This window comes from Cajanus cajan, chromosome 5 (genome assembly GCF_000230855.2).
Source record: "Cajanus cajan strain Asha chromosome 5, NIPB_CcT2T_4, whole genome shotgun sequence".
Taxonomy (NCBI): Eukaryota; Viridiplantae; Streptophyta; class Magnoliopsida; order Fabales; family Fabaceae; genus Cajanus; species Cajanus cajan.
Window position 1 is genome coordinate 1616550 of NC_138521.1, and position 64269 is coordinate 1680818.

The following is a 64269-nucleotide window of genomic DNA, read 5'->3' on the forward strand; positions in this document are numbered from 1 at the left end:
CAACTCAAAATAAACTTAAATCTCACATTCATCCCACCTATGCATCAAAATCATCAAAATCCTCCTTTTTCTCAAAATCTCAAAAATAAGATTTTCTTTAATCCATCTATGGATTCTCAGCATTCATGCATCAATTGAGTTTCTAAACTCACATACAACCTAAACAACAAATAGTCTAGCTTCCCTTACCTGAAGATTGGCTCAGATAGCCAAAAACTGAACAAAAGTAGAATTTTCCTTCGTAGCTCAACCTGGAACTTCAATCTACCCAAATCAAGCTTTCTAATCTGAATTTCAAGAAAAGACAGAAGACATTAGTGGTCTAGAGGAGAAAAAGAATCATACAAAGAAATTTGGAAGAGAAAGGAGCTCACAGACCTAGAGACCTTCTCTCTAAAACTTCTCTCTAGAAACCTCTGATTCTCCTCACGGCCCACACCCCTATTTATAGGCATTCCGGAGTGGCCAGAACGGCCTGTACCGAAACTACAAATTACAGGTCAATTTAATAGCTTGGAACGGCCCGTTCCAAATTGGGAACGGCCCGTTCTAGGCTACTAAATCACTTTTTTTTAACTACGTTACAATATCCCCCAACAAATAGGAATTTTTGTCCTCGAAAATAGGCTTACCTGAAAAGAGGAATGGATACTGTTCCTTAAACTGGCTCTCTACTTCCCAGGTTGCCTCACCAATAGTTGCATCCCACAGAATCTTCACCAAGCTAATGGACTTGCCACGAAGCTCCTTCAACTTGTGATCAACCATAGCTACCGGTCTCTTATCATAGGTCAAGTTCTCTCTAACTTGCACCTCATCCATCTCTACCACGTGACTCGGGTCTCTGATGTACTTCCTCAACTGTGAAACATGAAACACATCATGCAGGTTGGACAGAACCGGAGGTAACGCCAACTGATAAGCTACCGGACCTACACGACGAAGGATCTGCTAAGGACCAATGAATCTCGGTGTGAGTTTCTTAGCCCTTACTGCCCTTCCCACACCAGTAGTGGGTGTCACCCTGAGAAACACGTGCTCTCCCTCCTCAAACTCTAGAGGTCTCCTCCTCCTATCAGCATAGGACTTTTGTCGACTCTGGGTAGCCCTCAACCTCTCCTAAATCTGTCTCACCATCTTAGTAGTCTGAAGAACTAACTCTGGACCAACCACTACTGACTCACCCTCCTGATACCAGCATAATGGAGTCCTACACCTCCTGCCATACAAAACCTCAAAAGGTGTCATGCCAATACTTGAGTGATAACTGTTATTGTAGGTAAACTCTACCAATGGCAACACCTACTCCCAGCTACCCAGATGATCCAACACACAAGCTCTCAAAAGATCCTCCAGTGACTGAATTGTCCTCTCTAAATGACCATCTGTCTGTGGATGATAAGCGGAAGCTAACCTCAACCTCGTCCCCAATGCCTGATGCAAAGTCTACCAAAACCTGGAAGTAAACCTTGGATCTCTATCAGAGATAATACTAGAAGGCACTCCATGCAACCGTACTATCTCTCTGATATACAACTGTGCAAGCCTCTCCAAGGACCACCTCTTGTTGACAGGAAGAAAATGCGCACACTTTGTCAACCTATCAACAATCACCCAGATAGAGTCATTGTTCCTAGCTGTCCTAGGCAACCCAACCACAAAGTCCATAGTGACACTATCCCACTTCCACTCAGGAATCTCCATCAACTGTAAAATCCCTCCAGGTCTCTGATGCTCAATCTTTGCCTTCTGACAAGTCAGACAAGCTGTCACAAACTCTTCTATCTCTCTCTTCATACCAGGCCACCAGAAACTCTTCTTGATGTCCTGATACATCTTAGTCATACCAGGATGTATACTAAGATGACTCATGTTTCCCTCCTCTAGAACAGCTCGTCTTAATTCTGAATCACAAGGAAAACAAATCCGACCTCTGAATCTCAGAATCCCATCAGTACTAAGCTCAAAACCAGTTGCCTTCTCAGTACCAAGCAATCCCAAAATCTTCAACAAATCTGGGTCCTGTAATTGTTTAGTTCCCACCTGTTTCAAGAACTCGTTAGTTATGGTGATCGTACCACAACTAATGTGATCCTGAACAACCTCCACCTCTAGTCTCAAATCTCTGAACTGATCAATCAACTCCAACTCCCTAATCATCATAGCCGACATGTGAATGGATTTCCTACTCAATGCATCTGTTACCACATTCGCCTTTCCAGGATGATACATCAACTGGAAATCGAAGCCCTTTAGGAATTCCATCCACCTCCTCTGTCTCATATTCAACTCCTTCTGATCAAACAGGTACTTCAAACTCTTATGATCACTAAATATACTGAATCTCGCACCATACAGATAGTGTCTCCACGACTTCAAAGCAAAAACCACAGCTGCAAGCTCCAAATCATGAGTAGGATAATTCCTTTCATGGTTCTTAAGTTGCCTCGAAGCGTATGCCACTACTCTCCCTTCCTGCATCAACACACAACCTAACCCTTGGTGAGAAGCATCACAAAACACATCAAAATGTTCATCAGTGTCAGGTAACACCAAAATTGGAGAAATAGTCAACCGTCTCTTTAACTCCTGAAAACTCTACTCACAAGCGTCCGTCCAAACAAAAGGCTGATCCTTTCGAGTCAATTGAGTCAAATGCATTACTATTCGAGAAAAACCCTCAATGAATCTCCGGTAGTAACCTGCCAACCCAACAAAACTCCTAATCTCCGTAGTAGTCCTCGGACGCTCCCACTAAATCATAGCCTCCACCTTGGCTAGATCTACTGCAATCCCCTCTGCCGATATCACATGCCCCAAAAATTTCACCTTAGACAACCAAAACTCACACTTGGACAGTTTGGCATACAACTGTCTCTCCCTCAGCACCTCCAAAACCAACCTCAGATGCTCACGGTGATCCTCCAAAGATCTAGAATACACGAAAATATCATCAATGAAGACCACCACAAATCTGTCCAAGAACGGTCTAAAAATCTTGTTCATGTAATCCATGAACACTGCTGGAGCATTAGTGACACCAAAAGACATCACTACATACTCATAGTGACCATACCTAGTCCTGAAAGCAGTCTTTGGTATGTCATTCTCCTTCACCCTGATCTGATGGTATCCAAATCTCAAATCAATCTTTGAAAACACAGAAGCTCCCCTCAATTGATCCATCAAATCATCAATCCTCGGAAGCGGATACTTATTCTTTATCGTCAACTTATTCAATTGTCGATAATCAACACACAAATGGGCCCCACCATTCTTCTTCTTCACTAACAGTACTGGGGCACCCCAAGGAGAAACACTGGGCCTCACCATCTGTTTCTCCAACAAATCCTCAATCTGTTTCTTCAGCTCTACCAACTCAGTTGGAGCCATCCTATAAGGAGCCACTGATACAGGTCCTGCACCGGGTACTAGATCAATGCTAAACTCAACATCACACATAGGTGGCAATCCCGTCACATCATCTGGAAACACCTCAGGAAATTCACTGACAATCTCAATCCCAGTGATAGCTCTCTCTGTCTCAATACTCAAAGCTGCAAACAACATGAAGCACTCAGCTCCATCCCTCATCAACTACTCAGCCTGACCCGCTGATACTAACACCTCATCCTCCAACTGAGGAAATACCAACTCTCTCCGAGCACAATCTATAAGGATGTGATGGGAAGATAACCAATCCATCCCTAAGATTATGTCGATATCCACCATGGGCAACACAATCAGGTTCACTCGGAACCTCCTACCAGACACCTCTATTGGGCATCTCACACACATCTCCGATGTCACCACAGAAATTGAAGCTGGAGTAGACACAGACAAATCAACATGCAATGAAGATACTGACAAACCCAATCTCTCCACACAATCAACAGAAATGAAAGAATGCGTGGCACCAGAATCGAACAAAAATAAAACATCCTCACCAGCTGCTTTCCCCTTCCCCTTCACCAAGTCTGATGAAGTGGAAGCCTCTACACCTGACAATGTAAACACTCTCCCCGCAGCTGTAAGTCTGGGTGGCCTCGGGGCACTCCCAGATGAAGTCGGCGATGTCTGACAATCTCTAGAGATGTGGCCTGGCCTACCACATCTGAAGCAAACATTCCCCGGATGGGAACAATCTCTAACCACATGTGCACCTCCACATATGTAGCACCGCACCGGCTGTGCTCCACCCTGAGGAGTAGCAGGATGAGGTCCCCTACTAACAGCTCCTCTCTGAGACTGTACAGGTTTGTCATAGGGTCCCCTCTGCTGGCCTCCCCTCCTGGACCCAGATGATCCCTCTTGAACTCTAGCAGCCTTATTGTTGCTACCACCACCCTCCAATCTCTCAACAGTCTTTGCCTTCTCAACCAAGGCAGGAAACTTCACTATGGACATAGGGACTATGACCCTCTTCAACTCATGCCTCAACCCCTCTGCAAACTTCCTACATCTCCAAGCCTCAGATATGGCCTGAGAGTAGAAATGAGCTAGATGCTCAAACCTCATAGCATACTTAGAAACAGACAAGCTCCCCTGATGTAGTCTCATGAACTCTGCCTCCTTAGCGTATCTAACGCTGTCCGAGAAATACTTCTCTAAAAAGACCCTCATGAAGCAATCTCAATCAATAAGTACACCCCTGCTCTCTAACATCTGCCTGGTGCCTCTCCACCAGTACTCAGCCTCGCCCCCCAACATGTAAACCGCATAAGCCAACTTCCTCTCCTCAGAAGATCCCAAAACATTGAAGATCTTCTCCATCTCACTCAACCACTGATCTGCCACATCAGGATCTGAATCCCCCTTGAACAAAGGAGGCTGATATCCCCTGAACTCTGCTAAATCTCTCCCATCCTGAGAGACCACCGGTCTAGCTGCCTCAGCCGCAGCTCTAGCTGCCTCAGTCGCAGCTCTACCTGCCTCTATCTGAGCAAAGTGAGCACTCTACTGCTGCATCGCTATGGCCATCATCTCCATGGCCCTAGCAATCTGGTCATACTGAGGCCTCACCATACTACAAGAATTCAAACATCTTTCTTTAGTAACGTAATACCACAACAAATCACTAAAAACCAACACATATCAAAGATATGACACAACAGAAACCTAGAAGGATCACTCCCCACAGAGTATCCTAAAAACTCGACCGTCTCTGATACCATAAAAGTGTAACGACCCGCCATGGTCTCTACACTTAGTGGAATCGCACTACAACTAGTTAACTAAGAGAATATTAAATTGGATAACACATACATACATGCATAAATATAAAGATCAAAATAATTAAGTTTCTGTATACAAAATAAAGCACCATATATGTACAGTCATCCCAAAATATTCCTTAGTGCCGGTCAAGCATAGACAAAACTTGTTACCCAAAATGGTAACTCAAAACACGAGGCTCAACTCCTCGTCTCGCAGCGGTCACCTCTACTCCAAGTTATCCCTGACCTGCTCCCATACCAAGTATGATCATCGCAGTCCCACTACATGGAAACAGAAGGGTAAGCTAGAGTTCAAAAATCAATCATATAAGTACATAATAAAATCTATACTACACATGCATCCCAATCAAGTCCCTGAGTAACCTTCCATCTCAATCAATCATCCATTCATCAAACATGAAGTCAAACACCATACACTCCATCATCATGACAATCATGCAATACATGCAACTCATCACAGATATCCATGCATATCAATCATCTAATGCGTCGTCACGCAAACACCTAGGAGATCTCCATAACAATAGAGCTGTATAAGTGACATTCCATCCTACCGAAACCACCCCAACCGTTTTCACGTCCAATGCGCCCGCTCGGTCACAGCTAAACATGATATAATCTTCACTCGGGTTTACTCGGATGATGTCACTTACACACTTGGAAGTCTAGACCCACCGTCAGGTATAGCACAGCTGGGTACGGGCTTACCATGACCTTGGCATGCATTAACCAAGTCAATTGTGGAGTTCGCCCACCAACTATCCGCAAGGATCCACGCACCTTCCCGAGTACTTGGTTAAGGGAATAACCCTCGACCTCATACCCCGCTCTAACACTAGCTAAGGACTTAGAGGAGACTCACCCAACCCAGTGGCCTATCTGAGCACCACTCTCCCAAATCCAATGGCCTCCATGAGCACCACTCTCATATATCAGTGGCCTATCCAAGCACCACTCTCAAGAGACTCTATGTGAGCTCTTCTAGTTCGAAAATATTTTTTCTCTCCTCAAGTCCTAGGCTAGGCTCATGCCATAGGCATCACATGCAATCATGCATCATACATCATAATGGTCTGCCCACCATCATGATCAACAATCATACACATGTCATAAGACATCACATGCAATAATGCATCATACATCATAAATGGTCTACCTACCATTATGATCAATAAACATACTCATATGAACATATACACATGTCATATCATATTCAAACATTCATACGTATCATCACAAAGCATACATACTTGATCTAAAACTTCAAATTTAAACGTACATAAACATCAATTTAAATCAATTATTTATAAATATAATCGCGCACAGAGTAGTCAGCTCGCGCCTAGCCTAACACCAACCCAAGAGCTCTAAGCTCTCCCACGCCTGGCACGCTCAACCCGTGCCCGGCCTGATCTCAGTCAGACAGTTTCGAAACTCTCATCCAAGCCAACACATCTAGCCACATGCAAACACAAAACACAATGCATAGGCTCCATACAACTCAAAATAAACTTAAATCTCACATTCATCCCACCTATGCATCAAAATCATCAAAAATCCTCCTTTTTTCTCAAAATCTCAAAAATAAGATTTTCTTCAATCCATCTATGGATTCTCAGCATTCATGCATCAATTGAGTTTCTAAACTCACATACAACCTAAACAACAAATAGTCTAGCTTCCCTTACCTGAAGATTGGCTCAGATAGCCAAAAACTGAACAAAAGTAGAATTTTTCTTCGTAGCTCAACCTGGAACTTCAATCTACCCAAATCAAGCTTTCTAATCTGAATTTCAAGAAAAGACAGAAGACATTAGTGGTCTAGAGGAGAAAAAGAATCATACAGAGAAATTTGGGAGAGAAAGGAGCTCACAGACCTAGAGACCTTCTCTCTAAAACTTCTCTCTAGAAACCTCTGATTCTCCTCACGGCCCACACCCCTATTTATAGGCATTTCGGAGTGGCCAGAACGGCCTGTACCGAAACTGGAACAGCCCGTTTTATACTCCGTCATGTGTAAAAACCACATGCAGAATGGCCCGTTCTGAAATTAGAACGGCCCGTTCTGGGACTCATCCGGAACGGCCCGTTCTGCATTCAGAACGGCCCGTTCTGCATTCAGAACGCCCCGTACTCCCTTCCAGAACAACCCGTTCTCCATCTAGAACGGCCCGTTCTCCAACCAGAACGGCCCGTTCTCCCTCCAGAACGGCTCGTTCTCAATCACAAATTACAGGTCAATTTAATAGCTTGGAACGGCTCGTTCCAAATTGGGAACGGCCCGTTTTGGGCTACTAAATCACTTTTTTTTTAACTACGTTACATTTTTTCTCTTCCACATAGTGCATCTTTGATTTTATATCCATTATTAACGTTTAAACAAAAATTATATTAAAATTAATGTAAAAATAACTAATCATTTCTTTTACTAATTCACATCCGATGAAATTTGATGTGAATCTAATCAATTTTTTTTTAACATTTTTGTTTTTTTGATCGTGACATGTGCAAATTCAATAAGAATGCACTTAATTATATCCTAATCGTGCGTATAAAATCAACTATTTTGCAATTAACATTAGTCACACAAATCTATTAAATCGAATATTGAAATTTATAGTTTAAACTTTGCATTTGAATCAACAAACTTAAACCAAAACACACATGATATAGTTTCATTTTATTGATATGATATGACACACAAAAACAAAGTAAACACCATTAATCCTTTATTATATTCCAACACATCTATCTAGCTAGGTAGCTTTTAATTGCTTGCATCTTTTCCTTCCGTTCGATCCATCTCCCGACATAAATGCATGCATGGTGTGTTACTACTTGCGACTGTTGTGTAGTGCTTCCAAGAAAGAAAAGAATAAAAAAGTAGTTATATATATATATATATATATATATATACCTCCTCTCCTCAATACGAACTTCAACTCAATAAACAAATGTTGGAGAACCAACTCAATCACAGTTGCATCTCAAAAGCCCTGCTTCAAGGTCATAACCAAATCCTTCACACTCAACTTGTATTTCTCACTCATCTGCAATATAAACTAGTTATCAACTAACGACAATTATAGATCATACAACTAGTTTTGAATTGGCTTGAGAAAACGGAATATATTTTTTCAATATGGTTAATTACGTACCTGAGCAATTATGATGATGTTGAGAAAAGAGTTTCCAAATGGCAATACGGTGCTATAGGCTATTGAGAGATAAACCTGTTTTAGTAGGGCCAATAGCTTAATCATGATGCCCTTTCGTTTCTCACAATAGATTCTAATCAGTATTTCCTTCTCTAAACCTCTTGCTTCAACTTCAGGGAGCACTTCATTGGCTCTATAATAAGTACATAAGTTTGTTTCACACGATTTCGTGATGATCAATGAGTTCATACTTAGGTTATTGTTAATCCCTTTTTCCAGCATTGCTATTCGTTGTTGAAGTTGTCGCATGTAGTTGATGGCTTCCCCGAGCACAGAGGCCTTGTTGATCTTTTATTTTAACAAAATAATACCCCAAGTCAAAATCCCAAAAATGTAGCTGCTTTTTAAGTTTAGCTTTTAACTAGATAAGAAAATCTTTCTAACAATACTTGCAAAATATATATATATATATATATATATATATATATATATATATATATATATATATATATATATATATATATGATATTGTTCCTAATTAAATGTAAATATTATGTAAATATTTTGGAAGAGGAAAGAATCAATGGAAATTAAATAATTTGATTTGTATGTTTGTATATTTATCTCTTTCTCATTCTATCTAAAATGTAACATCTTAATAAATGAAAGAAAAATATTATCATTATTTTAATAATTTATATTTTCAATTAAAAAACATACATAATAAAAAATAATTTTGTTCCATCGCTTCATATGAGAATGTCATACAATTTTACTAATCTTATTAGATAAAAATATGTTAATGGTAATCAAACTTATTGGATTTAAAAAAAACTTATAGCATCTTTAATGCATAGTAATTGTGGTGTATCTTACTAATAAACAATAATGTTTATTAGTAACTCTTACTGAAGTGTGATAACATGACATAGAAAATTGCTTAAAAATAAATGATGACTTTTTAATAAGTATCATTACTATTAAAACACAAATCACTCCAACAGATCAAAAAATATTATTTATTATATTTAATTAAATTAATATATAATTATAATAATTAAATTATTTTTTTAAGTTGTCGAAAAAGTGAAATTTAAATAAAAAATAGTTATAATACTTTTTTAGTCTTTATAATTTTACTTATTTTATCTTTTAGTCCTTATAGTTTAAAATAGACATTTTTAGCCCTTATACCTATCATTTTCAATCCTTTTTAGATCTTATAGTTTAAGACAAACCTTTTTAGTCCTTATACTTACAATTTTTTAAATTTTTTAGTCTCTATTTTTTGTAACTTTGTCTCTTTTGTGTTGACATGACAAATGTATTAATTTAACTTTGTGTGTCTAATGTGAAATTTATTTTGTTAGAATTATTCTAAATTTGATCTCTTGATGCTTCGTATCTCTTTTGTATCTTTACATGTGACACTCGTTGTTGAGACATCATTTTTTTTTACTCTCACAAAATTGAAAATATGTAGCACATTAATACAAAACAAACAACATTACATGAAAAAAAAATTAACGATAGAGACTAAAAATATTGAAAAAGGCACAAATATAGGGAATAAAAAGATCTATCTTAAATTATATAGACTAATTAAAAAGAATTGAAAAAGATAAGTATAGAAACCAAAAAATTCTAATTTAAACTATAAAGACTATAAGATAAAGTAAGTGAAACTATAAAAACTAAAAAAATTATTTTAGCCTAAAAAATGTATAAAAGTGTGAGTTACTTATAAAATCCCACCACTGAAAGAAAATTTGTAAGAATATAGCGAGTTGTTTAAGAATGATGTAATATAATAAATCCTATTTAAAGTAAAATAAAAACCTTAATAAAATACTTATGAAAACTGTACTCTTATATAATGATTACAATTTAAAAGATATATATTTTTTCATTAAAGATGCTCTTTCTTTTAATAAAGAAATGCATGGACCTTAAATTATGTGCTGGTGAACATTATATGCAATTCAAATTTCATAATTATGACTACTATTCAAGGCAAAATTGATGTCGAGCAAGAATTATGTTAGGATATAAACAAGTCCCACATCAATAAAATAAGAGAAGAAATAACAACTTATAAAATACAAACATACTCCAATGATTAAAAGGCCTTTTGGGTAATGACTAAAAGTAAAACCGTGAGGGCTTGGGCTTAAAGCGGACAATATTTCATCATTGTAGAGTTATGTATAAAAATAACACTTATATAATATCCCCTCAGACAAATATCATAAAATAACCCCCATCAAATTATGAGTATTAATTTAATAGATACACCACATGATCACAGTCTAAAAAGTTTTGTTTATATCTTCAATTATTATCCCTTACTATCTTGACTAAATCTTCCACCTTAAACAGTCAACTTATAGATTGGTAAAAAAATTGGTGTACACAAACTTTTAGTTAATTTAGAGAGATCAAGATCAAAAGAAAGTTTAATTATTTATAATTATAATATAATATAAGTGAAAATTTAGTGAAATATACTTAATGTTCATATTTAATACATCAACAGACACTTTTCTCTACAGAGAATGAAAACGAAGATAGACAAAATAAGCTTATGAGAGATGTTCAAGGATTTGCAATGACCATTTTTATGAAACTCTTATATAAAAAAGCTTGAAAACTTGAAAATATAGAGAATGATTACTGTAAAAACATATTCACTCTTTCTATAAAAAGCTTTGTACTTAATTTTTTTAATTAGTGATTTCTCAGTTTTAACTTTGTGTTATTGTTTGAAGTTTGAAAAGGTTTTGTTGTAAAGAATATTTGTTTGTTGAAGTCTAAAAGTGGTTTCATAATTCAAAGAATACTTGAATAGTTTCTTGAAAAAATAAGTTAAAGAATATTTAAGTTGAACCATAAGTGTCTTGTGGAAAAGTAGTTTTATCTTTGTGAATGATAATGAAATTTGATCATATTAATCAAGAATTAGATGTAATTTCAACGCTTGAGATGAATCAATAAAAAAATATTGTGTATTATTTGCTTCTGACTCTTTATCTACACTTTCATCCCACTATCACTTTAACTACAATGATCGGCAATGAAATTAGTGTTATTTGAAATATCAATGGTAATTGGTAAGCGTTGTTTTTTAACATTGAAATGAATATTCTCAAACTGTAGTGGTTATGAATAAGTAGGTACTGGATGTTGGTCAAGTGTGGAATATCTCTTTTAAGTTTTGTCCTACCAAAGAGGAGATGGAAATTTTGAAGGTGAAGTTTAACAAAATTATCCATACTTTTTACATCTTGTTTTGAAGATTAAGATTTCTAGCATCCTCTGTTTTACTAAAATATATTTTTTATGGTTGTTTAGACAAAAGCACTTGTAACAAGGAGAATTTAGGGAAGTGCGAACAAACGTGTAATGATTTCTTTTAGTCATAGCATTGTTAATGATGGTCATTAGCAAAAACAAATTAGTAATGAAATTATATACGATACTTTTGCGGTTTATTCATAACTGAATCATGTCTTGGTTGTCATTAGATTTACATAGAAAATTCGAACATTGCAAATCCATTAGTTGTTAGTTCCTAGTTTAATCTATCGTTATATAAATATGTCCACTTCTGGACGAGTCATCATAGATAATAAGAATAAATTACTACCAAAAGTATCTAATTCTAAAGTGTTCCATATGTAGGGATGGATGGTCTCTAAGTCATTTTTTCTCATTACTATCACTATTAATTTATCATTAATTATCAACGTAAGTTCGGATTCAAGTATTGAATATTGCCTTATCTTGATTTTAATAGTGATAAGTTTTTAGTCTCAAATATAAAATAAAAGAGTATTCATTTGTGTGCTAATCAATTTGCTTAAGTGTTTCAACAAAAATTAGACCAATTAGAAGGTTATATGATGTGAGAATTCCTTGAACAAAAGAAATTAAAAGATTCACAAGACATTCTAATATCAACCTAAAATAAAATTCAATATATATCAAGGATTGTTGATTAACACAAGTGACAATGTCTATGTCAAGCAAGTGATGATTATCTTAAACTGTTGATCAGAAACCTTCAATTAAAACAATGTTTCTTAGAAGACTTGTTTTGTAGACCTAGTTCAGAAGGCTTACTTACTCAAAAGACACCTTATTTGTAAAGTGTACAAAAACAAGTTAGTATAGTGGTTCAGTAGCAAACATAAAGAACACAACAAGCTCCAACGGATCTATTTGTAGAGTTCTTATAAAGGGAAGATAATGGTCTCATATTGAAACAAGAAAGAACAAAGAAAAAGAGTTGTCTGTAGTTTCATAACAGGTGATTGTGAGATTGTCCTTCTCAACAGGTGGTTGAGTAAAATTTTCCAACAGGTAATTAAGTGTTGCTACTAACACCAGGTGGTTGTGTAATAGTTATATTAGTAGGTGGCTGAATCAATACAACAATTAATTGTGATTTTAGTGAAAAAAAACTCACAAAATTGTGTAGAGACTGAATATAGCCCAATTGAAATGAATCAGTATAAATCTTGTGTTCATTCTCTCTTCTCTTATCTCTTTAGTTGCTTTATTTGGTTTACATTGGGGAGGCTGAAAAAGAAGCTGATCCCAAAGCTAGATGGGGAGGCTGAAAAAGAAGCTGATCCCAAAGCTAGATGGGGAGGAGTAGAACAAGAAGAAGAAGAGAAAGAAATATCACAGACACGCTGGTGAGCATATAATAGAAATGGAAGCGGTAGTATATACTTAATTATTGTAATTGAAAATTCAAGTAGTGGGTTAGGTTAGAAATGAGGAAGAGGAGAAGAATTTGTAAGCATATGAGAGAATGTGTAGATACATAAATTTCATAATTATGGATTCTGAAGGCTCATGCTTAATAATTATTGTTCTTATCATAAAGACCTGATACTCTTAGAAGAATATATACATATGATTAATTTATGAAATTATCATTTTTGTCGCTTTAGTTTCTCAAATTATGAAACATAATTTTTTAATCTTTATTTTTGTAATTTCAAAGATAAAAAAGACTGTTAATTAGCAAAGTTAAAAGAGTGTTATTAGGTAATTTAGTGACTTTTTTTAGACAAAAATAATACTATTTTTTTTTATAATTTTAAAGATTAAATGATCAATACTAATAATTCCAAGGTATTTAGTGTACTAATTGAGCCTTTAAAATTTAGATTGATAAGTGCTTTTTATTTTACTTTTACGTACAAACTGCTATTTTTCCTTTTTTTTTAGATAGGATGTTTAAATCATGTTTTTTTCTCAAGTATATAACCATATATCAATGAATTGTAAGGCAGCAATCCATGATTAATCGTTCAAGAAAGGATGTTTAAATCATATTTAATTTCTAAAGTCCTTCAATTTTTCGTTAGCGGTAAACAGGATTTTAACGACATTTATAAAGCTCGGGAAAGTGTTGACATAAGAAGTGAAAAGCTTTTTTTTAGTGGCAATTGAAATTTCCACCAGAACTGTCATTAGATCTATTTATTTTTTCCCGGAAATAATGAAAGTAAATTTTTCCAGCACTCGCTAAAATTTTCATCATAAGATATAATAGAAGAATTTGAACTTTATAAGCTATTGAAAGATGTGTTTCGGTTTTGAAATGTCAGCTTGAGTGATCAGGTCAATATATGGAGCGAAAAAAGCAAAGTTCAAGTCATCATTAGTTAATGCTGATCTTGTTGAATCTTACTAACGAATCAGAATAACAATAAGATACCTTCTTCAAGCCAGGTATAGTAGCTGAGAGTGCTATGAATTTCTGCGCTATATCCTGTCTCCTTTTTCTCTCTGACATTATATGATATTGTGTCTCATAAGAGCTTCTTGCCCTTTTTGTTCCTCTACTCTTCTCCCTTCCCTCCAACTCCAACTCATAGCAACTTCCTGATTCCTCTTCTCTGCTCTTCAAATAAGAGTTATAACATTCTTCTTTTGGCCCGATAGCTGCTATAGTGGCGTTGGTGCAGGCAGAATCATCATTCATTCCCTTCAATTAATTAATACCAATATAAAGTAACTGAGTTAATTATGGATACGGGTTAATCACACATAGATCATTATGCTATAAATTAGTAAGTCTATATAGTGGGAATATTATCATTATCATGAAATGAAAACTAATTACCAAATGAGCGAGCCAGTTTTCCCATGAGTCCTCCATATCAGGAAGTAATGAGAGCATAATGCGGTCCTGATTTCTTTCTGTGCATCAAGAATATTCAAAATTTTATTTGAATTGGAATAAAGACGTAAATAGAAACAAGATAAGATGTAACAATGAGATAGCGGAGCATCTAATAATGGAATAAACGACTATCAATTCACGACAGACCAAAAAGCTGCTTGTTTGGCTGTGGTTGCAACTTGTGACATAAGGTTAAGATGTGGAGCAATGGGTGTCCATTTTCATAGAAAACATCCATGTGGCGTGTCAGTTTTAGAGAAATTATTAGATAAAGCTCATCACGTGTCTTTGATTTTGGCCTATGATATGTATTTAAATTTTTTTAATCTATAAAAAAACAATAACTCTTAATTATATATTATATAAAAAGTAGTTAAGATCATCATCAATTTCCTCTTTTAGAGAATATCTGTTTTTATCTAATTTTGCTCAAACTAATGCTATTGAATATGATAAACTCTTATTTATATAATTAAAATTTATATTCTTTTATCCTAAATATTTTGTTTTTCAAAACTAATATGCATATATAAAAATAAGCAAACATTATGCTCGTTTTCATAAAAATAAGTGACCAGTATGCCAAGTAGCTAGGGGGATAACTGTTCCACACTAAACTAGAAGACTCAACCAGTAGAGTAAGAGTTGGCTGAAGTCTGGACGTAAGACTCCAAATTAAGACGTGATTTGTTGAATAATAGTAAGATGAATGTGTTTTTTTAAGTTTAAAAGGCTTAAACATCGGTTTGATCCAAAACAATAATACACAAACTTCTCTTTATGATGTCTTGAAAATTATGACAACTACCAAGCAAACTATATCTTAGTATGAAATAATGTTACTGCAATATCATTATACCAAGATAATATCCATACTGCCTGAGAGGCATTGGCCTGAGAGGCATTGGGCCATGTAAGAGAATCTCACTTAAAGACGAACTTTATTATAGATTTAAACATCTTATACTAATACTTAATTATCCCTTATATTGTGTTTCAACTGTGTTGGCATGTGAATGCCTTAGTCTTTATCTGCATGTCCTTTCAACGATCACATCACACCATTGACGAGTGCCTTAAAAATTAATTCCATTCAATTTGCTATTTGCATATTGTTCACATGGACAACAAATTTAAGTGGCAAGAAGCCACGTTTAGCATGCAAGTACATTCAGATGCGTGCATGGAGATAATAATTATATATAACCCATGCCGCGCAGAAGCCACGTTTTCCATGGAAGTACATTCAGGTGCGTGCATGGAGAGAATAGTTATATATAATCCGTGATGGATAAAAATTTGTGGAAGGAATTTTCATAAATAAATTTATAATAATATTATATTTTTAAAATATAAATATTTATCATTATTATTATTTACAAGATTTTATATTTTAAAAATATTAAATGATTTTTTTATTTTTAATATTTTTGAAAATAATTATTTAATTACTTAGTTCTCATATCAAAATTTGACCTTTTTATTTTTAAAAATAGTATAATATAAACTTAGGCCAACTATCATTCTTCTATTAATTTTAATTAACTATAAATAATATTGTATGTGCTAGGGAAGTAAAAAAGAGAAAAACATTTTGTGTCTTGTTAAAATAAATAAATTAAAAATAATAAAATACAAGAGTATGCAATTAACTCTATAACAGGGGAGTTAAGTATTGTGCGGTGAATTGATCCTCTATGAGTATTTGTTGTTTCGGATATCTCACATTTAATTTCCGCGATCACCATTCACTAATGCCATAATTTTTTTTGGTCAATTTGCAATTTGCAAATTCCATATATATGACATTGACTTAACATATTGCTCAAATGGACCACCAATTAAAGTTGTGCACCGAAGTTAGAAGTTTATCATTTATTTTTTCATTCTCATAATAAATATCATTTTAAGTTATTGTATTTATTATATTAATAAATAAATAAAAGAAAATAACAATTTTATATAATTAATTTTATCATTATTTTTTTCTAAAAAACAATGTAATACTATATTCACTTCCTACATACTAGTATTATTTGTTTGATGATATATAATATAGATTTTGGTACCCTATACGGGTTTAATATACCTTTTATTTGCTGTAAAAAAATATTAATATTATACGTAAAAATAAATAATTAATATTATATTGAAAATTTAATAATAATATTTATTTTAAAATTTATTTTTTCTTTTAATAGATATGAAATGGGAAATAATACATACATTTAGATACATAGGAATAATAATTAATTTATTGCTTCTTTAAATGCGTTTCAGTGCAACTCATTATTCTTCTTGTACACTATCATTCATTTCATGTCACCAGGGACGTATTTATCATTTTTTTTTTCATGATAACTTAAATTTTATGTGTATATAGTCAATTTTATACAGGGAGGATCAAACATATCCATCCTAAAGTTTATAGGATTAGATATCTTGCAAATGGTATGATTACCTGGGACATAATATATTTGACAAAAATTACTAAATTAAACTCTTATATTATCTTACAAAAAGTTTAAGTTTAATCTCAATTTTATGGCACAAACTTATAATATAAAAATTATCTTTAATTTATTTATTTATAATATATATAGAGAGATAGTGAGAGATCAAATGAAATTGATTTTAATAAATTTATGATATATGTAATTATTATTTCATATCACTTTACATGTTTATCTCAATTTTTATTAAAATTAAATTATAATTTAAAAGTAATTAAATTATTTATATATATATATATATATATATATATATATTATGTTAATTTTAACCTGAGTAATATATCAAATCATCTTAAATTCACATAAAATTTTATATAATAATCAAAAAATAAGGAATTTTTAATTTGACGATAAATTTTTAAAAAATAATTATTTAATTAAAAATTATTAAATAATATAATAACTAATTAAAATTATAATAATATTATTTGATTCTTTTCACACGCATACATATATACACTTATATATATATATATATATATATATATATATATATATATATATATATATATATATATATATATATTAAATTGTTATATTGCTATATCGTTGGTCCATGTACAACCTTTGAAAATACAACCATTAAATTCAACCCCAAATATAAAGTGTAGAGTAAAATCAAACAGTATCATCTTTTGATGAATATCTAAAATGAAAATTAATTTTATTGCAAAATTATCTTACTTGCTGGCACCTATTGATACTTGGTTTTCAGTTCATATGACTTTTAAAATTAATTCTCTTTATATAGAGAAGAGACAACTTATGTGGTTAATAGAAATATATAATATAGATTGATATCGATTATAAGAATTATATTAATTTGATTATCTGGACACCTTTAACAAAATTTAAAAAGATTTAAGATGTATTATTGGGAGGGAACAAATGATCAAAACCAATACATGATGGCCTTGAACAAATAATTGTGGATAATAAGTTAAAGGAAACTGAGAATGTCAATATATGATGCCTTGCAGGTGCCTTGGCAACACATGTGCTACTTTGCTGTTTAATCATTTAAATAAATAAATCCTCAATTCAATTTGAACTCGGAAACTGGACGTTATTCACATGTCATCACTTAATAATTGCAACTGGAAAATAAAAGATCTGACAATTGGAACATTATATATGTACATATCTTGTTAAGCTAAAATGGTTATAGTACATATATAGATAAGGAAAATGCTGATTATTAGGAATTTAAATCATATCCGTTAATTGTCATATCTATTTGAATAATTACATCAGTTGAAAGAGATCTTACGTACGTGTAATAACATGCATGGCTATTCGAGAAGAACCTTGTCATATATGGAAGATACCTGATGAAAGGTGGAAAACAGTTTTGCACGTTTTATAGATTTAGGATTTGATCCTAAGAAGAGTCTCTTAACTTATACTGCATTAACAAGAAAAAGTTAAAAGTGAGAACTACATTATTATGCATTGGTAGGAAAACCTCTTAAATTTTTTTAAATTAAAAAAATAATGAAATGGATAATTATTGATAAAGTGTGAGGACATTGACAGAGTGTACAGAAAATTTCTGATTCTTTATATTTAAAAAAAAATAAAAAAAATAAAGTAAATAGTTATTGAAAGAGTGTGAGAAGATTATAATAGTGTTTGAAAAAATATTAACAAAATATTTTTTTTTTATTTTTCTTAAACAATTAAAGAGAGTAAAGGTTCAACTAAAAATAAAGAATAAAATTGATTATATAGATGTCTTTTTATTTATTGATATAGATAAATATATTGAGTAAATTATACTGAACATCCTTGTCAGCGGGTGGATAAGTGGTGGTTGTGGGAAGAGATAATCATGTCTAAGCGTGATTTTGGGAGTTGTTTATGATGTATAGTTGGGAATTTTAACACGATGAGAAGACTAGATGAAGAAAAGGGGTGGTTGGTGACTATGGTGCACGAGATATATGGAGGAATTTAATTCGTTTATAAGAGATATAGAGTTGATTAGTGTACCACTGGTTGGGAAGCGATTTACTTGGTTTAGGAGTGATGGTTCTATGATGAGCAGGTTGGATAGTGTTGGATCGAGCGCTTACCACTAGGCCAAAAGTTATAGCTTATAGTCAGGGCGCAACTCTTTTTACTTAAGAGCGCAGCAGCCCAAGCGCCATGATTCGACAGTAACTTGGCCCACCTAGCCTCCGCCACGGGACAATTGATGCAACCCGCAACAATCTCCCCCTCAGCAATTGCCCCGCTGGGTATCGAACTCATGACCTTGGCTCTGATACCAATTGTTGGATCGAGTGTTTACCACTAGGCCAAAAGCTATAGCTTATAGTCAGGGCGCAACTCTTTTTACTTAAGAGCGCAGCAGCCCAAGCGCCATGATTCGACAGTGACTTGGCCCACCTAGCCTCCGCCACGGGACAATTGATGCAACCCGTAACACGAAGAATGAGGATTACTTTCTTGCTGAATTAGAAAGTAGTATGCACAAGGAGTTAGTGATGGTATTTGGTGTGCTCAGAGGAACAAACTAAGTTGGTTAGCTCAAAAAGCGCAAGTTCGTTGGGTAAATATGGTGATTTAAACTCCAAATACTTTCATGCCTATATCAGGGGAAGGTAGTAACGCAACCAGATTATTGCTTTGAAGATGGGTGAACGTATGGTAAAAAAGGTTTATGAGATTAAAGAGGTTGTGAGTTCATATTTTGAGGAGCATTTCAAAGCTAGAAGTTGGCTTAGACCGCGATTATCACTTGTTGGTTTTCATGTGTTGTCTAATGCGCAAAATGCAAGGTTGGTTGTTGACTTTACTAAGGAGGAGGTGTGTTGTTTGATTAGGGAGAGTGATGGCGACAAAAGCCCAAGACCTGATGGGTTTAATTTTGCTTTTTTGAAGAGATTTTGGTCTCTTATGAAGGTGGATGTGATGGATTTGCTTGCTGAGTTTCATACTAACAAGGTTCCAAAGGCTCTTTTATCTTATTTTGTAGCTTTGGTCCTTAAGGTTCCCTGCCCTCAAGGTATGACTGGTTTTCGTCCTATTTCATTGCTTGGGTGCTTGTATAAAATTATTTCTAAGGTATTGGCGAATAGATTTTGTGGTATTCTTTCATCAATTATTTCAAAGAATCAGTCTATTTTTATTCCTGGTAAACATATGTTGGATAGTGTTCTAGTTGCTACCGAGGCTATTGATTATGCTTAGAAATATAAGAAGTTGATTTTTGTTATGAAGATTGATTATGAGAAGGCATATGACTTTGTGGAATGAGACTACTTGTTGTTCATGCTTAGAGGCTGTGGCTTTGATGAGAGATGGATCTGGTGGATGGAAGGTTGTGTGTGTGGGGGTAGTCTATCAGCCCTTGTGGATAGGAGTCCTACGGAGAAAGTATGTATTGGTAGGGGATTGAAGTAGGGTGATCCGCTACCACCATTTTGTTCCTAATTGCAGCAGAAGGTCTTAAATTATTGATGACTAGGGCTTTAGATATGAATTTGTTTACGGGATTACACTTAGGTGGTGAAGGTCCGTCGATTTCTCTTTTACAGTTCGCAGATGATACTTTGATTATTGGTGAAGCTACTCTGCAAAACCTATGGTCTTTGAAGGCCATCTTGCGCTATTTTGAGTTAATTTTAGGCATGAAAATTAATTTTCACAAGAGTTGCGTGGTTTGTATTCATTCAGGGGCAAATTTCATTAATTAATTTGGCGGCTGCTTTTTTACATTGTAAGGTGGTTCAACTACCATTTAAGTATTTGAGCCTACCTCTTGGTGCAAATCCTGGGAAGTTGTCTACTTGGAAACCAATGCTTTATGGCTTACGTAAGCGTCTATCCTCTTAGAAGCATAGTCATTTGTCTATTGCGGGAGGGTGACCTTAATTAATTCGGTTTTGAATGCTATGCCCATCCATTTTCTTTCATTTTTTAAAGCACCAAACTTGATGATTAAGGAAATTGTGGCCATTTAATGTGATTAGTGTCAAGGATGGCTCAAAGATTCCTTGGATAAAATGGGAAATGGTGTGTAAGTCAAAGGTTGAGGGTGGACTGGGAATCAATGATGTCAGGTTATTCAATTAAGCACTACTAGGGAAATGGGTGTGGAGGTGCATGCTCTCTCCAGGTATGTTGTGGGCTAAAGTTATTCATGTTAGGTATGGCGTATTGAGTCCTTTTCTAACTGCTTAAATGTGGATAGGAGGGCTTCTTGGTGGTGGAAGGATATAGTGTGTGTGCTACAATAAGGAAATTTTTGGTTGGATAAAAAGATTGAACATTGTATTGGCGATAGCACTATGACCCAATTTTGGGAGGATAAGTGGATAGGTGGTCTGCGCTTGTTGGATGTATTTCCTTGTTTGTACTCCTTTGCCTTTGATTCGTTGTCAATGGTGGCACATAATGGAACTTGGGAGGGATCTAGGTGGGTATGGTAGGTTAATTGGAGAAGAGAACCTTTTGTCCATGAAGTTAGTAGTGTGAATACCTTGTTGGATATGTTTCAGGGCTTGTAGATTTTCTCTTCTAAGCAAGACTATTGGAGATGGATGTGTGACAAGAATGGTGAATTCTCGATGAAAAATACGTACCTTTGGCTGTAGCAGTTGCTGGATGGTGAACTCGAATATTCTTCAGATTTTCAACTAGTTATAAAAAGTCTTTGGAAATGCAAGGCTCGGATCAAGTGCTTGGTATTTTGTTGGCAAGTATTCTTGAACGTTTCTGTGCAAATCATTGTTACAAGTGCGTGGTGTGGAGTTGAATAATAATTTATGTTCTTTTTGCTCTCTGTTTGTTGAAGACATTCTCCATCTCTTTCTAATGTGCCTTATGACTTTTAATACTTGGTTAGCTGTTGCTAATTGGTTGGAGGTTGCGATGGTCCTTTCTAATTCTTTGACTTCTCTTTATTTATATTGGACGAATCTTGGTATATATCTCAATGTTATTTGGTGGTCTAGATTTCTATTATTTGGTCACTATGACTTTATCGGAATGTTATTATTTTTCAGCAAGGTGTTATAGATGGCAAGAAAGTGTTGGACAGTATTAAACTACGTTCATAGAAGTGGATTATTAGTTTCCCAGTTGTTCTTTTAGTTATATTAGTTAGTATTATAATTTGAATTTGTGTTTCTTATAGTTTCTATTTTGATTTTTATTTCTAATTATATCTTTGTGTCTTTTATAACAGGTTGGAGTACTCCTTGTACTTCCTTTAATTTAAATTTTTTTTGCTTATAAAAAGAATTATACCGAACATCACACGAAAATATTTCATTGAATGCTTGCATAGTTCATTATTTTTCAAAGAAATTATCGATGAGCGTTTTGGAGTCGTGGACTCCCCAAGGCCCATAGCTCACTATGCATTCTGCAAAAGAAAGAATCGATGACTATATTTGTTGAGACGAGAGGAAATGATAGGTATTTTTTTTTTTGGACCTTATAGATTGAATTTTTAAAAAATCTAAACTAATCAATTTTATAAAAATTAATCAATTAATTACTCTATTTTTAACTAGCCTATTTTTTATATAAAATAAATTAGTTTAATTTTTTTAATAATATAGATCAAATTTTTTAAAATTAAATTGATTTAATGTGATATAATTATTTACTTTTTATTCATATATGAATTAATTTTTTAAAAATAAACTAATTTCTTATATATATAAAAATAAATTGAATTAATTTTGTAAAATAGATTAATTCATATTTTTTCTCAAAATGGATAAAAAAATATTAAAATGAATTGAATCAATTTGGATTATTTTTTCACTCTCCTAATTTATTTGTACTCTTTTGTTAGCTGGTGGGTGCTATGTGCATGCGGTCATATAAAATATTGAAAAATGTTAGTCTTCGAATAAAGAGACCGAAAAATTAATCGATGTATTGATACTGAATATTATATTTTAAATTTTTTGTCAAATGTCATTTTATTATTTATTCGGAGGATTATTTAAATTTTTTTTCGGAATATATAGTATTTCTCTAAAATATTACAAATATTAGCAATTCTCTTTCTTTCATATACTTTGTCCGATTATCTGAACATAAGTAAAAAAAGAAAAGTTAATTAAAAAAGTTGTTTATATTTTTAATTTTGTCAATTCTTTTTAAGAAATAACTTTTTTTTTTTGAAATTATCATTCTTTGAAATTTGGTTAAGAATAAAAAGAAACACTAAAAATATAATCTCAATTAAATGAAGGGGTTATTTTTAGGGAGTATCATAGTTTTATCAATGGCTGAGAGTGATTGGAAAACAGAGAGGTAAAGAAAGAAGATTGAGAAGAAAACAAAAACTGAATGCAATAATATTTCTGAATGTAACCACCGAAAATTAGAACTGTACAAATATATAACAGAATGAGAAACTAAACAGAAACTGCCTAGGCTACCTGCTAAACAGGTTATACTAACTAATAAAAGAATATGAAACTAAAATACAATTAGTAAACAGAATGTTGTAATAGCCCCACTCAAGTTGGACGAAAAATGTTTTTGAGAGCCAACTTGCTAGCTAGATCTTCAAACTTATGTCTTGGAAGAGCTTTGGTAAAGAGATTTGCTATTTGTTGATTTGTCTTCACATGGATAAGCCTGATGAAACCAGATTCAACATGTTCTCTGACAAAATGGACATCAATGTCTATGTGCTTTGATCTTTGATGGGAGATGGGGTTAGTTGACAGATATATGGCTGAAATATTGTCACATAACACCATTACCATTTGAGGTTGAGTTCGGAAGAATCTTAAGAGTTGTTTGAGCCATAATAATTCTGAAGTAATAGAAGCAATTGCTCTATACTCAGCTTCTGCAGAAGATCTAGATACAGTAGCTTGTTTTTTTGATTTCCATGTTAGAAGAGAATCTCCCATGAAGATACAGAAACTTGTGGTGGATATTCTGCTGTCAACACAACTTCCCCAATCTGCATCTACATATGCACTCAGATTGAACTTAGATTGGGAAGAGAAAAAAATTCCTTGCCCCAGAGTTGCCTTCAAGTAGCGGAGAACCTGATGAACAGCTTGAAGGTGTGGTGTTCTAGGATGGCTCATGAATTGGCTTAGCTTGTTTACAGCAAAGCAAACATCAGGTCTAGATATGCGATGAGTCTTCCGAGCAGCCTTCTATAAGCAGAAGGGTCTTGAAGTGGTTCTCCATCAGTTGAGTTGAAATGCTGGTTTGGATCCATTGGAACAACAGCTGGCTTTGCATTGCTAAAACCCGTGTCTTCTAAAAGTTGAATAGTATATTTCCTTTGGCATAAGTGAATGCCTTGATTTGACTTAGCAATTTCCAACCCAAGGAAATACTTGAGATCTCTGACAACATTCAGTTTAAACAAATTTTGAAGTAGATTTTGACATTTTTGCAAAGTATCGATAGATGGTCCTGCTAGTATTATGTCATCTACATATACTAGTAGATAAAAAATGTTGTTTCCACTACCGAAACTGAAGAGAGAGTAGTCACTTATGCACTGAATAAAACCATGAGACTTCAATGATGTAGAGAACCTCTTGAACCACTGTCTTGAGGCTTGTTTTAGACCATAGAGGGACCTATTCAGCTTACACACAAGATTACCTTGATCCTTTTGATTTATTTTGTATCCTTGTGGTATCTTCATATAAACTTCTTCAGTCAGATATCCATTCAAGAAAGCATTTTGAACATCCAACTGTATGAAAGACCATTGCTTAATGGCAGCAAGGGACAAAAGGACCCGAACAGCAGTTATGGTGGCCACTGGTGAGAAAGTATCAAGTAAGTCTATGCCAGCTTCTTGTGTAAATCCTCTTGCAACAAGTCTAGCTTTTATTTTTGCTAAAGTTCCATCAGCATTGTATTTGACCTTATAGATCCATTTACAGCTTATAGCCTTTTTGTCTTTTGGTAATGGTACAATATCCCAAGTGTTGTTGACATCCATGGCTTCTAATTCTGTTGCCATGGCGTTCCTCCATTCAGGGAATCGAATAGCTTGATGGTAGTAGGTAGGTTCATAGATACTGCTGATTTGCATGGTGAAATCTCTGTTTTGAGGAGATAAGTTGTCATAGGAAATAAAGTGGTGTATGGAATGTGGGGATTTTAGGTTGGGAATGGAGACTTGGTAATCATTTAGATATGAGGGAAGGTTGGTTTGTCTAGATGATCTTCGGGTAGTGTCATGTGTCTGTGAAGTGGGATTTTGATTGGGGATATCTTGGTTAGTTTCAGCAGGTTCAGTTTCAGTTGTAGGGCGTGTAGAAGCATCTTGATTGTCATATAAGGGTTGCTCATAAAATTCTTGCGCAATAGACTGATTTGTTGCTGGCTTAGGAATGGCAATGTGGCGAAAAGGATCTAGACTCTGATTGTTGTTGGATGGAAAGGTGAATTGCTGAATGACAAAAGGCATGGTTTCTTCATGGAAGATAACATTACGAGAGACTATAATCTTCCCTGTTTCATGTAACGACCCGGCTAGTCACTACACACGGCACAACACACTAGAAACACCGCACAGAAAAGAACAATTGTATACATATAGAGTCTAAAATATACATATACATGATCCAATCTGAACAGAGTTAAAATGTACAAAAATTTCAATCAAATGCTACTATCCCAAGTAGCTCAACAACAAAATAATCACAAAAGAGATCAGCTCCACGGGTCCGCTGAAGACTCACCACTAGACACCCACCTATCCCTACTCTGCTCCCATACATAGTATGATCATTGCAGTCCAAACATCCTGGAAACAACAAAGGGTAAGCTAGTGTAAATAAAATCAACATACATATATATACATAATATAATGATAGAAAACGACTACGGCTATCAGCACACCAGCACTGCTCATACCACTCACAGCATACCACATTCTCAGCACCGCATTGCGGCAATATCAGCACTGCTTAGCAGCAATAACAACACCACAATAGTGGCTATAACGGCACCGCTTAGCGGCAACAACAGCACCGACTTAGCGGCTATAACAGCACCACATATGTGGCTAATAACAGCACCGACTTAGCGGCTATAACATCATACAGCTCAGCACAGCACAGCACAGCACAGCAATTCAACACACTTATTACTCACAACTCAGCCCAACATTCTATAGTACCACAAGACTATAAACTCAACTTTTTAATTCATCGATCACAGCCCAACTCAGCACAACAATATACCTCTAATACAGCTAAACATTATTTTCTCAGCCTTATCACCTAGTCAGCACAGCATATTCATCAAGTTCGGCTTAGTTCAGCATATAACAACATCGATTATCAACCTCAGCGAAAATTCAACAGCTAACAGCATGTATAACAATATCTCCTTGCGCGCCCGGTGCACTCGAGGTCACGCCCAGCGCGGCTCAACCTGAGAGCACCAGGGACCAGCGCGCCCAGTGCAAGGGTACTCGCGCCCGGCGAGACCCAACCCGAGAGTCCAAGGCTCTCACGCGCCTGGCGCAATTCCAATTGCGCCTAGCGCCTGCCAGGCAGAGACTCTAACGAGTCTCGTGCGCTCAGCGTGGCCTAACTCGCGCCCAGCATGGGGAAGGCAGAGACCTACCACGGTCTCGCGCCCGGCGTAATTCGCATTGCGCCCAGCGCTCTCTTGGTAGAGACTCCTAAGGAGCCTCCGCGCCCAGCGAGTCCAACCGCGAGCCTAGAGCGACACCAGAGTACCCAAAACATGTCACCATTGATATCGCGCCCGGCGCAGCCCAAGTCACGCCCGGCGCGGGCCAACCAGAGACTCCCATTTGCAAGCTCGTTCGACGCACACAGCTTTGCGCCCGGCGGGCTTGCCTAAACAGAGTCCCTTGGTGGTCACGCGCCCGGCGCGAAGAACAGCGCCCAGCGCGAACTCAGCAACAACTCTCCCCAAGTTTGAAATTTGTCCAAATCCTGCAAAACTTAACAGCAAATCCACATGCAATCCAGCCAAAAGTTCCCATTCTCATCAAATATCAATAAAAATAGTCCATTTTCAACATGCAAACACAAATCATCAAAAACCCCAAAATTTCTTCAAAGTTCCGAAAACCCTAAAAATTTGATTTTTCATCCATCTCATTCAGAAATCATCCATTAACAAACAGCATAGGAGTATCTAAGACTCATTCCAAGTCAGAAACAGCCAAAATAACTAGCTTCCCTTACCTCGAATCAAGAAATCCTAGTTCCAGAAAGAGACCAAAGAGTAGACGAAGTGAACTTTGAACGAATGGGAATGGAGAAGAAGGAAATCCAACACCATCTAGCAACCAAATCACCCAGCTCCACCACCTTGTAATAGCTAGAGAAAGATCCAAGGGAACAGAGTGAAATTTTTGAGTGAGGCGGGAGTGAGTAAAAGTGAAGTGAGAGTTAGAGTGTGAGTGAGAGTAAAAGTGGGTGAGGGCAAAATGGGAAAAGAAGAAGTAGGGGTCTCACATTTCAAGGCTGTATAATTTATATCCTTTTACACCGGGTGGATAACCAATGAATACAGTAGCTTCTGCTCTTGGGCTGAATTTGTGTCGGTCATGCTTCTGGGTGGTCGCATAACACAAAGAACCAAAGACCTTAAAGTTGTTGTAGTCAGGTTCTTTGTTATAAAGGAGTTGATAGGGGCTTCTTTTTTGTAGGACATGTGTAGGGAGTCTATTTATTATGTATGTAGCAGTCAAAATACAATCTCCCCAAAACTCTATTGGTACTTTGGACTGAAACATCAGGGATCGTGCCACATTTAAGAGATGTTGATGTTTCCTCTCAGCTACTGAATTCTGTTCTTGTGTGTAAGGACAAGAAAATTGATGCAATGTTCCATCATTAGCTAAAAAAATCAGTTAATAATAATTCCTTAGCATTATCACTTCTCAAACATTTTATAGATTTACCAAACTGAGTTTTAACAAGTTTGAAAAAATTTTGTATACAAATAGCAGTTTGATCTTTAGATTTTAAGAGAAATATCCATGTAAATATACTGTGATCATCAACAAGAGTGAGAAAGAACCTGTGATTGTCATAGGTGGCTTGATGAAAAGGTCCCCAAATGTCACAATGAACCAACTCAAAACAATTATCAGCCAAGTTGTTTTTAGCATGGAAAGGGAGACGTTTTTGCTTAGCTAAAGGACATATATCACAATTTTTGCATGAAAAATTACTAGGTAAGTGTAGACTTATTATTATGTATTATTCTAAGTACATCATCAGATAAATGGCCTAATCTGTAGTGCCATTTGTTTACAGCAAAACTCCTATCATAATTATTACTAGCAGTTGTGACAGTATGATTAGAAGAATGTAAAACAGAACTAAAAGACATAATGTTTGGACATTTAAGAATGTAGAGGTCGTCCAGGATGTTACCCTTGCCAATCACCCTCGAACCCTGGTGATCCTGTATGACAAAAGAAGAATGATAAAAAAAAACTTTGTTCCTAGTAAACTGAGTTAGGGAACTTACGGATATGAGGTTGACAGTAAATTCTGGTATAAACAGGACCTTGTGGAGGATGAAATTGTTATTCAATTTAACAGTGCCAATGGCTTTTACTTCAACAGCACTTCCAGTAGGAAGATAAACAAATTGATTTTCTAATTTGCTATAGCAAATAAAATTATCCATAGAACATGTAATATGCGTAGTAGCCCCAGAGTCTAATATCCAGATTGAGGAAGATCCTTTGTGTGGATATGTAGTGAAGGCTAGGTTCTTGAAAAAAGAAAAACTCAACTTACCATTTTGTGGAGAACTCGAAGAGTTATATTGCGGTGATTTTCCAACAGGTGCTACCTGACTTTGAAGAAGATTTAGTAGTTGATCATATTGAGCCTTTGTCAATTGCATCGAACTGTCCCCTGTGTTGGAATCATGCGAATCAGTGACTTGATTTATATTGTGATTGGGTTTCTTGTAACCTGCAGGGTATCCATGCTTTTTATAGCATTTATTTTCTGTATGTCCAAGCATTCTACAGTAGCTGCATTTTGGTCGTTCCTTTTTGTTTGGTCCTGATTGGGAAGGTTTAGAGTTGGGTTGAGGGACAACAAAAGCAATTTGTGATGGTTGCTGTGTAGGGATGCCAACTTCCTGTCTTTTTTCTTCTTGAACCACAAGAGAGAAAACTCGACTGATTGAAGGAATAGGATCCATTAGTAATATCTGGCCACTAATCTGAGAATAGTTTTCATTGAGACCCATTAAAAAAGACATCACACGCTCAGAATGAATGTACTCAAGCAAAGGCTTCACTCCCTCGCATGTGCAAGAGTGAGGAGGTTGAAAATCACTCAATTCTTCCCAAAGATTCTTGATCTTGGCAAAATATTGACTGATAGACATTGAACCTTGATTGCAAGAAAAGATATCTTTCTTCAATTGGAAAACCTGAGGCCCATTTTGTTGCCTGTATCTGGAGTTTAAATCTTCCCACAAGATTGCAGCTATAGAGGAGTAAATTACACTTGTAGCAATACCTTTGTTGACTGAATTGAGGAGCCAAGATCTGACGATACTGTCATTTCTTTTCCACAAAGAAAGTTTAGTTGAATCAGTTGGTTTCGAAATTGAACCATCAACAAAACCCATCTTGTTCTTGGATTCAAGTGCGATAACAACAGCACGTCTCCAAGATTCGAAGTTGTCGTCGTTCAAAGGTGTGGACACGAGGCATTGACTTGGATGATCAGCATGGTGAATGAAAAGGGGATCATGTTGATCAATTTGACTCATGGAGGCATCGGCCATGGTGATCGCATGAAAAAATTAGAGTCAGATTATGCGGAAGTGAAAAAAATCTTCTGATACCATATCATAGTTTTATCAATAGCTCAGAGTGATTGGAAAATTGAGAGGAAAAGAAAGGAGATTGAGAAGAAAACAAAAACTGAATGCAATAATATTTCTGAATGTAACCACTGAAAATTAGAACTGTACAAATATATAACAGAATGAGAAACTAAACAGAAACTGTCTAGGCTACCTGCTAAACAGGTTATACTAACTAATAAAAGAATATGAAACTAAAATACAATTAGTAAACAGAATGTTGTAATAGGGAGGATAACATTAAATAGAGTGGGTTTTACTTATATTTTAAACCAGCAAATATAATATTTTTGTTGTTTATATCAAGAAATGGATAGAGTACTGTAATTTGCAACCAAAATGGTGATAGAACAACAAAAATTAAAATAAGGTAAATAGCCACCATAATTTATTTTTAAGAAAAATATTTATAAAAAAAACCTCTTAAAGGAAAATGAGTTATTTAAAATCAAATTTTGAGTTTGAGAGTCATTTACATGTAGGAAAAATATTAGCATCCTACAACACTTATTAAAAACGGTTACTTTTAATTAAATGTACAAAATTAATATTACTTTAACATTATTTTTTTACTCTTTGAAAGAAAATAAAATTGTATTATGCTTTATATGTATATTATTTTATTTTTAAATTTTACATTGAATGAATTTTATTATTCTAAGAAAAGAAAAATTATTATTTTTAATCTTTGAGTTGACAAGGTGGATTTTTGTTTCTACTTTCTAAGTATCCTCAAGTGCAACGAAGAAATTAAATTTATATAATTCTTTAGGATAGAAAAATATTTGTGAGATAATATTTATTATTTTTATTTTAAAATCTATTTGAATAACTAAATAAGAAAGAGACTCAAAATGGTTATCACTTTTGACCTTAAACTTACACAATAATATTCAAATATGAAGTTACTAATATTTATTTTAGAAATTATAAATAAGAAGAAAATCCAAAATAATTATCTCATTGAATTTATCATTTAAAAGATTATTTAGTATTCGATGAGATTTGGTAATAATCAATAAAAAAGAGGTTCAAAATCATTATCATTATTTACTAAAGTTATTATTATTATTCAAAATTCACTTTCTAATTAAATTAATTTTGAAATCCATTATTTATTATTATTATTTATAATTCACTTATCTATTAAGTTAATTGATGGTAGAAATTAATTTTGAACCTAAATCAAATTTTTATGATCGAAAAGATGAATTTTCAGTGATTATAATCAATATTATTTTTGTGGGACTTAAAATGAATTACTAGTTGTGAGGTTTTTGATATTAAACCATGTTGTACTTTCAACTTTTATATGCTAATTTTGGACAGTCACACATAGGTGGTTGATTTTGTAGCCATCATTCACTGGTTGAGAATGTGCAGGGCTTTGAATATCCCAACCTAAGATGGACCAAATAGTATAAAATCACTACTCTGGCCCAATTAGGAACAGATTCGATCGCCATGGACTCTGCCCAGCCCAACTAACTATGTTGGGAACTGAGAAACTTCATATCAATGGGATCACCCTAGAAGGCTACAATACCCAATTAATGACGCAAGCCCTTTAGTTGCTACATGAGTATAATAGTGAACACACGCATCTCAAAGAAATGATCAATAATTCGCCCTAACCATCACTAATTAAGTTTACAATATATTTTTAATCGTGTAAATATCACTTCATGTCATTTTTAATCGCGTCTATCACTATTAATATGTAATATGTATTTAATCATTTCACTTCATGATGTTAATACGTATTTAATCATATCAAATTTACTTTAACTTTATTTTTTTCCAATACATAAATAAATAAAATTAGGTATTATTGTGAACTCTATCTTCATCTAATATATCGGCCTCATCTTAATATATTTATTCATATATAATATTTTGTATTTTATATTTATTTTATTATAATAGAAAAAATAATTTTTTTTTCTACCAAAAAAATTTATTATATATTAACAAGTTGCAGATTCCAAAAGACGTTCAAGCTCAATTTCATCGTTTCATGGACTTGGTGGATGGCCAAGGTATTGATGGGGAAAGGATAGATGAAGATTATTTGACTTGTTATAGTGTGGGTTCTCTAGGAAGCTCGAAATGCTATGAAGTTTAAAACCAAATAGGTTGACTCGGTGGATACAGTAGAATTAACGAAAGTAAAATCTTAAAGTTGGTTGCGAATGAGGAGAAAGAGTTTTACTCATTCACTATGTTGTTGGATGTTGAACCCAAATGTTATGTTTAGAAATATGTGTCTATTAGGTGAAAGTGAAACATTATGAGGTATCTAGTGGATGGTTGTGAAGGATAATGTTTACGATTATATCATGTAAATCATGACTATTCTCTTTGCATTGTAATTCGAGTAACAATACACACACAAATATATATAAATTTAGAAATAACCTTACATTCTAGTATCGATCAAGTACTTCTATACATGCTACATCAGAGTAGCACTAATATCAACAAATGGTCCATCATCCGACCATCTACTACTCTTTTCAGTCATCCCTAATCTACTCTTATACATGCTACACCAGAGTAGCACTAACACCAGCAAAAGGTCCATCATCCAACCATCTACTACTCACTTTAGTCTATCCCTGATCTACTCCTATATAATGTATGATCATCGTAGTTAAAATCATATGAAAATAGAAGGGTAAGTTAAAGATCCAACATGTAAATATAGAAAACAATTCTATATAATACAACGGTCTACAACAACGTACATGCAACTATTCTCACCCAAGAAAGCATATATCACATCCATCACGTGTCAAACAAGACCTCTAACTCATGCATATGAACATACAACAATAAACATCATATGCACCCACATCAACCAATGCATCATCACGTATTCATCTACGGAGATCTCCTATCAATATGAGCAGTCTAAGTGACTACGTCCTACCAAACCAATCCAACCACTTTTACACCCAGTGACATCAAGTAGATTACACTCCAATGGGATAATTATCCCTCTTCTAGTTACTCGAATTTCATCATTTACACTATAGAAAGTTCGATTCCACAATTAGGAATGGTACAACTGAATATGAGCATACCATGACCTTGACATGCATTATCAAGTTACATGTGAAATTAGCTAACTAGCTATTCTCAAGAAACCACACAACCTTTCCCAGGTACTTGGTTAAGATTTGTTACCCTTAACCTCCTATCTCACTCAACTACTAACTAAGGACTAGAGGATACTCACATCAAAATCCACACCAAGAATCATGCCTACTCGAGGAGGGTTTTCCAAATAGTGACCTACTTGACGCGTGGTCTATCTAGGCACCACCTAGAGGTTCCCTATGTGAGACCTTTCATTTCACAAATATTTTCCTCTCCTCATTCCTAGGTTAGTCACACACATGCTTAAATGCCTTCTCGCATTTCAATATCCACACCTCATATATCGATAAATTATATGCATTACCTCCGGTCAATGCCCATGAATATATTGGGCCTCACACAATACATCATATATATATATATATATATATATATATATATATATATATATATATATATATATATATATATATATCACATTTAGTCAATGCATATAAAGATCATACATGCAACATCTCATACATTCTAAATCCATTGGAAAGCTCCCATATAGGGTTACAACTTTCATAAAGACCCCAAGATCAAGTTTGGTCATTTACCCCTACTCCTACAATGCTCGATTCGCCACTACAACATTGGATTTCTATCAGCCTTGTTTTCCCCATCGCTATAGCGCCTAACTGTCACTATAGCGTTGGATCTTTGCTAGTCCTTTTTTTTCATCGTTATATTGCTCATTTTGTCGTTGCACTGTTGTATCTCTATTTGAGCCTCTTATTAGGGGTATTTCCAACGCTCGTGTCAAAATCAATACTCTAGCATTAAGTATATAGTTTTCCCTACTTGTTCATGGTTTCTCCTTCATTTCTCACCTACATTTCACAAGTTTCACTTCTAACACTTGTGGAATGCTCTTTTATGGTGATTTACCCACACCAAAATGACATGCATCCAAATTTACACAATCAATTTCATGTCTTTTTGTATCAAAACTCAATCGGAACCTACCTGCATTCCCAAATTTTCTTCATAAACTCCATCTACAACTTATTTTCATCACAAGATTCGACATGCATCAATATTTAATCATCCATCACCTTAATTAATTCCTCTACATGTTCAAGAAACCCAAACTCCAACTTTAATATGCAAACAATTCAAACCCAACCACGAATTTCAATGATTTTCAATCAAGATTAACCTTCACATATCAATAACAAATCAAACAACTCGGACGAAAATTGAATCCAACTCCTCATATCTAGATTCTAGGCATGGAAAGAAGAGAAAAGAAACGAAAAAGAGGATTCTAGAATTTTACAACCTCCAAACTTCCAAGATAATACCACTCTAATACCACAACTTGTTTTCCTTCTTCCAGGGATCAACCACGGAGAAGGAAGGAAAAAAGAATATTTGAACACAACAATATTCTCAAATATACTCTCAAGGTCAGAAAAAGGGAAAAAAACTTAGTGTCACAAATAAATAAATAAATAAAAATTACAATAATAGATATACTAAAAATAATCTGTCCGATTTTCTTATAAAAATTAGTTATCTAATAATATAATTATAAAATAATTATATATCTTTTTCAATAAAATTAGGTATTGATGCGAGAACTCTGCCTTCATCTAACTCGATCGGCAATAGTGGTGGATAATTGTTTATGATTGGCTAGCACATTATTGAAATGTATCTGTTTGATGAGGGAATCTGACACGATCCTGACGTTCTGAGAACACATATACTTTTAATTACTATTTTCTTGTGAGTCGCTTTTAAAAGTTATATGGGAACGTTAATCGTAGATAATAAAAAAAAATGTCACATGAAAGGAATAAAAAATTCGTTACGTTGCATTGGTTTTTCGTTCTGTTTATTTTTTTTGGTAGTTCAGATATGCACCTTAGCCCCAAGCATGTGAGAATACCTCTTAAGATGATGCCATTGCGAGTATATATGAGAGGAGGATCCGTTCACTGATAAATAATTATAAAATTGTTTTATATATTAATTTAAATTAATGAAATGAAGTATTAAATAGTTTTTAAAAATTTATAGATTTGATATATGTATTAAAAAATTTAAATTTAACAGTTAGATTATTGAAATTTAATATAGAATATAAATTATTGGATGAAGTAAATCTAGATAAACTTAATTCTACAATAAACAGATCCATCATCTATATATATATATATATATATATATATATATATATATATATATATATATATATATATTCATCAAAATTATAATGATAATACTAAAATTCAAACTTAAAATGACATAAATACTAAATATATATATTATATTTATATTTATAATAAATAATTTAAATTAAAATATAAAGTCATTCTTAATTCCAGCAACAAAAAGGTATTTTTAACTATCGACAATTTTGCTAAAATTATAGTCATTGTTGTAAAATGATTTTGTAAAAAAGTAAAGTGAAATGACTATTTATAATACTAGTATTTTAGATGTATTTATGAGAAGTTGTTAATTTTTAATTTTTATAAATTAGAATTTCGACCAATAAAATTTTTTAAGCCTAAAAAGTTGTTTTTTTTAAATGATTATCTTCATAAAAATGCATTGATGCGTCTCTTTTCTTTAAAACAAACTCAGATCATAATTCTAATATTAACTTTTCCAAACTATTTTAATAATCACGGATCATAATTCTAACTATTGTAATTTGGATACACCCCTATTTGGATCATAATTCTAACCATTCCAAACTATTTTAATAAACTCCTATCCATTCTAATTCTAATTTGGATCGAAATCTCCAACAGGAAGTTCACTCCCATTTCTAGTGCCGCCTTATGGATAATACATAATATATAAGAGAGATCTCTTGAAAATAAAAACAAGGAATGGTACCAACATTTTTAACACTCTTTCTAATATATTTTTTCTTACCGGATAGACTTCATGTGAGTTGTACTAATTTAGGGATGGAAGTATGGAACCCATGACCCCTACATGTTTGGTGTAACTTACATGAATTTCACTCCATCAGAAAAAAAAAAAATAAAAAAAAAACAAAAAAAAAAACAAGTGTGTTTAAAAGAATGTGCAAAGAGTGTTTAGCACTTCTTCAAACAGAATTACAATTTGTACTTCATGCATGCACTTGTTTCGCACGTAAATTAGCACAGACTACTGAGTCAAGATTGCTACTCTCAAGGTCTTCACTAGTTCATCCACTGACATCTTGTATCCATCACCCATCTGCATTATATACATATATAATATATATAGCACATCAGAAACTATAGACTAAACTCCTATATTGTTGTGTGTCTAAACATATAAACAAAAGGACACAACCTTTTAAGAAAAAATGATTTAGAACAAAAATATCATGAAAATAATAGTTTACCAAGTTTTAAATCTCAAGAGGGGACAATGCGATCTATATTCAGATATTAATCGATTATCTTATATTGACTTGAAGTATTGATCTCTTTATAGTATATTTGTTTTATAGACTAAACTATTATGAGCGTGAGAGGGTTGAAATAGCATACACAGAATATCAAATTCAAAGTCGTTACAATGGATTGAAAGACATATTAGTTTACAAACTGTGTACCTGAGCAGTGATGGTGATGTCGAGAGTGGATTTTCCAAAGCGCAAGACGCTGCTGTTGACTACAGAGAGATTAATATTTTCAAGGTATGAGAGAACTTTGAGCATGATGCCCTTTTGTTTCTCACAGTGGATTATGATGAGTACGTCCTTCTGTAACACTCTTACTTTGACTTCGGGGGAAATTTCATTTGCTTCACTGTAATGGTAGTTAGAATTCACTTCATTAGAGGTGGTGGAACCATTGTTATTGCTGCAAATGTTGGATTGAACTTCTTGCTCTAACTCTCTCACACGTTGCTCAAGCTGTCTAACGTAGCTGCTAGCTTTGTCCAGAATGGAAGTCTTGTCCATCTAACCATTTACATGTTATATTAACAGTGGAAGTCTTGATCATAGATAGAGCAAAATGATAATATATATGTTAATATAACATAACTAAAGTTTAATCCATCCTTTTAATCTTTGTTTTTAAATTAAATTATAATATTTTATATTGAATTAACAATTAAAAAATAACAGTGTATATCACAATCTAAAGTTGTTTATTATAAAATTAAAATATGATTTATATGTTTAAAAATATTTATTATTTTTTATAATTATAATGTGATTTATATATTTAAAATTTAGTTATGTTAAAAATACCAGAGTTTTTTAAATAAGAGGAGTCTGAAAATAAGGTAAAACAATTATGGCCTTCAAATAATAAAATTCTTATAAAAATTAAGATAACAATCCATTACAGTGGTTTGAGTTTGTATTTAGATAATTCTTTTGAAAATTAATTTATATGATTTAAATGCTTTTTATATATAAATTACACTTTTTCAACTAGTTGTCTATTTTTTTTCAAAATTAATTCAAGATAACATCGATAACTATTTTTCAATTATACTCACATTTATAGCCATTAAAAACAGTTTATACACTATAAAGAGCGAGATAATGATGGAGGCAATTTTAGCATATATTTAGTCTGAATTTTTATTTTCGATTATAATAAATAACTATAAAAATATCAAGTTATTTTCTTTTTTAAAATATTATTTAAAAATATTATTATCTATAACAATTAATAAAAGTGATGTGTTACTTTAGTGTGACATATTTTTTTTACTTTTTTACCTATTAACTTTTTTTTATATAAGCTTTTGACTTATTTATTAACTAATACATACAATTATTTTATTATTACAAAGTTAACTGAACATTCACTTATTTAATATTTTTTAAACAACATAGAGACCATTTTTTCCTTGTAATTATTTTTATAAAAAAAATTTATTAAATCAGAAAAGTCTTTAAATAATATTACCTTATTTTTATTTGTTATTCTTAAATATTCAAATAAGAATAACTTTGAATATATTCTCTCATTTGTATTCTTGTATTATAATTTTTTTATTAATTATAAATATTTTTTATTAAATACAATCTAATTCGTATCAAATATCGTATTTTGACCTGTTGGTTTCAAAATTATTATATAAAAATATAATTAAATTATTTTCCTATTTTCTTTTTGCGGACCCATGTATCCCTGTATTACACGCTCGAACAGGAATTGGGGTTTTCTAAATTGTACGGAAATTGAGAAAAATGATTAAATAAATAACGCAAAAGTGGCTGCCAATTTCAAAAAAGTATAAAGGAGCGGATGAGTGATGACATCAACTAGCTTTATTTCATTTTCATCAGTATCTTTGCGTAAATTACACTCTTAATATTTTAATATTATATACTCTATATATTTCAGAATAAATAAATTGACTAAAGTGTCAATAATATATGATAACTTCAGTTTGAAGCCTCTCGAACGTATTAACTGAACAAGGCACGTTTACCCAGAACCTTGTCTGGCGTCTGGTCCTCCAATAATAATTATTTTTAGTTTTTATACTATTTTTATTTTTTTTATATTATAATTTCATTTGATTTATTTTATAATTTTTATAATTTAAAATAGATATTTTTAGTTTTTATATTTATTTTTTAATTATTTTTGTTCAACAATTTTTAATTTTTTTAATCTTTTAAGTCTTTATATTTAACTTTTTAATTTTTTTAAATTTTTATTATTAATTTTTTAATGTTATGTTTTTTTTAATTATGTTGACGTAATTTTATGATAATATAAAATAGATATCTCAAAAATAAATATACCACGTGAAAATTAAAAAGAAAATATAAAATACTAAGAAGCTTAATTAAGATAAATTTAATAAAATAAATTTGATATAAAAAATATAAAATTAAATATCTCTCTATCTTGTCTATGAAAAACAAAATAATTAACTGTCAAAATTAAAAAATATAAATATAAAAATTAAAAAGATTTATCTTTAATCATAGAGATCAAAAAGAATTTAAAAAAATATGAGTAGGAACTTTAAAATAAATGTCTACTTTAAATTATAAAAAAATTAAAAATTAAAATAAATAAAATTATATAAAGTAAAAAGTATTTTAACAATTTTTTTTATAAAGCCAATAACTAATAACCTCTTTTCTCGTACGTACTGTCGTATATCCTGAATTTATCTCTTGAAAATATTTATTTTATTTATCTATAAATTTTTATTTTCCGTTTCAGTTTTTTTCTCATTAAATAACTTCATATCATCTCACTTTTTCTTTCCTTCAAACAAAATGTTTGCGTGTATTTAATTTTAGGTTACAATTTGATCTGTGATTTTCTGTTGGAAGGAGAATGATAAAAATAGGTGTTACCTTTCCTGCTGTACGGACATTTGTTAGGTGGGTGCAATATTACTTTGGAAGAAATTACCAAAAAAATATAAATAAATAAAAATTCGCGCATAAACACGCAAAGAATTTTACACGCATAAACATGCAAAGAAATCTATCGTTTGAGTGTGTTAATGGAGAACATTTTAATAACACACCTTATCACATTCTCCAATAAATAAGTTCAACTTTAAATATATATATATATATATATATATATATATATATATATATTATTTTAAATAGAATAAAAGATTTTACATGGTTGTAACTTGTAAATTAATTTTAAATTATTATTTATAAAGATTATTATAAAAATGAGAAATACAACTTCTCTTCTCTATTACATGGCACAATTTAGAAGAAAATTATAATTTTTTTATGAGACACGAATTTATTTTTATCTTGTATTATTATTAAAGATTGTACCACTGTGTATTTTTTTATTATTGAATAATGAAAAGATAAATTGATAAATAAATAACACTTTTTTCATCTTTTAAATTCTTCAATTGTCATTTATTATTTTTATTAATATTAGTGTATAAGTTTTGATTTGAAGTAAAATATTCTTTACATCTCAAAATAAGTGTCTTTCTATATTATTTTACATTTATTAAAAATAATAATAAATGAATGAAAGAAAATAATAATTTTATAAATGTAACTTTATAACTAATCTTATTTGTAAAAAACAATGCAACACTAGCTACACAATAACCATTTTATGCATAATACTATTATATTTTTAGGAGTATAAATATAAATAAATAATTAATACTATATTGAAAAGATAATATAACACTTATTTTGAAATAATTTTTTTCTTTTAATGCAACATTTATTATGGGATAATGGGAGTATTATTTCACATTTTTCATAGAAATTTAATGATAAGTCTAAGGGTAAATTTGACATATTCGAATTTTGTTTTATAAATCAATAAAATCAATTAATATAACTATTTGTATTGATACATGTGTTTCACTTAAAAATATTTTTAATAAAGTAAGGAGAATGAATACTTACACTCCGTATATAACAATATCAATTTATATAATTAGGAGAGAAAATTAAAATAAAAATAGATAAAAAATAATGTACATTATTACATGAATTATGAATTATTATGTGTATATGGCATCTGTATAAAAGTTAATAAAAATATCATTAATATGAATACTTAATAACTTATTATTAAATGACTAGAAAAAATTATGAGTGAAGTTCAAATCTCATTAAATTTTATATTATTTATAAGTAATAAAAAAAAAAGTTATGTATAAAAAAACGTGTAGCTAATATATTTACCAAATAAAAATATAAAAAATTACATTGCTAGTATATGTTATTGTATTTTATCACATTAAACATATATTACTTTAATTTATTTTTATAAAAATATTATGTAGAAATATTTTTAAAGAGTGTTAAGAAAATGAGAAATTGATTATGTAATAAGAATGTGAAATAGTTTTATAAACATAATCACAAACTAACGTACGTATATAATAATTAAGTTCGTTAACTTTTATAATATGTATAATTGAAAAAATAAATGTTAGTGTAGCTCCACCTAACACTTTCTAATACTTTTTTTTTCTTATTATTTAAAAATAAAAACTTTTGATGAGATTCTATCATTGGATAAAGAGAAATTTATTAAATAAGATGCAAAATAAAAATTGAGATTTTTAATAAATTTTGATTAATAATAATAAAAATATTAAGAAAAAGAGCTCTGAGCAAAATTTAAAATATCGTCCGAATTATTAAAAAATTATTATTTTTAATAAATTTATTAAAATAATAATAATTTTATAATAAATTTATTAAAAAAAATAATTTTTTAATAATTTGGACGATATTTCGGATTTGGCTTTAGCATTTTCCTAAGAAAAAGTGTTTGATAAAAGACTAACTAAAGAATTATATCAAGGATGATTAATGACATATGATTGAATGATAACGATAACTGTTTATACATAATCATTATACTCTTTGAGAGGATGTAACGACAGTGGTTAATAAAATTGCTGACCTTTTTGAAGCCAGGTATGGTGGCTGAAAGTGCAAGAAACCTCTTAGTGAGTTCTTGTTGTCTCTTCTTTGTGTCGGTCATCTTGGGATCTATGGTCTCAGAAAAAGAATCTCCCTCATCATCACCACCACCAAAGCCAAATTCTTCATCATCAAAACTGAACTCGTTGACGTCATCACCCACTTCCTATGTACAAAAACACACACCAAACAAGAGAGATCCAGAGTTAGATATAGTAGCACCATAATTCACATGATACACATCATTCATAATCATATACTAGTATATATGGTGTGTTGCGCATGCTTTTACCAAATAAGAATCACAAGGCCAATTTTCCCCCGACTCCTCCTCCATCGATCAATTACCGGTTTTGGAGTAGAATTAAGGCTATATATATTTGGTTAAGTAATTTTGAGCAAAGAAAATGGATGAGGATGTGTGAGGAAGAAGAATGAATGAATATGGATAAGAGGTGGGTTACATGGAGTGTGTGTGTACGAGTGAGTGAGAGAGAGAGAGAAATAATGTTAAGGAAATGAAAACTTGATCTAGCAGGTGAAGGTGTGAGGCGAGTGAAGCAATGCACTGTATCAATCGAAAACTATGCGGAAAGTATTTTTATTATTTAATATCCGAAATGGAAAATAATAGGAGCATATATTATAGGGGCAACTAGTGATCGATGAGATACGAGGCAACCATGGTTATATATATCCATGTAATACTCGCCGAACATGCTACTTGCATCTTCACGGTTCAATCCTTCATTTTACACGCGTCAACCATCCAGCCACCCAGGGAGAGTCAGCGTGGTTCGCGTGTTTCAAGTTAGGACAGTACTAATATTTATTATAAAAAAGTAGTATGGGAAGAGTTGGTTTAAAGCTACCTACTAGTCGCATGTTCGGGTATGTATAAGTATAAACGAGAGAAGTTTTGAAGGTTTGTTGTTAAAAAAATGATATTAATATATTTTTTAATATATTCTTTTTAATGTGCATTGTCTAAGTAAGATGAATCACTTGAAGTTTTTTCGCGCCATAACATTTAAGGTTGAGAGATTGTGTAATTTAAAATTTTTAATTAACTGAATTACTTATTCAAATCTTTTGACATTTTAGTATTTAAGATTAAAGAGTTGTGTATTGTCCTAATTTCTGATGGGTTGAGATTGTCTAAAAGATTTTGTACTTTTATTAATGTTACGTTTGGACTCAATTGACTAAGATTGAGTGATTTTCATTAAATTAATTCAGTAAATTATGATCACTTTGGACTATAACGCAAGATTGAGATAAAGAAGTTAAGATTATGATTTATGAGACTATCTTTAATAATGATAATAGTAAGATTTGCAAGGTTATTTTTAAGAGATTCGAGATGTGAACATGTGATTAAATGCAACACGAGTATATAAAAGAACTTTAGGACTAGTATAGACATGTTAATCTATTAAATATTTTAAACTTAGACAATCGCCAAATTTTTTTAGAAATAGACCTCCATATCATAACATAACCAATTCATCTTTATTAATTCAAATTATAAAATTTGGTAAGTTTTGCAACGATTCATCATAAATTCTACACTTAATGGAATCATTTACTAGCAATAAAAAACAACTACCATTACCTAAGATTAACACTTAAACATATTTTTGAATCACAACAAAACCATATATACATGTATGCAAAAACAATACAACTATATATATATATATATATATATATATATATATATATATATATATATATATAAAGAGAGAGAGAGAGAGAAAGTTCAAATAACATCAAAGTAATTTTTACTAACTATTATACGACTTAATAACTTTACATTAAGTGTGAATTTCGTCGACCCAACCATTGAATTATAACTTCATATCACCTTATATATTTATGTAAAAAAATTTGTTAAAATCGAACAATTTAAAGGTAATCAAAATATTAATATTTTCGTATATTTTGAAATGAATATATTTCGTCAATTATATTCTATAAGAATGAGATATCAAATCATTTTGATTAATATAAAATTTTTTATATATAATTTAGGAGTAAGAAACTTTCAATCTAATAGTAAATTTTGAAAATTTCACATTTAATTGAAAGTTATTGAGTAGTAGAATAGTTGGTAAAAGTTACATCGATGTCGTTTGAACATTTCTCATATATATGCATATACATACATATAATATGAGGAGGGATTCATTTATTCCAAGAGTAAGTCTACCTATATTTACTCAACTCAATAACTTATGTTTTACATCAAATTTTAACAATTCAACGGTTAAATTAAAAGTTCTTAATGTATAGATCAAATCTGCAGAGTTTTAAAGGATCTGAAAATTATTTGATACTCTATTTTATTAATTTAAATCACCATATAAAATATTTTTATGATTATTTGTCAATTTGAATCAACGAAATAGGACATCAAATAATTTTTAAAGTTTTTAAAAACTTACAAACTCTATCTTAAATACTTTTAAATAATTTATAATGTTTTTTTAAAATATTTTAAAAATGCATTAAAAACATTTCATATAACAATTAGATCGTTAAAATTTGATATAAAACACGAGTTATTGAGTGAAGTAAGTATAGGTGAACTTACTCTTGAAATAAGTGAGTCCATCTTCTATTTATATATATGTCTGTGTGTACAGAGATCCAAAACTAGAAGGATAATCTTTGGCTGTCGATCAAACATCTGTAACAAAAGGTACAAAAGTAGTCAAGGGTTACACTACTAATAGCATAGCCCACAAAAACTCTAGCCTACCTACAACTAACCCTGCCCAACTCCTATATAAATATGATCATTGCAGTCTAATCATTAGGAAACATGCAAGGGTAAACTAAATATCCAAAGGAATCAACGTAATGCAAATATAGAAGTATAACCAATATACAACTATCATACCACGGGTAAACCAACAATAAAACACCTATCGGTTCACATCATATCATCATAACAAAATGCCTCAACATGACATCAATAAGTAAACACATCATATACATACACCTTAAATAATGCATTATCACACATTCACTTACGAATATATCCTATACCAAGATGGAAAGTCTAAGTGATTTGACCCTACCGAACCAACTAATCATTTTTACGCTTTACATGTCTGTTAGATCGATAACTAAATTAAGATACTAGTCTCTATCACATGATTTCTCAAGTGTTCTCACTTAAATTAAGAAAGTCAAATACCACTATCAAGTATAATATAGCTTGGGTGTAAGTCTACACAACATTAACATTCATTGACCAAGTCATTTATGAAATTAATTGGCTAAGTATCCTTGTAATACCACACACCTCTTCAGTAATCAGTTAAGAATTATAGTCCTCGACTTCATACCTTACTCTAACATTGACTAAGGATCTAGAGGAGACTTTATAATTCACTTCTAGAGTTATCACCTAGGAGGATTTTTCAACAACTAGCCTCCTAGAACGCCACATCAATTCAATATCCACATAATGAGATATTCAACTTTTAAAAATATTTTTTCTTTTAGTCTTTTAATGCATATAGTATTCTTAAAATCAACACCTCAACAACCATCATCTATATGCATTATCTTATGTCAATGGATATAGAGATCCAACAATATTATTAATGCATAGCATATCAATGCATCTTAATTACCAACCATATAATTATCTACACACTCTCTCTAAGGTTCTTGAGAAAATGAGTTTATGAAACTCAGTTTTCAAAAGAAACTTTATATATCTTTTTTCCTTAAAGTCAACTGGACCTTTGATTAAAAAAATTCTCTAAACTATCTAAACTCATGAGAATTCTTTAATTATTAGAACATCTAAACACTCAACACCCAAAATAAGTTACAATTATTAAAAGAAAACAATAATTTAACAAGAAAGTAGATTGTCACAAGTGTTACACGAATAAATCTTCACCAATATTAGACAATTCTAGTTAAAAAGACATGCGAATTTAAACTCATCGTATTATTTTTATAAAAGAAAAAAGAGAGAGAAAAAAAAAAGAGAATTTGTGTGTATCTCTTTGATTCCGACTTGTCGTGTACTTAACAAACTATATTATTGATCTTAATTAATGAATTTTACTTGGAAGTTTAAATGTATTATTGATACTCGTCTATTGTGACATTTATCAAAATAAGAAGCAAAAGCTATTGATGTTGTAGATGGGCAAGAATGAGATCAGGATCAACAACCACAATTGGCGATCAAAACCACAACTATACAACAAACAGAAAATTAGAATGACAGTTGGCCACATGTCTTATCATATATTTATTATTATATATGTCACATTTATGCCTGGGCTGGGCCCATTAAGGGCAAGTAAACCTGACAATTTACTCTATTAAGTATATAGAAAAATCTAGCAGTATCAAAATAACGGTGTAACGTCAATTTTTTTAGCGTGGTGCACGAAATTCAGCAACAAATATTCAATAAAGATGCATCATCTTTGACAAAAGATATTGGATGAGTAGTTTGTATTTTTTGGACCCTATTGGTATGTACGTTAGTGGGACAAATTAGGGCATCTGATTTCTATTTTTTATTTTTAGTTTAAATACAAATTGTATCTGATCAAGACATGATATACGAGATAAAAGTGGATTAATTAAATGTATTGACATAATAAATGTTAATATTATATATATACATTAACATCATAAAATTAAAGAAATATAAAACTATAACGAATATATTTTGTAATATAAAAAAAAATAATATCTATCATCATGTTATATAAATTATATTTTATTATTTTTTAAAAATATACTTTTCTGTGGATAGTTAAGAATGTATTGAAAAAGACTAAATATATCAATAGAAGCCTACTTATAGAATTATTGCATAATGTCACTACAACACAAAAAAATATTTGAAAAATATTATTTAATTGCGTATAAATATTGATAATTTACTTTTACAATATATATATTATTAAATATTGTATATATTTTATGTTATTAAAGACTTGTAATAGTATTTTTTACACAATTAGACAATATTTTTCAAGTATTAACAAAGTGATATTTTTGTAACATTTTAATGATATTAAATTTTTGTTAACTTTATAAAATAATAATTAATTTTAATATAGATGTTACTATTAATTATTATATTTTATGTCGCCTAAACTTTTACAAGTTCCTTAAGAGAAGGTTGAAGATATTCTTAACTAGTCATCATTAATTATATATCAAATATCAAAATTCATTTATCTTAAGTATAATTATATGATTATATACATTCTTTATAAGTCATTTATTTTACTCGATGTGAAATTTTAATTATGGGAAATAATTAGAAATAAAAGAAGTATACTCTTTATGTGATATTTTTTCATTCGATGTCAGATTTGAATTTTAGAAACAATTAAAAAGAATAATATTGAAAAAAAATAATATTACTTATCTATAATAACATTTTTCAAAAAAAAAATGTTACAAAATAAACTTATTTATTATATATATATATATAATAACATTTTAACAAATGTAAGTAGAAAAATGTTGCAAAAAATTAAAATGTAGTAATGTATGAAACTAAGCACAAATTATGAGTTAATATATATAATTTGTGCTTAGTTTCATACATTACTACATTTTAATTTTTTGCAACATTTTTCTTCTTACATTTGTTAAAATGTTATTTTATATATATATATATATATATATATATAAATAAATTTTTTGGATAAAGGAAAACAAAACAATGTGGGACTATGAGTCTTTTGAAATACCTCAAATATACAACAAAATTTTTCACATGTAAGTACTATTCTCCTTTATTTGTTGAGACAACCGCTGCATTAAAATTCATGTATTTTCTGATATCCACAAGCCACAAGTTATAGTAATGTGAGTGACAATGTCACGTAAAGTCCTCTTGCCAACAAGTTTAGAATGAAAATTGCAAGCCTCGGTTACAAGTTTCTCTATTGATCTCTCGACACTTATTTATCTAGATTTAAAAAGAAAATTTAATTATGACCTGAAAAGTATTGTGAAAATCAAAAGTATTTGTAAATTAGTTAATTGTGAAGAGTTGATTTTTTTATGGACTAATGAGCTTTATTTTCTTGCATAATTGATCAAGTCCCGAAGTCCTTAAAGAATGTGGAAAGTGTTGAACCAAATGGGATTCCGCTTAGTGAAATCAAAGAAAAATGAAGGAGAGTCATTGTCAAGAAAGATTTGGCTTAGCCAAATAAAAAATGGTCGAGCATATTTGATTTGGAAAGTAAAGGAAATTCTACCGTAGAAAATTTGCTCCGTCAAATCAGAAAGGATTGAGTTAATTTGGTTTATAGAGTCAAGAATTTTAGAGCCAGAAAGGGTTGGGAAAGATAAAAAGAGCTCAACATATTAGTTTTCTTAGATATGAATAATTCAAATTTTGCTTAACCAAATCGGAAATGGTTAAGCGGATTCATTACTTGAGTCATGCTCTATTTTTTAAATTAAGGGTATAAAAAAGAAAAAGAAAAAAAAGTTTACATATTTATTTTGAATATCTCTTTTAATATATTTTTTTTTTCAATACTTAAGAACTCAATTAATTAATGTACCTAAATAATAAAATAAATATCAAATTACATTAGATTTGATTTGCTACACATTAAATCCCAAATTTGCTACATAATGAAATATACGTAATTATAATAATAAGAATCAAATTTTCTACATAAAAAATCTTAAACTACATATAATAAAATAAATTAAGCGAATAATAAAAATAAGATAATAATAAATAAGAAAAATTAGGCAAATTGATGGGTCAATCCGCCATTTAGCTCAACAGATTGACAAGTTAGATGAGACGAGTCAAGATATCCGACCCGACCTGCCAATTTTTGGCGGGCCAATAGATCTGCCTGAGGGTTACAATTGGTTTTGCCATCCTAGCACCAATCAATACCAATCTTTTTTTATGTAAACTAATTTAAGTCGCGTTTGATTTTTTTTTTTTTAAGGATATGAGAAGATTTAAAAAATTAGAAAAATGACTAAGTTTAAAAAAAAAATACTATAATTATGAAAGGTGAATCAGTTAATGCAAGTCCAACATAATGTTGGTATAGTGAATGAATGAACTTAAAATTTTAATCTAAATTTCAAACAATGAAGTGTGAACTCATTATCTTTATTGTTTCTTTGATGCAAGTTGATACATAAGCACTTTGGATTTAATAAGATCAAATAATATAGGATTTTTTAGTCTTTTTCGGTACTTTTAATATACAATAAAAGATTCTTAGCATGAGTGTTATTCTCTCTTATTATTTTAGACCATCATTGGATTAAAAGTCATATTTTTCCATGTATAAGCCTTATATTTATACAATTGACAATGTGATGGAAGGTTTCTTTGCTAAAAGTCCCAACTTAATTTATGGTCTCAAGTTCTAGTATTGGACATGTAACTATATTAAATACTTATAATAGAGTTTTGCTCAAAGTTTCTTTGGTGCAAGTTTATACACAAACACTTTGGAGTTTGTAACTAGGGATGACAACGGGGAGGGTCAGGTACGGGTTTCATGATACACGTCCCCGTTCTCGCAAGTCAAACCCATCCTCGTCCCCGTTCCCGCAAGTCAAACTCATCCTCGTCCCCGTTCCTGCAAATCAAACCCATCCTCGTCCCCGTCCCCGTACTCGTCGGGTATGTGATTTTCATCCCCATCCCTGTCCCTGTCGGGTATCGGGTATACTCGTACCCGTCAATTTTTTTTTTCTGTAAAAAAATATGATATTTTTAAATTACTTTTTTATTATATTATAATTATAATTAAGTTATTTATCTATCTCATACTATAATAAATAATCACACATAAAAAAATATTAAAATTTTTTAATATAATTAAATTGAAAGTGGGTATTAAATTAAAAATGGGAACGAGGACGGGGACGGGGACGGATACGGGTATGGGACGGGTAAGTACATATTGATAAGTGCTATGATTTCATTATGTTTATGGCCTAGTTTGAAGCACTTATATACATTTTCCTTGCTTTAGACCTTGTTTTTAACTCAAAACATATGTAAATTATTAGGTGATCATATTTTGTCTTTGAATCATGTTTTTAGGTAACTTACAAGTATTTGGTTGTTGTTTTGTAGTTTTGGAGAAAGCTAGGAAAGAAGGAAGGAAGTCAAGCACAAAGTGGTGAATTTGAAGTTGAAGGAATTTTTGGTTTAAGTCCCCAGGCTAAGCCCCAGATCCAGGCTTAGCCTCAGCTTGACAGAGAGTCCCTGGAACAAAAATTCAATCTTCACGATGAGCGTGGAACTGAGGCTGAGCGTGGGAGTCTCAGAACCTCATTTCACTCCATACCTATCCTCAAGCTTAGCGTGGCTTCTCACGCTTAGCGTGGATTGTGCTGACATGTCAGTATTCACATAAGACAAAAGCTTTTATGACCTAAAAGTGGGATTTTCGAGGAGAGAAGCAAGGAGGATCATTCTTGGAGTTTGTGTGGCGGCTGTGGAGCTCTGGAACCTTCAAGATCAAGCTTCTTCCTTTCTTCATCATTTGTAGAGTTCTACATGTCTATGTATAGCTAAACTCACCCTTGTTGGGGTTTGATGTAACTAAACCCATTCTCATGTGTAAACTCTAAGCTATCAATCTAAGTTGTTATTCAGTTTTATTGCTCTTTTTATGTGCATAATGCTTGTTATGGCTTGATCACCCTTAACTTGAACTTAAGGTTTTTAAGAGATTGAGAAATGATTTTAAACCTTTGACTTGAAATAGAGCAGCTAATGGTGCTTATTGCTAGAGATAGAGTAAATGCCATTGGTCTTTCTTAAGCTCTTGTTTTTAAAGCTGGTTTCTTGGTTAAACTATGCAAGAGATTGATAGTTTAGGTTAGCAACTTAGATGTCAACTTGTAAGAGATTAGGGTTGGTTACTTTTGAGAGTGATTGATAAATTCTGAATAATAATTATTGTGAACTTAGTGATAAACATGAGAGGAAGGTTTAGTGAAGTCAAACCCCAACAACTTATTAATATTGCATTAGAATCAAGTTTTGCACTCTAAGTGTTTACCAAAATACCAAAAAGAATTGTTATTGCTTGTTTACATTATTTACTACAGCAAATTAAACTCTTATTTCTTTTTGGTAGCTTAGTTAGTATAACAAGTGAAATTGTAAAGTGTTGCGCAAGTCCCTTGGGAGACGATACTCATACTTTCATTGAACTACTTATACGATATGGTACACTTGCCAAAGGAGATAACACATATCCATACCCGTACCCGTATCCGATTTAATATATCGGGTTTTACCCGTACCCATACCCATACCCGATCAAACCGGGTATTCCACGTCAAAGTCGGGACGGGTTCAAGTATTACCCGCAGGTACGGGTATATTTGTCATCCCTATTTGTAACACCCCAAACACACTATAATAGGAGGGATCTAGAGATTTTTATAAGTATGAGATTATATAATTGAGGATCATTTATAGAAATGAAATTGTACTACTTATACCAACAAGATGCATCTACTTTTGGTAACTCATCAATTAAGAACTTCACAGTTAAATATGCTTGACTTAGAGCAAATTAGGAATGGGTAACCTTTTAGGAAGTTTTCAAAAAAGTGTGCAAGTGAGAAAAAACAACTGAAAAGTCTTGCGTTAATTTGTGGGATCAATCATTGATCCTAAAAACAAACGACCATCTCAGAAAGGGTTGCTTACGAAGGGTTTTGATTGGTGAAGAATTCTTAACAACGAAGATTTGTGTGAAGTGTCATTGTATAAAATGTTTTGAAGTGGAGTCGTTATTGAAATGTCAAATCTGAGGAGTGTATAGAGTTAGCAAAATCAAATAATATAGGACTTTTGAGTCTTTTTAAGTACCTCTAATATACAATAGAAGATTCTAAGCATGAGTGTTATTCTCTCTTATTTGTTAAGACCATCATTAGATTAAAAGCCATATTGTTCCATGCATAAGACTTACTTTATATAATTGACAATGTCATATAGTTTCTTTGTTGAAAGTCCCAACTTAATTTATGGTTTCGAGTTCAAGTCTTAAACATGTAACTATATTAAATACTTAAAAAAGTGTTTTGTCACTCATGAGAAATGATAGCAACACACTATCTAACACTCCTTTAAACACAAATTTTGGTGTGTCACACATCCTATTTAATATTTGTTTCTCTCTTGATTTTGTAAATTTCAATAAATTCTAGCTAATGAGAGTGAGTGTATTAAAAGGTGTGTGTTGGAGAGTTTGTTGCTAGCATTCGTCACTCATATATAGTAGTCACACAAATTTTGGTATGTCACACATCCTATTTAATATTTGTTTCTCTCTTGATTTTGTAAATTTCAATAAATTCTAACTAATGAGAGTGAGTGTATTAAAAGGTGTGTGTTGGAGAGTTTGTTGCTAGCATTCTTCACTCATATATAGTAGTCTTACCTAACTCAAAGAGAAATATCTTTACAATTCTATGGTTACAATATGTTTAGGAAAGGTTATTTTGAGAAATTGAAGTTTTTGTTTAGTAAAATTGTTATTTCAAAATAATTTATTTTAATTACAATTCATAAAAAATGAAAATAAATTATTTTTATGTAAGTGAAAGTTTTTATTTTTTTTCTCCTAAAATTGATTTAATGTGTTATGTAACAACTAATTTTTATTATTATATCTAAAGAAAATTAATATACTTTAAAACTAGTATTCAAAAAAATTTCCTTAACAAAAATTTATTTTAATCATAATTTATTATAATAATAATTGATTATATATACTAGTAAGAAAGAGATACTTTGTGTTTTTAATTTTCTAAATTAAAAATAAATAAAAAGAGATGATTTAGTGGGTAGTTGTTAGTAGTTATTTAAATAGAGTGAGAGGTTGTAATGTGAAGGATTGAAAAGTATGTGTTAATGTTCTATTTTTTTTCTTAACAATAAGGAATAGAATTATCTTATAAAAAGTGGAAACTAAAATGGTTATAAAAAAAAATTCTCTTTAAAGATACTTATATAATTGATTATTGTAATAATTATTTTTTAAAATAAAAAATTAAGTTATATCAAAAGCATGTGTAAAGTGCTCGTGGAAAAGCTTGATTTACTTGACTTTGTGTTGAACTATGGTTAATTGAAATGAACAAGATAAATCAACTAATAGTGACCAATAACTAATTATATTCTCTATAATAAAATGCATTTTTAGTGATATTTAATATAATTTTTAGTGACAATAAAAATTGTTACAAAATCTTTTACCAGCGTATTCACATTAGTTATTGTATGTTGTGTTGCTAAAATATTTACTAGTAATTATTCTATATGCTGGTAAAGACTCTTATAATGGTTAGAAAAAAGTGTATAAGTTTTTTTGGTATTTTTTTTACTGACATTTAGTATTAAATGAAATAAGTTTAAGTAGACTTACTTTTGGAGTAAATGGACACCTCCTTTGATTGAATAGATTATTTTTAAAGAATGCAAAACAACTTCCCACCGATTCGACTTTATATATCCCGAATTGTTTCGCACATGTGAAACTTCCTTATGGTGTGTTTGGATACATAATTTTAATGGAACAATTTAATATCTTTTTGAAGAATTTTAAGTATTTTAGTGTAAAATATTTTGTTTAGATGAAGAATTTATAAAGAATTAAAAATTCAAGTATTTGTAAAATTCTTTAAAGATGCCAAATTTTAAATTTTCCCAAAAAAATAAGCATATAAAATTCTTTTTTTTTTCTTACCTCCCTATATTCTCTTTCAAAGTCGACATAAAAAATACTAATAATTTTTTTTAACCATTGAACATTCAAAAATATTTTTTAAATTATCAATTATTATTCAACAATAAATTTTAAAATTATTAGTTTTATAAAATTAATATTTGTAAAAATTAACTTGTCCAAATAACATATTTAAAGAATAATGGAAATTAAAATCAAAGACATTTAAATTCTAAGAATTTCAAGTTTCTTGAATTTCTAAAATTTTTCGTCCAAACACAGTATTAGAGTTTGGTTGAACGATGAATTTAAATAAAGTAATTTATTTTTTTAACATTTATGAAATTTCATAAATGTAGAATTTTAAATTCTTCAAAAAAATAAGTAAGAATTTTAAATTCTTCATATTTTTTTAAAAGTCGACATAAAAAATATTAATAATTTTTTAATTATTAAATATTCAAACATATTTTTTAAATTGTTAAATATTATATCTAATATTAATTTTTAAAATTTTAATATTTAAAAATTGGTTTATATTTATTTTTATAAAATTTAATTTTGAAATCTCTCTCTATATATATAATCAATTTTACCCATAATAAAAATTAAATTACTATATCCTTGCTAAAACTTTAAAATTAAAAAAAATAAATTAACTTATTTAAACTAAGTATTTAAAAAATTGATAAAAAGTTAAAATCAAAATAATTTAAATTTAAATTTCTAAATTTCTACGATCAAGCACACCATTACAGTTTTCTATCCACTTTCTTAATTAGGTTATCCTATTTCTTTGTCTACAAACGATAGTTAGTTGGCCACTTGCATTTTACATATATCTTATTTCTTCTAGCTCCGGATAACGTGAAGAAATGGGTGAAATGAAAAATTTTAAAAATGTAGAATGTAAACAAATGCCACCTTTGATTAGAAAATAGGACAAAACTATCTGACTAATTAAATGGAGATGATTTATTGGAAGACAGTGATTGTTCGTTGATCGTTCACACTTTATCATACTTATAACACTATATCCTTAATATATACAAAGTTTAATAAAAATGAGCCACTCACGCAACATCTATTCTATAACTGCAGACGCAAACTCATACATGGTGTACTTTAATCACGAGATTAAATTTTATATATATATATATAACGTGATATAACTCTTTTTCTGCCAGAGTTATCTTTATAAAAATAAAGTTATGCATATGATTACGACTTTATAACTAAATCAGAAACCGAATATTATTTTTTATTAAAAAGGAAAATATCAAATCATTTAAACTAATAAATTAGTTCATGATATTAAATTTAGAAAATTGATGAGTGTCAATTTTTCTTAGATAATTCGGATAAATACAATAACTTTTAGCCCACGAGATAGTTTATTTATATACAAAATCAAATGAAGTTATAAAAGAATTCATTTTACCGAACAAGTGCACGAAAATATATATAAAAAATAACTTATAAGAATTATAAATTCTTTTATGAGTTCAAATAAATTTTATAAAAGCTTTAGAAGCTTCCTTATTTTTTTTACTCGGTTAGCAATACCATATTGGAAGTTAGTGATATATAAAGTGTTATTATACATATAATATTATATATATATATATAATTATATATATATATATATATATATATATATTATTTTAGTGTTAATTTTAAATAAAATTTAATAACATATATTATATGTTATTATATATATATATATATATTATATTTATAAAATAGATAAAAAAATAATTTTTAGTACTAAAATGTTAAATCATTATAGGATATGTCACGATATTTTTTTTAAGTGTCTGTGAGTATATTCTTATGATCTACGACATGTATGCATGATCTTTTTGATCAACTTTAAATTTTATTCAAAATAATTATTAATTTTATTTATTTATTTTAAAATTACTATAACAAAATTTATTATTATTGATAATTATTTAACGACAATAAATTAATTGTCTCTATTTTATTATCTAATAAAAATATTAATAACTGATATATAATGATCACTAAAAATGTATTTATATCACATCAAAATTTATTATTAGCGATAATTATTTATTAGAAAAAATTTAAGTCTCATATGGACTAGAGATAAAATAATTAAATAGTATATAAGTGGATAATAATTCTCACCTTACAAGTTTATTTTGTAGGATTAAGTTAAACTTATAACTTACTATTCTAAGTTGAGATTACTTACCATTACCAAACTCAATAGTACTAAACATTATCGGGTGTATTGGGAAAAATCTTAAACATCAATTAGAGAGGTAATTAAAGAGTATTTGTACTCATTTTATAAGTCTCATATTGACTAAAAATAAGATAATTAAAGAGTATTATGAATCATTTCTTAAACTTTTAGTGGGAATAGCAAAAAAATACTAAATGTCAGTAAAAAAAAATACCAAAAAAACTTATACACTTTTTTCTAACCATTGAATTAAAAATTCTTAATACATAGATCAAGTTTGTAAATTTTTAAAAAAATTTAAAAACTATTTCATATTTTGTTTCATTAATTCAAATTGGATAATTATAAAAATATTTTATAGGTTGATTTGAATTTAAGAAACAAAGTATGAAATAGTTTTCAATTTTTAAATATTTACAGACTTGATCTATATTAAAAAATTTAAATTCAATGATTGAATCGTTAAAATTTCATATACAACATGAATCATTGAATAAAGTAAATTTAAGTAATCTTACTCTTACAATAAGTGAATCCATATTTAATTAATTATTACCAAGAGTGGAATCTATAATCATTATATCTTTGTTCCATCACTTTTTTTCGTAATAAAATTTTCATATTTTAATACACGTTGCGTTTTTCTTCTTTTACCATAGAAATAAGCACTACAACAAAATTTATTTTTACAGATAATTATTTAACAGTAATAAATTAATTACATTTATTTTATTATTTAATAAAAGTATTAATGACTAATATATAATGGTCACTAAAAATGTATTTATATTACACCAAAATTTACTATTAGCGACAATTATTTATTAAGAAAAACTTTAGTCCCACATCGACTAGAAATAAGATAATTAAATAGTATATAAATGGATAATAACTCTCACTTTACAAGTTTGTTATGTAGGATTGAGTTAGACCTATAACTTACTATTCTAAGTTGGTATGAAATTGCTCACCATTATCAAACTCAATAATCTTTAAACTTGAGGGGACCGACTATTGATAAGAAAATTAAAAAAAAAATAAGTAGAAGACAACCTTATCTTACAAGTCCCACATCGACTAAAAATAAGGTAATTAAAAAAAAATTAAAAAGAATATATAAGTAGACGACAACTCTCATCTTACAAGTCTCAGACTAGAGATAAAGTAATTAAAGAGTATTTGTACTCATCTTACAAGTCACACATCGATTAAAAAATAAAAAATATCATAAAAAGTTATACACTTTTTTCGACCATTATAAAGGTTTTTACTAGCATATAGAATAATTGTCGCTAAATGTTTTAGCGACACGGCATACAATGACTAATTTGAAAATGCTGGTAAAAGATTTTGTAACAATTTTTATTGTCACTAAAATTTATATTAAATGCCACTAAAAGTTTATTTTGTTGTAGTGAAGTGTAGAAGAAAGTATAGAAAATACACACAAAATAGACACAAAATTAACCATAACTTAATTAAATTAACAAATACACACAAAATAGTGATATACTAATGATTTAATGTTAATTACGGATCTTGAAATAAAGTTTATTTAACCAAATTTAAAATAATAATATAAATAAAGTTTGTAAATCAATATAAATTATTCATACTACCAACCATATTATTATAGTTATAGTGAATTACCAACAAAAAAAAAGTTATAGATATATTACCAATACATTAAATATTAGTGTAATACATTATACTATTAGTGTAAACTTACGATGTTTATTTATATCTATATATAAAAAATGATTTTTTTTTTTATGTACACATTATTTTGACAATTTTAATTTTTTATAATTACATAAATTGTATGATAATAATTAATAAAGGAAAGAAAAATCTTTTTCATAAACGTTTTATATTTGAAACTGTCCTCTACTAATATGTTTTGTATTCAATGAAGATTCCATGAAAGTATGAAGTGTCTTTTTTTTTTCTCACTAATATTAATAATTAAATTTATTTTAATCAAGTTATACTAATAAAAATAATCTTAATTTTCAATGTTTTTTATCTATCAATAAACAACTTTTTTGCAAAAATGAAAAATATTAAAAGAAAACAATCTTTCACTTTTTTCTTTTATTTAAGATTTAACATTTAAGATAACGGATCGAGGGAATTCAATTATTATGTGGCTGCAAAGCCAACGAGCAAAACAAAACTTGCAAGCTCTTATTCTTCGTCCTTTAGCATCCGGAATAAACATTAGCTACCTTACTCCCTGTTTCTAATTTCTTATATTCTAAAATTAATAATGTCAAAAAACAATTCAAATTTTTAAATTCAAATCTGTGAGATATTATTTAGATTTTAAAAGATATTGATTCTTTAGGATATTGTTTATAATTGAAATATATTGTATTTATTTTATATATTTGTTTTCTCTTTTAAAATTGTGATATAAGGTCAATAAATAGAGACTCTTGAGATGAGAAGAATTACCCGACCTGTAGAGGAGGTCACCGCCTTAAATGAGATAAGATGTCATATGAAAGAGGGTTTCCAAGTTTCGCCAGAAAACTTGTGAATGATGGTTTTCAAGTTTCGTCAGAAAACTTGTGAAGAAGGGGTTTCCAAGTTTCACCCATAAAACTTGTGAGGAAGAGGTTTACAAGTTTAACTTACAAAACTTGAAGGGAGAATTTTCAAGATATATGAAACACGTTTTGAAATAAATAATGAACATCCTCGTAGACGTAGACATCAGAAATTGAACCACGTTAAATAAATTTGTGTAATCTTTTTCCATTTCTTTTATAGTGTTATTTTAATAAATTTTTCATAATTATTATTGTGTATATAAAAGAAAAGAAGTTTTTTTTGTTCTCAACAATTTATACATTAAAACTCAGCAATAAAATAAAGTAATAGATGAGAAAGATAAGAAAATAGATCATAATTGATTTGATCGATTTATTCTTTAATTATCTTTCACATAAAACACGTTTAACCTATGTTCCGACTTCTCAGTTAATTAATTAGTTAAGATGACTTCAAATTCGAAGAAATGTCACAGTCCACACCACACTGCTTGCCAAGGATTAATGTCTGTACTTAATAAATTATGCATGAGCAATGCATTCCTATTTGTTTAATGGAACGTGATTAAAAAAAAAAAAATCACTGTTTCGGTGGTTCTAAGGAAAGTTTCATCCACCTAATAAAGTCCTCACTCACCTTTCATCATAAACATAACATCAAAGATTCAAAACTGTTAAATTTTTGCAGCATCAAGCTTTTCCAAAAATATCATACTATGTCTTCTCTAAGATCCACCATGTCAAATGATCATTCCAAATCAACCTTTGATGAGCTCCGATGGGTGATTAACATCCGCAAAACCCTTGAGGAGGAGCTTGAGGAAGATGGTGAATTTTCTGTATCCATCTTCAGCGTGCCAAAGCTCCTCATGGCAAGTGATCCAGACTCATATGTCCCTCAACTGGTTGCAATAGGCCCTTACCATTATTGGCGTCCAGAGCTGTATGAGATGCAGAGGTACAAAATTGCAGCAGCAAAAAGGTTCCAGAAGCGTCTACAAAGCTGCAAGTTGGAGAATCTCGTTGACCAGTTGACCAAGTTGGAGCAAAGGGCTCGAGCATGCTACCACAAGTTCTTGGACTTCAATGGAGAAACATTGGTGTGGATGATGACAGTTGATGCCTCATTCTTGCTTGAAATCCTTCAAGTTTATGCCGTGCAAGAAGGAGGAAAGGTATTGTTAGAAAATAGAGGAGATTGTATTGATGTAGTCACAATAATCTATGTAAATTGATACATTTTTTTTTCGATAATTAAGAATTATTAATTAACTTTACTAATGACTAATTAATTTTCATTGAAAAACCTGATAAAGTTTCCTATTGTAGAATATGTGTTAATGTATACATATTACATAACTTTTTAATTAATTAACATGCTAAGTGAACATAATATCAACAATCATTTGAATATTAGGTTTTTTTATCGGTAGAAATTACACCAATAACAACAAAATTTAAACAAAAAATCTTCTATTATTCTAATTCCTTACTACTAAGCAACCGTAGTGGTTTCCTTAATGTCCGTTAATTCGTCTTAAATTATAACCTTTCATCTTTTGGCACCCATATTCACAACCTTTCGATTTCGAACAATTATTTCTAGCAGGTACCCGGGGTTTCCTCAAGCATGTCTCATTTGGTGGACTATTCTGGGAAGAAATCAGCCCATAATGCAATTTTGAGGGACATTGTAATGCTTGAGAATCAAATCCCACTATTTGTGTTGAGAAAGATGCTGGAGTTCAGATTCTCATCACTAGAAGCTGCTGATGACATGCTGAGCTTGATGTTTATAGGGTTGTTCCAGGAGATTTCTCCTTTCAAGCTGATGGAGGAGTATCCAAACACTAAAGTCTCACAGAGTGTGCATTTGTTAGATTTCTTGTATGATTTGATAGTACCAAAACTAGACCAACAGGCAGACACACTAGAAATTGATGAGTTTCAACAAGGAGATGAAGCAAAGGAAGGAAAAGAAGAAGCAAGCTCAAACTCAAGCCAAGTTAAGCAATTCTTCAGTGAAATATGGAAGCTGCTCTCAAAGTTAAACAAAGGGCCAGTGAAGTTAGTCAAAAAGGTAATTGTATCTAAACCTCTCAAAGTCTTTGCTCAGCTTCCTTGGAAAATAGTGTCAAACCTTCCAGGACTCAAGGTTCTGAAGCAACCTGTTGAAAACTTCTTTTTCTCACAAGAAAAAGGAGATGAAAAAGAAGGTGGGGGTTCAAGCTCCAATAATCTCATGAACAAGCCACCCTCGGTGGAGGAAATCACTATTCCTTCGGTTACAGAACTCATGAGTTCTGGTGTTCGTTTTGTACCAACTAAGGGAACCATATCAAACATAAGTTTTGATGCAAAGACATGCACGTTGTACCTTCCCACAATTGGTTTGGACGTTAACAGTGAAGTTTTCCTGAGAAATTTGGTGGCATATGAAGCCTCGGTTGCATCGGGGCCATTGGTTATAGCACGTTACACTGAGTTGATGAACGGGATCATAGACTCGGAGGAAGATGCAAAGGTTCTGAGAGAAAAAGGGATCATTCTGAACCAGTTGAAGAGTGATAAAGAGGTGGCTAACTTGTGGAATGGGATGAGCAAGTCGTTGAGATTGTCAAGGGTGCCATTGTTGGACAAGGTGATTGAAGATGTTAACAAGTATTACAATGGTAAAATGAAGGTAAAAATTTGGAAATTCATGAAGGTTTACATTTTCAGTTCTTGGCAGTTTTTGACATTCCTAGCTGCTATTTGCCTCTTGCTCTTGATGGCTTTGCAAGCTTTCTGCTCTGTCTACACTTGTAGTCGATTTTTTAGTTCTGCACTAGATCATACCGAGTGATTCATGCAATGATGTTATGTGTTAACAAAATTTGAGTTTTTTTTTTTTTGTTATAACCCAATTATTCATGATGTGACGTTGGTTGCTACATAAACGAATCTTTTGTGATAATGATCAAAATGATTCGTGTCGTTTAATGTCTAATATTTAAGGTTAGCTCAAGTTTATGCTTATTTTATCTTATTTTTTAAATTCGGTTGTGCATCTCTTTTGGCTGAATTTGTATAATATATGCTGTTGATACAACTTGGTCTATTTAATAAACTCGGCCAACCACTAGCCAAAGCCATGCCAGGCTTCAGTAATTTAGTTGTGCCTTTCAACGAAGTTATAATATTCTTTTCATTACCTTAAAGCCCCGGACTTAAAATTAATGTTGGTTTGATAAGCTTAGTACGTACTTATCGTTTTTCCAAATTAAATTTACGTATCAAACAGTACTAATGCGTGAAAAACAATAATGATATAAATTAATGTTTTTTTATTCTCCCATTAATGTGGTGAAGCATAACGAGTGATGATACGAAGAACTAAACTTAGCAATGCTATAAGTGTTGTTAGGATTTGTTTTAGACTAAAGATTGAAGTTTCACTTAAATAATATGTGTAATAAAATATTTTATTGAATGTTAACGTGTATCAACAAGAAGAAACTTTAATTCTAATAAAATAATATGTGTAATAAAATATTTTATTGAATGTTAATGTGTATTATTAAGATAAAACTTTAATTTTTGATTAAAAAAAAATCTTCAAGTATCTATGGCAGTATCGCATTTAAGTTTTTTTCCCAACAGGAATCCCCTTGGCCAAGTGCTTGTGATCAATATGCATTCGATTTGCCGAATTTGAGAAATATTTTATTTCTATCATTCTATGTTAGGGATTATAATGACTTATATATGTAAGGTACTATAATATCTATCTATATATTTAAATTTTTAAAAAATGTATTCGAGTTTATATTTGCGCGAATAACAACTTTATTCATCATCTAAATTTATTGCTATTTATATACCCACATTCACTTGTTATTTGCACTTTATTTAAGCGTAAGGTTGTTATATAAAAAATATATATATGAAACCTTAAACAAAATTTAGTTTAATGTGATCTTCGTGATTTATTTGGTATGATCTTAGAAGTTAAATTTTAAAATAATAAGAGTTAGGCCAGTGATGATTGTACACATGTAAATATGTAAAGAATTTTACAGGCGAAATAAATGTAAAGAAAGCACTCTTCATGAATCTTGATCTCCCTAAATTTTCTAATAAAAAATAAAATCAAATTGTATATTTAATTAAATAACTTGTACCACAAAAGTAAAAATAACATTCTATCTAAAAGTAAATAAATTCATTTAATTATATCTTATGGTTATATATTTGTCATTTTTATACACATGCGAGAAAGACTCTTTAATTTCATACACTTTTATAAGATCAATTGATTCATGACTGCTTTTTTTTTTTTTGTTAATGATTATCAATTTTGTATTTAATCTTTGAAAATGCAAGCCTAATTAAATTTAGATGAGTATGTTTAGATGAAGAATTTTAATGAACTAATTCATTTCTTTTATAAGAATTTTAAATGTTTTGGGATGAAATGTTTTGTTTAGATGGAGAATTTATAAATAATTTAAAATCTAAGCATTTGTGAAAAATTTTAAAATAGTATAATTTTAAATTTTTCAAAAAATAAAGATAAGAATTTGAAATTCTTCATATATATTTTTTCTTTCTTATCTCACTTATGTATCTTTTATCTCTCTTATCTCTTAATTATTAAATATTTAAAAATATTTTTTTAAATTATAAAATATTATCTAATATTAATTTTTAAAATTATTAAATATTTTAAAAATGAATAATATTTATTTTTATAAAATTTAATCTTAAATTCTCAATATATATATATATATATTTAAAATCAACTTTATTCATGATAAAAATCAAATTATCATATCTAAAACAAAATTTTAAAATTTTAAAAATTAATAAAAATTAATAAAAATTAATAAAAATTAAAATTAAAGTAATTTAAATTTAAATTTTCTTAAATTTTTAAAATTCTTCGTCCAAGCACAATAAGATTCCAAAAACTCATAACTAGAAATATAAAATTAACTATTCCCATACATTTGACCAGGTTTGACCAGGTTTAAAATGTTCAAAATAAAAATGTTTAAATATGATTTGATCTCAATAATTTTACTCATTGAAGTTTTAGTCCTGATTTTTATTTTACTAATTTAGATATTGATTCCTATATATTTATTTATTTTTTAATTAAGGATTAATAAAATATTACACTAATACCTTAATTAACAGTGAGAATCTACACGAAAATTAAATAAGTATATATATGTAGATGGATGGTTTAAATTAGAAATTATTTCTTAAAGTATTTGAATTCTGATCCTTATATAATTCATGTAATCTCAATATATTAAAACTGTCCAAGAATGGCAGATACTGTCTTGCTACAGTTTTTTCCTCGCCTCATATTTTTAACCTCTATTTTTTTTTCTATTGGAAATTAAAATTCCTGATTTGGTTTTCTTTTTCTATGCTACTTTCTATTTCTTAAATAAGGAAAGTGTCGAGTAATTAAATTTAAAAGAAGTAAAGTATATTTCATTTTTATTAGTATTTTTATTAAAATTTCTAATAGACTTTTGGATAAACATCTCTATTAATTAGTACTTTTAAGAAAGAAAAATAGGAATTAGAAAGAAGAAACAAAATAAACTTTTTTATAAGCTAAAATTAGTTTATGTATAAATTAAAAATAAAATTTTGAAAAATTAACATGAGAGAACTTCTACAAATTAGTTTATGCATAAGTTAATTTCAACTTATAAAAATGTTCATTTTATTTTTGCTTCAAATTTTACCCTCTTAAAAGTATTTATGAGAAAGTTTACCCAAATTAATTATAATTATAATTTATGTATGTAAAAGTATATTATAAATATTATTACATGTTTTTGCCTAGAAATATTTTATGCAAGTAAAAGTATATTATAAATATAAATAATTTAATTTAATATATTTTATACATTAAAAATAATATTATTGACAAACAAGACGACAAATATTCACATGTCTAAATCATAAATTTAAAATAACAAGTCATAATAACACAATTTCATGCTTCAAATTTAAAAACATTGTCATTATATATACTTAATATAAAAATAATAATTAAATTAAAATTTATAATAATAAAGTTCATAAATATTAAATTCATAATAATAAAATTTATAAATAAATAATTAAACTAAATTTAAAAAAAAAATCATTAATTTAAATAGTTTGACATTTATCTTCCTTAATTAGGGACTAGAAATCGATCTGTCTTGTGTACGATGTTTTCCATTTTTATAACACCATAAATGGTAAGCTCCCATTATAATGTTAAA

General features: G+C 30.5%; 3 protein-coding genes across 4 annotated transcripts; 1 reads left to right on the forward strand and 2 right to left on the reverse strand.

Moving 5' to 3' along the window:
* Positions 1 to 7885: 7885 nt before the first annotated feature.
* On the reverse strand, positions 7886 to 14850 carry LOC114915550 (transcription factor bHLH19). Its single transcript, XM_029270404.2, has 5 exons — positions 14745 to 14850; positions 14538 to 14614; positions 14130 to 14399; positions 8396 to 8743; positions 7886 to 8287 (listed from the first exon to the last, which is right to left on the reverse strand). The coding sequence occupies exons 1-5, from the start codon at positions 14833 to 14835 to the stop codon at positions 8225 to 8227; spliced, it is 849 nt and encodes a 282-aa protein (XP_029126237.2). The 5' UTR covers positions 14836 to 14850; the 3' UTR covers positions 7886 to 8224.
* A 21002-nt stretch (positions 14851 to 35852) lies between these two features.
* On the reverse strand, positions 35853 to 42145 carry LOC109792273 (transcription factor NAI1). The gene is made up of 4 exons (XM_020351671.3): positions 41767 to 42145; positions 41455 to 41640; positions 36666 to 37016; positions 35853 to 36301 (listed from the first exon to the last, which is right to left on the reverse strand). Exons 1-4 carry the CDS (start codon positions 41809 to 41811, stop codon positions 36230 to 36232), a joined length of 654 nt encoding a protein of 217 aa, XP_020207260.1. The 5' UTR covers positions 41812 to 42145; the 3' UTR covers positions 35853 to 36229.
* A 16430-nt stretch (positions 42146 to 58575) lies between these two features.
* LOC109792270 (putative UPF0481 protein At3g02645) lies at positions 58576 to 61031 on the forward strand. Of its 2 annotated transcripts, none has more exons than XM_029270109.2 (2): positions 58576 to 59169; positions 59601 to 61031. In XM_029270109.2, the coding sequence occupies exons 1-2, from the start codon at positions 58711 to 58713 to the stop codon at positions 60837 to 60839; spliced, it is 1698 nt and encodes a 565-aa protein (XP_029125942.1). In that variant the 5' UTR covers positions 58576 to 58710; the 3' UTR covers positions 60840 to 61031. The 2 variants fall into 2 exon arrangements, with proteins under 2 accessions (XP_029125942.1, XP_020207256.2); XM_020351667.3 differs by having other exon boundaries at positions 58579 to 59169; positions 59604 to 61031.
* The last annotated feature ends 3238 nt before the right edge of the window (positions 61032 to 64269 follow it).

Coding starts and splice junctions, on each gene's coding strand:
- LOC114915550 (XM_029270404.2), bottom strand. CDS start 14,835: ATGGATGTTTTCTATGAAAATGGACACCCATTGCTCCACATCTTAACC. Junction 14,615..14,744: donor GCCAAACAAGCAGCTTTTTG/GTCTGTCGTGAA, acceptor CTTGATGCACAG/AAAGAAATCAGGACCGCATT. Junction 8,744..14,129: donor CTATACCTGGCTTGAAGAAG/GTATCTTATTGT, acceptor TTAAAATAAAAG/ATCAACAAGGCCTCTGTGCT.
- LOC109792270 (XM_029270109.2), top strand. CDS start 58,711: ATGTCTTCTCTAAGATCCACCATGTCAAATGATCATTCCAAATCAACC. Junction 59,170..59,600: donor CCGTGCAAGAAGGAGGAAAG/GTATTGTTAGAA, acceptor AATTATTTCTAG/CAGGTACCCGGGGTTTCCTC.
- LOC109792273 (XM_020351671.3), bottom strand. CDS start 41,811: ATGGAGGAGGAGTCGGGGGAAAATTGGCCTTGTGATTCTTATTTG. Junction 37,017..41,454: donor CCATACCTGGCTTCAAAAAG/GTCAGCAATTTT, acceptor GTAAATGGTTAG/ATGGACAAGACTTCCATTCT. Junction 36,302..36,665: donor ACATCACCATCACTGCTCAG/GTACACAGTTTG, acceptor TATATAATGCAG/ATGGGTGATGGATACAAGAT.